Here is a 59,926-nt window from a genome sequence, read left to right as displayed (position 1 = left end):
TGATCAAACGGCTTCAATTTCTTTTTAACATGGCACGAATCTCAAAGCATAAATTAATCAGATGTAATTGAAGCCGTTTGATCGATTTTAAACGGTTCGGATTGGAGAACAGGAGGGTCCTCCTTTTCTCAAGAAAAGAAGCAGATTTCATTCCTAGAAAATTTATGTTTACATTCGGAAAAGATTGCTACCCGGCTTATTATTTCCAGTGTTGGTCCTTCAAGATATATTTATTATTGAATCTCCGTTTCACCCATGAGGTAAGCTAGGACTAACAAAAAATAAAAATAATAATAATAACTAGTTTGTGTTTCGTTTGAGCTACGGGTGTCAATGGGTACGATACGGGTAGGGTGAAATCATTTTCATACCCATACTTACTAAAAATTGACCTTATCCATGCTCTACCCATAATTTGCCTTATCCTACCCTACCCATGCTCTTGAGGGCTGAGCTGAAAACGAACTGAACTCGTTCGGCTGAGTTTGATCTTGACTCAATTTGACTTGGTCCATTAACGAGCTGATTTGAATCATTAATTATATATATTTTTTAATGTAATTTGAATCTTTGATATGTTAAGATTATATCCTATTTCATCTCAACTCGGATACAATAAATATGATATTTGGCGCTATGAAAATTATAAAAACCGAGCCCGGCATGGCTTGAAGAGCCATGACCGCGTCACCAAAGTCTGACTTAGCTCGGCTCAACTCATTATAGTCACAAGCTAATTACTTTGAATTTTACATAAATCAATTCGATTTAGTATGATAACAGTTTAGTCCATTAATTAGTCCATCAGCCTGTCCATACCCACCTGCTCAAAGCGCTACCCGTTCGGTCTGACACTGTGACAGGTCAAGTAAGACCGGATTTAGAGACAGATCAGATCAGACACATGACTTAGAATGAATTCTGCATGCAAACAACTTGTATGACTTATTTTTCTGAATATATAAATTTTTAAGTTTGTAAAAAGCAATAAAGTTATAGTAGCTCGGTAATACAACGCTAGTTTTCTAAGATGAGGGATCAAGTTACAATAATTTTTGAATTACAACAAGTTATCACAATTTTTTATTTTATTTTCAAATTCAAATCGTCGATCCAAATCATTAGATGTGATCTCTACAATAAAATGTGATTGGAGACAAAATTTTACATTTTTTGAATTTTTTTTTACTATTTATTAAGATGGGTACCATTAAATGTGATTCAAACCATGAGTTGTAATTAAAAAATTATTGTAACTTGATCTCTCCTAGTTTTCTAAAATAAATATCTCAAGTTTGATCCACACAGAGAGTAATTTTTGTCTCTCACGGTGGGCTAGACCAGGCAGACGAGAGTATGAAAAAAATGTACACAGATGAGCTAGGCATTGATTTTTTAGGTCTTCATGTAAAGCCAGACAGACCAAATATAATGTTTTGACATACAGAGTAGAACTAGAGTGTTCTTAAGTTCATCGAGTCTCTTGGTGAATTCAAATCTAAAACTCATTAAATCGGCTTCAAATGATGAATCCGAACCGTTGAAAACCGTCTATCTTGCGAGTAATGTGTCTATATGTGAAGATTTTAAACGTTCAAATTAATTTCGTATAAAGTTAATTGGCCAAAATTAGAAGGATAATAAATTAATTTTAATGCATTAATTTCTTGAACGTTTTTTAACCGCTGGACTTTATATTAAATTAATTTGAATATTTAAAATTTTCACACGTAGACGCATTACTTGTAAGGTAGACGAGTTTCAACGGTTTGAATTCGTTATTTAAAATCGATTTGACGGATTTTAAATTTGAGTTCATCAAAAAACTTGATAAATTTAAGAACACCCTAGTTCTACTCTTGACAAACATATCAGAAGTAGAAGTGACATAGTACCTTCGAGGAAACCATTGCCAATTTGCCATCCACGGGTACAACCCTAATTATTATGAGAGTGCGAGTTTTGAAAGGGCACTGCCAAATGCCAATTGCCATCCATTTTTTTCAAGGTTCTAAATAGCGATTATAGCGGCATAGCGGGGAGACCAAAAAAAAAAGCTATTGTGAATAGCGTAGCTATAGCGGAAGCTATCACACATAGCGATTTTCCTTTTCAAACTTTATATTCTATATTTCTACTAATTATCAACATAATCAATATTAGAGAATTGATGTAACAACTAAATGACAACTAATCTAAGTCTATACTTTTTATCAATTACGCAAATAAGAAGGAAAAAAATCTAAAAAGTAATATTATTTAATAGTTTATACTTCATGGTATTACATATTATAATAGACAAAGAGCAATTAATTTTATAAGGCAAATGAAATCAATATACATATTTAAACATTTTATAATTATAATAATAATCAAAATCAGTTTTCAATTGAAACGAACAATAATAATTTTACAAATGAATGCTATAAAAAGAGTAATCAAAATGAAGAATTAGTATTTGAATATTTCTCAATATAGAATGATAGAATAAATCACAAATAAAAATAGAAGCATATAGTTTGGTTTAGTATACTTATCGTAGAAAACCATGTAGCATTAGAAATAAGAATAGAAGTACAGAAGTCCATATAAATTGAAAAAAAACCATGTAGCATAGCGGTAGCTATAGCGGGTCTCATATAGCGGTAATAGCGGTCAGCTATTATAGCTATAGCGGTCGTAGCTGAGTTAGCGCAATTTTATCTCATAGCTTAGCGTTTATGGTCCAAAAAAGCTATAGCGTAGCTATAGCACTGCTATAACTAGCTATTTAGAACCTTGATTTTTTTACATGTATTAATTGAAGTTGCAAGCGGTCAAGATCTTATTATTATGGGCCAACAATAGTACAATAGACAAGACTTTCTTTCATCCAGGGTGGTACAATGAAATATTCATTATGAATTTGATTGATGCGATGGGGGTTGTTATTTTACCCAGTTATAAATAATCAATTTCGCATGAGAAATTGAGCTTTTGGGAATGATGGACCTAGGGCTGTAAAAAACATTCGTAGTTCGTTATTTAATTCGAGTTTAATTCGAAAAAGTTAGTAAAAAATTCAATTTGAAATAGTTTGAAATTAATTCAAACTGAATCTGGTTTGTTCGAAATAGGTTCGCGAACTATTTTAGTTCGGAATTCAAAGTAACGTGAACTGTTGATTTCCGCTGATGACTCATAAGTTAAAACATAAGGCCGCCCAGCAATAAATCATAATTCGTAAGTCGTAACTCTCGCTCTCAGTTCTAAAATCCTAGACGACTTTCACCTCTCGCTTTCGGCGACTACGATCACTTTTCCTTGTTGTAAAAAAGTTCATAAAAGATTCGATATTGAGTTCATAAAAAAATCGATTCGAAATTAATTCAAACCAAACTTAATTCAAAACTAATTCAAATCAAACTCAAATTGGAATAAGTTCGATTCGTTTGTAGCCCTAGATGGATCAATGACGGAGCCGAAAAATTTGCAAATGAGGTTCAAGAATAATAGCCTATTTGGCAACCCCATTTAGGGCTGGCAAAAAAATTCGAGGTTCGTGATTCGATTCGGGTTTGATTCGGGTTTGATTCGAGTTTAATTCGATTCGAAATGGGTTCGAATTGAAACGAACCAAACCAAGTTCGGTTCAGAATTAATTCAAACCAAACCCAAACCTAGCCTGGTTCGATCGAAATGGGTTCGATCATTTTTATGGTTCGAATCTCATAATAACATCGGCCGTCCATTTACCTGATGAAATTAAAATCCAAGATAGAGAGTCATAATTTAACTTAGCCGACACTCCCTCGCTCTCAAATCTCAATAACCTAGTTCTCTCTCCACCTCTCCCTAACTCACTCTCCCTCTAGCTCTAAAATCTAGTTGACGCTCTCTGGTTGTCTCTTCGGCTGTCACTCCTCTCTCTGGCCTAGATGACTGTCTCTCCTCTCTCTTCGGTCGTCTCTCATAGTTTATACCAGGAAAGCCGTCCCTGATGTATTTTTTCATAAATAATTTTTCAACTTAAAAACACTCATTTCATAGTTCATACTGGTAAAAGGAAGCCATGTGGATTGTCCCGCGAGAAAAAATTAATGTATAAACTACCGGTATAACTAGGACTGCTAAAAAATAATTTAGTTCGTGGTTCGATTCGGGTTCGATTCGAAAAATGTGTAGTTCGCAATTAATTCGATTCGAAATGGGTTCGGTTCGAAACGAATCAAATAGGTTCGGTTCGAAATTAATTCAAATCAAACTCAAACCCAAGATAAGTTCGGTTCGGTTCGGTTCGTTGCCACCCCTAACCCCATTTCCTAAGGGTTTTTATGGTTAAATTGACTTTGTAGATACATTTTCCTAGCAAGTGTTCGGTAGACTGGAATTTTAGCCCATTTCACATTACCAAATGGTTTTATTCCTTTCCTAACTTCAATTTTCATAGGACAAAATAAATTAGCCCAAAGTTCCGTTTTTTTTTTCCCAAGCAGCAAAGCTCTCTTTAAAGACCAAAAAATTATGTCAATACCAGGACAATAATTTTTCAATACTAATTAATACTAACTAATACTTATGCGTAGTGGTTTGCAACTCGGGCGGGTACGGGTACCCCGGGTATACCTGTCTCGGGTACGGGTATACTCGGGTACAAGGGTATTCGGGTACGGGTATGGCGGGTATAATTTTCAAAACCCATACCCTACCCGTCCTATACCCTTACCCGTGTACCCTTGACGGGTAAGGCGGGTACGGGTACGGGTATTTTTTTTTTCTTTTTTTTGCTGTTTTTTTTTTCTGGTTTTTTTGTTTTTGTTTTTTTTTGGTTTTTTCTGGTTTTTTCCTATTTTTTTCTGGTTTTTTTTGTTGGTTTGGGGGGGGGGGGGGGGGGAATCAGATTTTTTTTTATTTTGAAATGGGATGAACAGTGGTTGGGTATACGGGTACGGGTATTCGGGTAGTCGGGTACGGGTTTAGTCGGGTACGGGTAAACTCGGGTAGGGTATGGTCGGGTATTGGTCCAAAATAACGGGTCCGGTCCGGTTTTTGCCTGTACCCGCGTACCCGAGTACCCGACCCATACCCGAGCTCGGGCACGGGTACCCCGGGCGGCGGGTACGGGCGGGTACGGGCGGGTACGGGCGGGTATACCCGACTGGGGTAAAATCAATCCACTACTTATGCGCAATTACAAAAGTATTAATTAATTAGACGGTATCTTAAGTATTCATACTAATTAATACTTATGCAGCAAGGCTGGATTTTTTAATTCATTAAATAAGTATTAATTACTATAATTAGACAAGTATATAAATACTCGGACAATCAAGCTTGTTTAATTAATTAAAAAAGAGGAATTATACTAATCAATACTTGTTTAATTAATTAAAATAAAATTAACTTGTACAATCAAGTACTCAATTAAACAAACACAATTTAATAATACAAAAGTTAAAATTAATTAAACAAGAACATCGGTTTCGTGTTTTTTGGTTTCCATCATGCTTCCTTTTCTAATTTGTTAACACTAAAAATTCTACAATTTGTAAAATAAAATTATTAAATATGATATATAGTATTTTCTCTAGAAAATATTATATTTTAAATTATGTTTTTACATGAATAAGTAAGTTGAAAATTCTACATCTAAAAATTATCTATATTGGTATTTTATTACAAGATCTTGATAATTAACAATTAAAATAAAGTTGAAATGTCTTAATTTTTTACATGTACAAAGAAAACATGATGCAGATTATATTTAATAATTTTATTTTGATATTTAAACTTAAAATGGTAAGATGTTAAAGTTTGAAGATAAAGGTACAATAGAGACCAAAAAAAAAACTGTAGATACTTTATATACTGCGTACATAAATTTTGTAGCGTAAAAAAGTCAATTCTATATAAATTTAAATTTTTAAAAATTCATTTTTTGAAGTATTAAAATTCATATATATATATATATATAGAGGTAGGCTAATATACAATCGATTGTTCCTAGCCTCCCGTGCAACCAAGTCATTTTTCAATTTTTAAAGTCCAAATGATCGATCCAAACCGTTAGATGTGATCTCCATATTAAAATGTGCTAGGAGACCAAATTTTACATTTTTTGGAATTTTTTACTATTTATATAGAAAGAATGACTAATATCAAAACGTTTGCACCACGCCTCCCGTACAACAGATTTATTTTCTGATTTTTAAAGTCCAAATGATAAATCTAAACCGTTAGATGTGTTCTCCATATTAAAATGTGCTTGAAGACCAAATTTTATATTTTTTGGAATTTTTTTACTATTTATTAAGCCACTTTGAAAATCGCTGATCCAACGGTGGCTGTTTGGAACAGTAAAATCAGAAGCCACCGTTGGATCAGTGATTTTCAAAGTGGCTTAATAAATAGTAAAAAAATTCCAAAAAATATAAAATTTGGTCTCCAAGCACATTTTAATATGGAGAACACATCTAACGGTTTAGATTTATCATTTGGACTTTAAAAATCAGAAAATGAATCGGTTGCACGGGAGGCGTGGTGCAAACGTTTTGATATATATATATATATATTAATGGGAGGGATCGGATAACACTGTTTTTTGGTGACATCGGATGACACGGTACATTTTCAAAGTCCAAACAGTCAATCCAAATCGTTCAACTTGATGGATATGTTAAAATGTGTTTGCAGATCAAATTTTATTATTTTCTAATTTTTTTTACTATTTATTAAGATGAGTACAAAAATTCAACGGTCGGAATATAGTGATTTTGTTAAATACTTAATAAATAGTAAAAAAATTCAGAAAAATGTAAAATTTGAATTGCAAGCACATTTTAACATATTCATCATGTTGAACGGTTTGGATCGACTGTTTGAACTTTGAAAACTTTGAAAATGCACGATGTCATCTGATGTCACCAAAAAATGGTGTCATCCGATCCCTACTCATATATTAAAAGAGATGGGCTACGGTGAGTTGCGAAGTAAAATACGTTTATACTCCACGTAATATTTTCATTTTCAAAGTTCAAATAGCCGATTCGAACCATCCAACATGTTCTTCATAATAAAATATGCTTGGAAACTAAATTTTATATTTTTTGGAATTTTTTTACTATTTATTAAGCCACCTTAAAAATCTGAAAATCCGTATGAACAGTAAAAATTTCTGAAACACCGGATTGGCAATTTTCAAAGTGGCTTAATAAATAGTAAAAAAATTTCAAAAAATGTAAAATTTGGTCTCCAAGCACATTTCAATATGGAGATCATATTGAGCGGTTTGGATCGACGTTTTGAACTTTAAAATCGTAAAATATGAGTGTAAAGTAAAATAGTCACTTTACTTCGCAACTCACCATAGCCCATCTCATATTAAAATATATACAGTTGAGGACCACAAATTTAGTGCAATGGCATGATCCTTATACTTTAAAAAAGAAAAAAAAATCATACAATTGGGGGTTTTTAAAAAAAAAAAATAGAACCAAATTTAATATATTTAGCAAAACAAGCACCATTGATTTAAATTCTACAAAAATAACTCCACTGACGCAGGATCGGTGAAGGCACAAACATATTTGCTCCACCGATCTACTAGATCGGTGGAGTCAATTTATGACCCATTTATACAATCTAACCACATAAATTAATTGTAAATGGCTCAAATATGTTTATGTCTATACCGATTCTGCGTATCGGTTGAGCTATTTTTTATAAAAAAAAAACAAATCAATGCTGTGCTTGTTAAAATATTTAAAATAATTTCTATTTTAAAAAAGTATCCTGATAACAATCCCCGCTGTCTCAACTCCGCAAAAAACCCCGCACAAACTGCCAAAAAAGTCATGGAGGGGACCGCTCAATCATTAATACTCCGCATAAACTGTTAGTATTTAACTTGAAGTATCAAAATATTTATCTTGGATTTGCAAAGTATTAATCCCTATGCAATGATCTCTATTTATGACTGAACAAATCAATCCATTAATTGTCCCCGCACAAAATTTTCCTTTTTTTTAATTGTCCCCGCACAATTGGGGACCATTAAATAGACAATCCCCTCATAAATACTTGTCAATTATCCCCGCACAAAATTTTTTTTTTAGATTGTCCCCGCACAACTATGGACCATTAAATAAACAATCCCCTCATCCAATGATAAATACTTCTCAGACATAATGATAAATATTTTATGTTATATGGATAAATACTTTATGTTACATGGATAAAAACTTCTCAGACATAATTGCAACTTTAAGTAAAATATCAATAATAAATACTTTTCAGACATAATGATAAATACTTTTATGTTACATGAATAAATACTTTTTAGACATAATTGCAACTTACAGTAAAATACTTCTCAGACATAATGATAAATATTTTATGTTACATTGATAAATACGTCTCAGACATAATTGCAACTTACAGTAAAACGTCCGTAACAATGATAAATACTTCTCATATATAATGATAAATACTTGTTAGATGACAGTATAATTAATGCGGAAATTGTTAATAAAAGAATAATATAATTAATGCGGGGATTGTTATTAATTCACAGTAATTAATGCAGAGATAAATGAAAATTTTTAGCGGTATTAATGAGAGAGAAAAGAAGTTAATTTGGAGAGAGAATACAGGAATAAATAGAGTGGGATGGGAAAATTAATATAATTATTCTTAAAAAAATTCAGTTGGTATACAGAGGACGTTTGATATTTTGTGCCGACGACAAATCTCATTTCTCAATTAATATTGTACTTCCGAAATTGACCTTTGAGACTAATTACTGTTACATCAAGAATTTATACCGCCACAAGTGGCATGTCAGTGGAAGGTGGCATGATGGCATCTGGTACGCTGTTGAAAACCACACAGGAATCGAACTATATTCTGTACTATGGGGAGGATGACGTGTCATTAATTAGGACCATAAATGAAAGGAGCAAACCTTGCTTCTCCGTAGAGGTTGAATAATACCCTTAACGGGTATACCCGCCCGTACCCGCCAGCTAGGGTACCCGTGCCCGAGCCCGGGTATGGGTCGGGTACTCGGGTACGCGGGTACGGGCAAAAACCGGACCGGACCCGTTATTTTAGACCAATACCCGAGTTTACCCTACCCGAGTTAACCCGTACCCAACTAAACCCGTACCCGACTACCCGAGTACCCATACCCGTATACCCGAGTACTGTTCATCACAGTTCAAAATTCAAAAAATTTGATTTTTCTCCCTAAAAAAATCAGAAAAAAATCAGAAAAAATCAGGAAAAACCAGAAAAAACCAGAAAAAACCAGAAAAACCAGAAAAAAAACAGCAAAAAAAAAAAAAAAAAAAAAATACCCGTACTCGCCCTACCCGTACCCGTACCCGCCTTACCCGTCAAGGGTACACGGGTAAGGGTATAGGACGGGTAGGGTATGGGTTTTGAAAATTATACCCGCCATACCCGTACCCGAATACCCTTGTACCCGAGTATACCCGTACCCGAGACGTACCCGTACCCGAGACGGGTATACCCGGGGTACCCGTACCCGCCCGAGTTGCAAACCACTACTTCTCCGTATAAACAACAAAAACATTATTGAAAAGTGTTGCTAACAAGAAAGCTGAATTTGACATTCAATATAAATACCAATTTGATTGCAGATTAATGAAAGTCTTCACTTCTTTATTAGAAGTTTTCCTCAGTATTTGTTCTAAAAAAATAATATAATTTTATAATTATTTCACCGTAATTTTTTTTTCTAAAATCATCATTGTAAGAATTAAATTATGAGTGAGGCTAGGGATCGATCCGTGCTATCGATCCATAATATGCATATTACCTTAGCCTATCTCATAATTTAATTCTTACAATGATGATTTTAGAAAAAAATTTACGGTCAAATAAATATTAAACATTAATATATAATTTTTAGAATTTTAAATATTTATATAATAAACATTAATACAATTAATCACATGAAAATTCCTACAGAGAAATACAAAACATATATTCCCTTTTTAAATAAGTTGAGAAATCATGAAAAATATGAACCCTCCGATTATAACGAATAAGTAAATAAAATCGGATTGATAAGTATATTGATGATGTGGCATAGGTGAAAAAGCCTTAAAACTTAAATTTTCTTTTTGGAGTATAAATTATTGTTATTATTTTGGTTAAGGTTTTTAATATTGTTTGTACTATTGTTACGACTTTTGTTACGGCCATTTCTATTAATATTCTTAAAAAAAACTTAATTTTAAAAATAACCCTACATTGAATTTTTTATTAAAAATGCCCCAACCGCCAGGCCCACGGGCGGCCCAAAACACAAGCGGAGCGCCCGTGGCTGGGGCGCCCCAAGGGTTTTTTTTTTTTTTTTTTTTTTTTTTTTATAGAGATCTTAGTATTTTGATTTGAATAATTTTGTGAAAAAAAAGTTTTTTTATTTAGAGTGTATGTCAAAAAATAAAATATTTTATATATTTACGAAGTGATGTCGTAACTTTGATTTTTTTTTTTTTTTTTTGGTGAACTTTGATTTTATTTGTCAGTTGAATATCACAAGTCTAAATATAACACTAATTAAGGACTTGGCCTTTATTATGGTTTTTATAATATATGTATAACACACACACACACACACAGATATACATATACATATACATATACATATACATATACATATACATATACATATACACATACATACACATACACATACACATACACATACACATACACATATACATACACATATACATATACATACACATATACATACACATATACACATACACATACATAGACACATACACATACATAGACATATACACATACATACACATATACACATACACATACATAGACATATACACATACATATACATAGACATATACATAGACATATACATAGACATATACATATACATATACATATACATATACATAGACATAGACATATACATAGACATATACATATACATAGACATATACATATACATATACATAGACATATACATAGACATATACATAGACATAGACATAGACATATACATAGACATATACATAGACATAGACATAGACATATACATAGACATAGACATATACATAGGCATAGGCATATACATAGACATAGACATATACATAGACATAGACATAGACATATACATAGACATATACATAGACATATACATAGACATAGACATATACTGTCACACCCCGAGGCCCACGAGGCGTGACAGATGCTCCTGCCGTAGGCATACGGTTGCCCGTATACCTACTAGGCAATTACGATATGATAGAAAGTAAAACATAACGCGCAAACAAAACCAATAAATAACATAAACAGATCACAAATCCCAGCTGGTCAGGTTACAGTATACAAAACCCGTATCTCGATGGATACGCATCACAAAATGACATAGAGAATATATATATATATAACCAAAACATAACTATATACATAATCTCTAATGTCACAATACCAGACAAGCTAGGCAGCGGTGAAACCAGGGCCTACCGACCTCGTGCCTCTCCCGGATCAGCCGAACCAGCACCTGAAAAATTTACCCAAAAGAGGGGATGAGAAATAAATTCTCAGTGCGATAAATTGCCACAAATCGTTCCTGGACTTGCAATCACAGATTATATTCAAAAATAAAACACAAATAAAGCTCCTATCAGTTTATAACCATATATAAACAAGAATGCATAAATCCAACAACATACATCCAAATGAAATCACAATTCAGAATTGTCAAGATGAAATTCAATCACACAATATTTGGTTTAACTCGGTTTCAGAATATCTGGTAGTAACTACAAATGTTCCACCAATCTGGACCCCAATTCGTTCCCTCTCATCTGTAGGGTTACAGACACCTACAGACGGCTGCGCCAGGTAAAACCTTTTCTCATGACACTCATCTGTAGTTACAGGCCTAACCGTTTAATTAAAAGTCTGGTTTCAATTCACATCCAGAAAATCCATATAAAGCAAATTGACCATCCAAATGCATTACCCCCTGGGTAATGCCTCTGATACACAAGTCACATATAACCACAATCATAATACAAAGTCACTTACCCCTCGTCCCAACCGGTACTGGGAACTGTCGAGGGCCAGACGATCTAAAGCTTTAGAACACTGGGCATCAAAGTCTCTGCAGAGACTTTGACAAATTCGATTTCACCCCCTGGGTAACGTCATCACGGTGGATAACAATAATACCATATCCACCAACCAATGGTGATATGAAGCACAGTGACTTTAATTCCAAAATCAGATCATTCAGATCAACACAATTAATAACCATACCAGCATGCAAATCAATAAGATAAAACAATTCAAGTTTCACTTTATTTGGGCAATGCAATGCATATGCAACACAATCCGATAATGCAATTCAATCAATAATCAACATGTCAATCGAAACACAGTTTAATTCTGAATATAAAATATCAAACAAGTCCAGAAACCCCGCACCTGATTATGAAAAGCGTATCTCGCACTTATAGTTCGGACGTCTCGAAAGATCCCGCAAAATCTTGCTCAACCGAGCCTACACCTATATTAACATATATACTTAATTCAATATTTGTTCGACGATTGATATGCTTACTTGAGTGATATTATTTTCTATATACTTTCCTTAAGATAATCCATTTTGGAATAAGTGATCAAGCCTTTCTCAATAAATATTAAGCCTTTCGAAGACAATATTAGCACTTCATCAAAATATTATGACTTTGTTTAATTATCACCATACACAATAAATATTAAGCCTTTCGGAGACAATATTAGCACTTCCTCAAAAATATTATGACTTTGTTTAATTATCACCATACTCAATAAATATTAAGCCTTTCAGAGACAATATTAGCACTTCCTCAAAAATATTATGACTTTGTTTAACTATCACCATACACAAAAGAGGGAACAAAGAAAAGAGATCAACACCAAATTAATTTCAGATATTAAGAGAGTGAGAGAAGAACTTATCAATCAACACCTTTGTTTGTTGGATTAGACTAGACAAATCAAAATATTTCTCTAATTTTCGGATTTGAACCAAACCCTAGATAGAAAATCAAGATTAAGATAGAATTGAGAAGAGAATCACTAAATTAACAACCTAGAAGCATAATGGAGATAGATTACTCATCATTTATACAAACATTTCAGATTTGAGCAAAGCCCTAGCAATAGAGATAAAATTCAGATTTTTGATGAGAGAGGAGAGAAAGGGAGTACCAATGGGGAAGCTAGATGGCCACTAGAATGAGAGATTCTCAACAATTTCCATTCTTTTCTTCAATTTCTCAAGGTTTCTTGATGAATTTTTGAGAGAGAAGAGATGATCTCTCCTTCTCTTTCTTTTGGCAGCAAACACACAAGGGAGCAACGAAGGGAGAGAGAGGGTTGAATTGTTTACATGCATTTTGGACATTTTTCAAAATAGACCCTCCACTTGTTGGATATTACTAAAAGAAGAATATACATATATAGATATGTATATAAAAATCTCCATATTTCTTCATAAATCTTTAATTTATGTAAGGTATAAATTTCAAGATTTGATTAAGTCTGACTGTTTCGAAATTTCAGACTAATGTTATGTTATAATTGTTTTAATCTTCAACTCCTAGTTCAACAACAAAATATATATATATTTTTTTATTATGTTTTAAACATTCTCATTATTATTATTATTTTTCTATTATAAAATTTTTCTTAACGTAACATATACATAGACATATACATAGACATAGACATATACATAGACATATACATAGACATAGACATATACATATATACATACACATACAGAGACATACACATACACATACAGAGACACACACACACACACACACACACACACACACACACACAGACACATACACATACACATATACATACACATACTATTTTAGTAGCTCTAAACTACTATTTTGAATAAAGGCCAAGTCCTTAATTAGTGTTATATTTAGACTTGTGAATCCAACTGACAAATAATATTAGTACACATATACACATAGACATATACACGCACACTTTTGCTTTGGTCCATACTACAATTATAATTTGATATTAGTTAGTAACAAAAAAAGGTAGAATATTACAATTCATGCAACATATATATATACAAAGCCTTTTGTACATGCAATCTCATGTAATAAAACATAACATATACTCCTCAGGATCCAATACAATGTTTGTATAAAAGTTATATCCTTACCAATTAGTAACCACATGATTAAGCTTTGGTCCAAAATTCGGTAAGGGCTCTAATTGCCAAAATGCTTGGTTATGATTTAGTTTGGACCGAAATTTCATACAAACTAAGGCGTATTAGATCCAACATATCAAAAAAAGAGTATGCATGTGATCCATGACATGATGTCTCTTGGTTAAAGATCTCCAACATATTGCATCTCCAAATGACATTCATCAACATATATGTGCATACATAATAAAGAATAAAAATTCTCAGTTACAATTTTCGTTCAAAATTATAAGAAAATATTTATACATAAAATTACTTGAATCTGTATAACTTTTATACGAACCACTGAAAATCAATTTCGTAAAAAAAAAATTATTGCATATTATATAAATTTACGACATCACTTCATAAATATATTTTTTATGAATGTGCAAGTGTTTTTTTTTTCATTTTTTTAAGTACAATCGTTTTTTTATTTAATAATTTTTTGTAACCAAAATCTATGGTAAATTTTTTTATTATAGAAATGTATTAAATATTTTGTAAATAGATGGATTTTTTTTAATTTTTAATTTGATTTCTTTAGACATTTTCTAATTGATTCGATCTTTTTGAGTTTGTATTGCATATCAACTATTGTCTATGGTTAATGATTTTGGTATGCATATAAATTTTAAGGAATCAAATCAATAACTTAGTTCTTTAAAATATACTTCAAATCAACTATTGTCTTATATTTTGGCATACACTCTAAACAAGAAAACTTTTTCTTCACAAAATTATTTAAATCAAAATATTAAGATCTCTAAAAAAAAAAAAAAAAAAGCCCTTGGGGAGCCCCAGCCACGGGCGCTCCGCTAGTGGTATGGAGCGCCCCAGCCACGGGCGGTTTGGTTGGATTTTTGGGCCGCCCGTGGGCCTGGCGGTCGGGGTAGTTTTGACAAAAAAAAGGTACAAAATGGCATTTTTAAAATTAAGTTTTTTGTTAAGGGTATTAATAAAAATGGCCGGTGTTGCTAGAATCGTAATTCTTATACAGATGATAATCAACTTCGTCTCTCTGTAAAAAAGAAAACGCACATATGTTCAAGACCTAAAACATACATTAAAGAAATATTAACGCCGACCAGAACTCTTATTTTTTTTCTCCCTTTTTAAAAAGAATTATTGGGGCTGCCACAGTTGTTTTAATAGTAAGCTTATGAACCTGGTCCATGGGCTTATTTTGTTAATTCAAATATTTACAAATAAAGGCCTCCATTCAGAGGTGACTTGAGCATCTTATCTATCCAATTACAATAAATAAAATAATATTTTTCCAATTATTTTCAGTCATTTTTTTTTATTATTATCTCTATCCTTGTGCTGTATTCTAATTTTATTTTGTAAATTCTGGGAGACGGCATGATGCGCCATTGTATCATTACCATCAGCTCGTAGACTCGGTGAGAAATATATATATATGAGATACTTGAAGCTGTAGACTGTAGTTGTGTAATCAATTAGACCTTTCCGTCTCTTTCAACTAGAGCTTCATGAGAAGTGTAGAGTTTGAGGCCTAAATTTAGCCCAAAATAATTTGATGGGCTGTTTATTGTGGGGTGGATTTCGGTGGGTATCAAAAGAGATAGCTTACGTCTTGCAAATTCCAAATATGATCAGTTTGATGTATAGCAGCAACTATGGCCTAAGTGGCTAAGTGGTTCTTAAAATTATAAACCGGGCCTCCTTATAGAGGTCTTGATATAAATTAAAATTAAATCTCCACTCCTATGATATCTGCATGTTTATAGGATACTTCCAATTTGTTGTCCATTTAATTTTTTACTGGAATGTTAGAGCATTAATTCCTGATTTAATCTGTAGCTTGCCATTATTTTGAATTGATGCAGTTTAACTTATTTCCTTCGAAAAATTTATAACATGATTGATTTGGAGATTGTAACAAAATGACTTAATAGTATATTTTCTCATTTTGCTGAAATTATTCTCAAGCAGATCAAGTATCCATAAAATGCATGCAGAAACAAAAATTGTACGTGAGAACTTGACTAGATAAAAAATCACTTTGCTTGGTATAAAATCATAATTAATATAGATCTGACAAGAATCTTGACCTTGCTGCATTTGGTGAAATATAGTCTCTCTTTAGAGATTTGTTTAGATGCTAAAATAGGGGCCAAATCCATTTGCTTAATTAAAAAAAAAAAAAAAAAAAACAGAGCTCATGTCTACATTGGAATACATCAAGCTTATTAAAACCAAACTACAGATAATTAAAACACAAGATAGACATTAAAAGGAAAAATACAAAGTACGAGACTAAAGAAAAAGAAAAAGAAAAAAAGGAAAGGTCTCTCTGAAAATGATTAAAAAAAGAAAAAAAGAAAGAGAGAAAAAGAGAAATTAACAACTAAACACACTGATACTAGTTCACTGTCTTCTTTGCATTGGGTTCATCAGTAACCACATTCTTTCCTTTATTTCTACCCCTCTTTTTCGAGGCAGCAGCTGCAGAGGAATTACTACCTTCATTCATGCCAGCGATGTTTGCACCGCTCATTGATTGGCCGGTTGCCGCCATCATTATTTGCGAGACATTATTAATCTTCTTTGCTTGTTTGGAATGGGCACTCATGTGGCCCCCAAATGCATGTTTAGAATAGAACTTCGACGGGCATTTCTCGCATTGAAAAACTTGCCTGTGGAGATCTTGTTTTTCGCCTCCAGAGGATTGCTCAAAATTTAGTATGAAACTGGTATGGTCAGTATTAACACTGGTATCCCCTGTGGAATTATTCATGAGGTAATTGGTATGGTCAGTATTAACACTGGTATTCCCAGTGGAATTATTCATGAGGTAATTATTCATGGAATTATTCATGAGGTAATTGGTCTGGTCAGTATTAACACTAGTATCCCCTGTTGAATTAGTCATGAGGTAATTGGCAGGAAGATTGGTTACTGGCACTGAGTCAGCCGACTCCAACACATAGGGAGGATTGTACCAGTTTACACCAGTTGGAGTGTAATTTCCTTGGTGAGTTTCTGGTGGAACTGGAGGATATACTGGAGAATAAACTGGTGGATAAGCTGGAGGGTACTTGTTTTGGGGTTGATAGAAAGGTAAAATTGCTTCATACAGAGGCGACACATGAGGTGGTGGTGGTACATAGGCTGAGTTGGTGTTATTATTTTCATTGAAAGGGTTATTGTCCATGATGAATTGAAGTTGAGAGAAATTAGGGGTTGGTCGCAAATGGTACTTTGAGATGTTGGGTTAATGGTGGTCTGTGAAGTTGGGCATGCCTCCTATTTATAGGACTGGCGGCGCTATCCACGTGTCTCTTGCTGGAATGTCTCAAACGATATACTGAATTAATTCTTATGTCATGTTTTGAATTTGAATGACCATTAAACTCAGCAAATGGAAATATGAAAATATATTGTTGTCCCAAACAGTCAACTCTCCAAGTGTACTCCACACTCATTGACAAATGGGGACCCTACAAAGTTTGACCGCAGGGGACCCAGGTACAGTGACAGTGGGTGAAATAAGGGAGCAGTGTTGGAATTATTATCTCAGTGCCCACAGCAAATCAAAATTAATTGTTTTTTCATTGTGGAGGAGTCAAGTCAATGACATCAAATACTTTCTATTTTGGCAAAAGCAAGTGATATAATGGATATAATTCAATTTCTTAGATTTACTGCTCATTAACTTGAAAATTTTCTTATTGGAATACACGTAATGGACATCTATGTAGATCAAGATTCCTGAGCAATATGATAAGAACACCTGATTCTCAGATTCAATATATCCTTAGTTCCTGTTATCCTTTGTTCTTTTAAAGTTCAGTATATCTTGTTCTAGCAAAGTACATGAATTAGTTTGATAGAACTTAGAAGATACACTGACTAACCAGATAATATTACATGCAATTTAACAATTATCTTTCTATATTAGACACATTTTTCAATTTGTCACCTCAGAAGGTTTCTTTCGCGCAATAGTCTGTGTATGCACAAAATTTCATTTGGTACTTGCATTGTAAAGACACCATGATGTGGATATGTAATCACCAATAAACCATTATTTAAGTAAAAATGATTAGCTAGACTAATCGTTGTGCTTGGATCAACATCTAATTCTTGAATCTGAGTGCTGATGTTATATAAGCTACCAAATAACCAGATATTTCATCAGAGATACTGGTCGGACAGTAAGTTTCTGACAGTACATATAGACGGTACCATGCAGGGAGGAAAAAAATTAGGGTTTGGTACAAATGTTGGAAGCACTATTCAGCCATCAATAATACTCATCTCAAGATAGCATTTAATATATTATTCATTAAACCAACATATACTTTATTTTTGAATAACAAAAAACCAAACCTACATTTATTGTTTTTCAACGTTGTGTAGTCGAAGTCAATGATCTTAATTACTTGCATTTTGTTGATATCTGGATGAAAAAAAATTATTTAAGAGCTATTAAATTGGTACTCAATCTAAAAATTTAATTTCAAGAACAATCATAATGGATGTAATGAATGCCTTTAAATTTCTACAGCTTAATTTGAAACTTCAAATGTATTAGAATGCACATACAAGTTGCATAACATAAAAAGTGTGTATATATGGATCAATATTTGTGTTCGATTTTTTTTTCTAATAAGCTTCTATTATGTATATCCTTTTGAAGTTTAATTAATTGTTTTTTTTTCTTTAACAAAATATTTAAATTGTGTATATTTATTGAAAACAACTAATAGAAGATCTTACATATCTCTTCCATGGCGTCCTCGTGTGATTATTGAATCTTACTGCTGATCACAAAAGAGTAAAAATATCCTAAAGATTTACTATTATGAAATATAAGTGATTTTTAACTGATATACTAATTTATAAGTTCACATTATATCTAACCAATGCTAAACTATTAAAATATTGAAAAAAAGGTTCCCAAGCTAAAAAATCAAGTGAAAAATTATACAGCCCATATAACAAAACGAATTAGCACTTTTTGTAATATTCTTGGGCTCTTCGATGGGCTTGTCCTAGTTTTGGATCCATATGTGCCTACTGGCTAATGAGACGAAAAATAATAATTATTTTTTTTTTAAGTAAAAGTTAGAACTCAAGCTATATAACTATTTAATATTCACAAAAAATTATCTCTTTTGAATTTCGAACTTGTAATTTTTCACACAGAGAAAATTATCTTTGTCACTGAATTAAAGGTTGGTTTTCAAAACAATTACTAATTATATAGTAAAATGTACGGTGTCAATAATATTTTTTTATCCATTTATTTGACTCTTGATGTATTCAATAAAATGAATATGGATAAGTTTCTCTTTTTGCGTCCTTCGAAAAAAAAGTTTCTCTTTTTTCTCAACTTAGGTCCTATTCGGTTGCCTGAGAAGAGAAATTTTATTTGATTGTCTATTTTGTTATGGGTAAAACTCATGGAAAGATCCAAAAAGTAGAAAATTTTGTGGGAATTTACACATTAGCTCAGAGCTATTTTTTTTCCTACACGACTACCAATGACAATATGTGTCTTTTATATTATAAATAGTCAAAGAGTTGATGGTTACATGTGAATATCATCATATAAAATAATTAAAGAAGTGACTAATTGTATTCAAGCTTCTGTACTTAGTTTTTACTCAAATTAATTGTCATTTGACTAGCGTTAATACTATAAAACTCAATACTTTATACTGTAGACCGCAATAGCTAATTATATATAATAAGTAATCTAAAATTCTAACGCAACCAACGACTCTTGAAATTGGTCCCGAGTTAGTTGCTAACCGTTTGTAACTTGTCAAACTGCATGTACTTTCAAAGGATCACTTCTTGTACTTTCACCGAGACAACTTATAGAAGTTTTGAAAATGAGACTACTTCTAAAACTTGTTTTTTTTTCCATATAACATCTAAAATAATGCAAAATTTAATATTTCTTTCAATTTATTTTTCGAAATTAATATTTTAAAGTTTTTTTTGAATTTTTTTTGGAAATATTAATATTTATACATGTATCTAGATCATGTAAAATAACACTATGGATACTGTAAAACAAATCTATTTATACTATAAAACAAAAGATGGATATTACAAAGTGAAATAAAATATGAATACTATAAAACTAACATATACAAACTATAAAACAACGTGAGGGATGATGTAAACACATTGTTCAACAAACATAACTGTTCACAAACATAAAATGTTATTGGTCACAAACACATTGTTCAACAAAACACGACTGTTCAACAACATTGGCATACACAAACAATAATATTGAACACATAAATATATCTATTCCACAAAAGCATACTATTCAACACACAAATATTACAATAGACAAATATTACAATAGACAGAATGATAGATCTTTTGAAAATTTGTTACTTCATAACCCTCTGATGAACATTATTTGGATGAGAGAGAAGTCTCATCACTAGAACAAGACGTCCCTTTGAAATATTATCCTGCAAAAAAATAAATAAATAAACAAGGTTATAAATTGGAGTTACCTGTCTGAAAGAATAATCATGGTTATAAATTGCAAAAATTGTGTAAAATAATTGCAAGAATCCTCTAAAACTAGTTCAAGAATCCTGTAAAATATTTGCAAAAATCTTGTTAAACTATTGCAAGAATACTGTAAAACTAGTTCAAGATTCATGTAAAACAATTGCAAGTATCCTGTAAAACTAGTTCAAGAATCATGTAAAAAAAAATTACAAGAATCCTGTAGAATAATTGCAAGAATCATGTAAAACTAGTTCAAGAATCCTGTACAACTAGTGCAAAAATCCTGTAAAACAATTACATCAGCTAGAATATAACTGAACAATCTGTATGAATCAATCTAGATATGTAAAATAAAGAACTGAAAACTATTACATAGATCATGTAAACTATTGCATATATCTTGTAAAACTATTAGATAGATCTTATAAAACTATTGCATAGATACTGTAACCTTAACCGATACAGTCTGTGAACATAACAAATTGACACTTTAAAACCTAAACAGATCAAGTGAAGCAAATAAAACTGCATAAAATTTCACTATTTTATCAAAAAAGTGATCAAATTCAAACTATAACACTACGACATAGATACTATAAAACTATTTAATCAACACTGTAAATCCTGACATATCAAGTGAAAAAAAATCAAATGACGATAAAATTGAATCATTTCAATAAGAAATTTCAAAATAATTACATTAAAGTCTTTCAATGCATTGTAAATAAGTACTAAAAAAAATAAGAACAAAAACCTTGTAAATTTTGCGTCCCAGTGTCATCAGACGCCTCGCCACTTGTTTAACTAAGAACTTTGGGTGAAACACTTTTCACCTGAAAATAGATGTAAAACCCTTCATAGAATCCTGTAAACTGCAATATGAAATACTGTAAAACTGTACCTCATACTCCTCAGGCCGCTCGTTCGTTAGCTGATGACTTGAAATGACTATACTACTTCTAGAAAAAATTAATATACCTTTTAACCATAATTTCTACTTGCTATCGGATTACAAGCTCATAATCCTACCACTAAATATAGATTGAGGTGTCGATCCACATGGATAGTGTATTAGGGTATAACAATTTCACTAGTTAGATTGATTGGTTTATACATGTTTTTATTTGATTTATACAGGGTCTCCATTTAGATTTGATGCGAGGCCGCTAATCAAATATAAGCGTTAGACTAAATTATTAAATAGAGATTCTCTAGGGTTTGGGTTCACTATCCTCCTGACTACGATCATATATTTTTGGACATTGCTCTACCCCGCATACGGCACTGTCACTGCCGTATACGGCATAGATTGTTCCACAAAATGACCCCGCATACGGTACTGTCACTACCCGCAGGCATTTAGGGTATCTACTTAAGCATTTTTAAAGGTTTTTCGATCTTTCGATCGGCTTTTGGGCTATCTATTCAAAGTATCCTAAGTATGTAATTGTCTTCCTCATACAAACACAATTGATCATTCTCTATTCTACCCCATAATTAAAATATCCCAAATATCCTATTTATTACTAAGTATCTCCTAATATAATATAAATTATAATTTATGCTATTCTGTCAAGGGAGCCTACTGAGTTCTAACCCTAGTCTGTGAACCGCAGCCAAGCTTTATTAGTTGAAGTGTTAGTACTTACAATACTACCCTTCTCACACAAAGGTGTAATGACTACGTACCCATTGGTATATGGAGGACATTGGCGTATAGTAGACAGAACTATGTATGTAAGGACTTAATAAAAAATAAATCAAAAAATAAAAAGAAACTCAAACATAACAAAAGCAAATCACAAAAATATATTAAATGTAATCAAGAATTCAAGTATATAATCCCTTACCATAGAGATAAAAAGCTTAGCTATTTAGAGCCATGGAAAAATAAAGGAAATAAAATAAAGAGAACATTGAATACTACCTTCTCGCCTTGCTCCAATGTCTACTATTCTCTCCCTAAGTAACTCTCTAGCCTAATCTAGCATGAGGGCGCTAGCCTATCTGTTAGTTTGTAATAATCTAGAAGTCAATAATACGATAATTTTATCATATATATTTTGTTCATGAATTGGATGATTAATAAAATGTCTTTTAGTTGCCTTGAGTATTATTGCATTTATGAATCATTTCGAATTCATGACTGAAATTGTGAAACTTCATAATATAGATGATATACTCTTAAAAGTCTCTAATCGAAGTAATTAGTAGGAACACTAATTAACTGTTACAAGGTTTGCATGTGGATTAAAAGATGGTTAAGTTTTACAAACCATAGACAATAGATGTCATTTTAATCACATAGATACATGTACCAGGAACATGGTATTTGACAGACCCCGAATGAAACATCAAATGGAACTGTGTTCATGTCATTAATGCTTTCATTCAGTGTTAAGTTCTATAGTATGAGGTATTCATCTTTCCTACTAAGAGATGTGTATGTGTGAGTGTTATCTAACGCTGTCCGTGAAAAACAGCTATAACGGTAACACTTCGGTATACATAACTTATCTTGAGAAAGAGATGGTCTACCAAAAGTACTATTGTCCCTTGTATTTCTATACGAGTAATAGTATCATTGGGGCCCTTGATGGAGTAAGGTTATCTGCTAGTGGTATGATTACAAGAGTAATCATATTTGATAATCTGCTCAAGATCAAGAAAATGTTAAGTTTGCAAGGGTGACACACACCTACCTTGAAACTGATCTGATAGCTGTGACACAAAAGAATTAATATGAGTAAATAGTTTATTGGATCGTGATATTGTACAGTACAGCATCATCTGTGTAATTGGATGGTCATGATGCATTCTGCCAGGTGCCTCTCATGATTTGTAGAAGTTAAAATAGTTTTAATTCTATTTACCAACATAACACAGATCATATTGGGTCACACCGTATATGAGCTAATCGGAGAATCTTATTGATTAATTATAAATTAATTATAATTAATAATAAGATGGTTATAATTAATTATACGTGATATAATTAAATTATAAATGTCATGTAAAAATGACAAGAAAAAACAAAGGTTAATTTATAAACGTACACGGTACGTTGTATAAAAGTTACTGAAATGACAGCCGCAAGAAATATAATGGTTCAGAATAATTATATGGATATGAAATGGTTTTTAAATGTTAATTATGGATTAATATTTTGGGCCTAAAGCCCATTAGAATTAAAGCTTTAATTAAATTTAAAAGTCCAAAGTCAAAGCCCAAATCAATTCAATTCATTTTGGGACGAGGGCATTTTGATCATTTCACTTCATCCTTATCCATACATGTCATCATCCCTACCCACATAAGGGTATTTTGGTCATTTTGTAACCGACCCTGAACCCTATAAATAGGGGTGGAGGGGTAGAGAGAAAATCACTAATTTCGTGATACCGAATCGATTCAGTAATATATTTTCTCTCTTTCTCGGTTTTCTTCCGCAAATAGTGTTTCGGTTAGAAACGAAAGTTATACGTAATCCACGTATAATATTTTGGGTTGTTGAGAAGTATATTTGTGGGATTGGTGAATAGTGTTTTCCTAAATTTTGCGGTATTTTAGTTTTTGCTTATTAGTCCTGGTGGATAATCGATAGAGGCATCAGACGTCTGGTGCTCCGAGGTGAGTCGATTTTACATTCCAATTCGAATTTGAAAACGAGGTATAAATGTTATATTAATTTATTTAATTGTTAAATAGATTTAATTTTTAGAAATCAATCAAGGAGTAAATATGTAAAGGATTAAAAGGGTCCTTGCAATGAAAGACTGGAAAGGGACACTTTCGATGGTCTTTCCATAGCTTAAGCCTAAACGGGTTTTGGTAGCCCCAAAACTTAACATTATCGTCTGTACTTACATAATTAAAACATGCACCCTAAATCCTATTACAAGAGGGGTATTTATAATATTTCTAAGATGAGTGGATAAGGTTGAGGGATTAGTGGAGATCATGGAGGACCCCACCCATGATTTGCCAAAAATAACTTGATCATCTAGAATTCACAACCTTCTAGAAGGCTTCTACCAATTTTAGCATCAACAGTGTATGGTTTGATCACCACAAAACAGTCTACGTATCGTGCGGCATAGGGCTAGGTTGCATACGGCTTAGGTTAACCCGCACGGTTTCTAACTTAGCGTGTTTTCTTGATATTTCGCTATTTTGCATGTTGTGCACTTCCTGTGAGGTGTTTGCATGCTCTATAGAATGTTTGATTTAGACGCCATCTTGGAAAATCACCTAATTACAATAATTTTTCTCTGTTTTTGCACTATTTTTGCAACTTTCTCCAAAACTTGTCAAAAACACCTAAAAATACATTTGCGGTAAATAATTAAAAAAAATGTCTACTTTGCATTCGATTTTTGCCATTTTTCGAAAGAAAAGATAGTGATTTTCGTTATATGTTTTGGTGTCATCAGTAGCGGCCGACAATTGTTACAGTTTGCACCGGTGGTGAGGAAGAAGAGCACAATCTCCTTATCACTCCTCAGCCAGCTCTGCATCGACACTTGGCTGACCTTCCCGACCATGATCGCCTGGAAAAGGCCCGGATCTATGATTCCTTCGAGTTCATATCGCCTCTCAAAGATCGTCTCCTCATATCTCCTTCAGACCGCATCTCTCTCATCTCTCTTCTCTAGATCGCCACAAGATGGATATTGTAAAACAACAAGGTTAATACTTCAGATCGCCTTTATCTCATCTCTCTCATCCAGATCGTCCCTCTCTTATCTCTTTCATCCAGATTGCCTATTTCATATTATCTCTTCCTATCTTCGTGGTCGAGGCAGCGGCTAGGCCGACGCTATGGGATGAGAAGAGAACATAGCAGATTCACTTGAGATTTCGGTGGAGAAGAGGCGGAGGGACTGAGATGGGAGACAGAGGCAGCCGGAGAGAAAGTAGCATAAGAGGAGGGAGTTCGCCATTTGAGAAGAGTTTTGGTTTTGTATGGGTGCAAGAGAAAAAGAGATGTGAGAAAGGAGAGTGAACGTGAGAGATTGGAAAAGTTATTTCTAAGATAGTTAAGACGCCTTATCCGAACGCTTGGGTAAAAACCGAGTACAAAATGTTGGGTACTAAAACCTTTTCTCAATAATCAAATCTTGTTTTAATATAGTTCGAATTTTCAATCTCGGTACAGTTTATGATATCATTTAAATTTAATAGAAATTATTGATGCAAAATAACAAGAAGAGAAAGCAAAAGAATTATTTGTAAATTGGTGATTAATTTTACTTTGAAATATATATCTATGACTATTTTGTTATTTGTTCAAATAGAAAGTAACCAAAATAGATATTTTTTTGTATAAAGGTTTGCTATGCTATTTCCAATACTTCTTTTATATGCTATAACCAAAATAGATATTAGTAGGAATTTGTTTAGAAATACATATTTTAAAAATATGACAAGATTTCCGACAACTGATTCATGGTACAACCGAACACTCATTTAAGCATATTCTCATAATCAATGTCGTACGTATCCATGAGTATGAGTTCTAGCAAATATAATAGTGGGTACCCAAACCTGTAATATTCAATTCCTCATAATCCCGTGACAAATGAAAGGCTCTATGGAGTATGGTATGGATAAGATTTTTTTTTTTTAGCTCATCAGATAATTATGGAGAATAACTATTTCATACCTATTACTCTATATATAGAGTGCTTAATAAACATAAATATAATTATATATGATAACTTTTTTTACATATAACTATATATTTTTTTATATTATTAGATTGATTTATAATATATTTTATAATTTTTTATATAGTAATTTATGATAAAATTGATTTATGCAACATTTTAAATTATTTTTTAATTAGTTAGCAATTTATGACAAAATTTGATTAATAATGTATATATATTTTCTAAATTAACGGGATAAAAATTAAAATTTGTTTATATTTTGTGATATTAGGCATATGATATATTCACTATATATTTTTGTTTATTATATTTTTGGATTTAATTATATTTGATAATTATCGTTATTTATTTCATTATCCGTTATCTTAATGAAACGAACCATCCGATCAATTTGCTAGTATCATTTAGTCAGGAATAACAGCGGAAAACAAAGGCCTTCTATACTGTAGTGCTGCACTAACTGGACAATCGGTTAATTATTTGGAGACCAATGAGGCATGATCTTTGTTTGATTATTATTAAGGAAAAATTGATTATTTGCCACTCCAAAATCTTTAAATTTAAAAAATGTCATTCCGAAATTTGAAATTGTAATAATGTTACTCTAAACTTCATTAATTTTTAATTTTGCCACTCTAAATAATTAATGACTAAAATACTCTCGAACTCTTCCTGAAATCAACCACATCCATTGCATTACTAATAGAAAAAATTCTGTAACAGAGATTATGAACATAGTGAAAGGGAAATATTAAAGAACCGCACATACTGGTACGAAGTTAGTTCCTGTCTCGATCACATCCTTTTCAATTGTGTATGCCCTCTGAACAACTGATATTACATTCACTACAACAAAATTGATTTTCTGCGACCGGTATCAGCGACCGGTGCTGACGCCGGTCGCAGATACTCAATTTTTCTTAAAAAAAACGAATTTAATTCAAAATTAGGCAACCAAATTTATCAGCAACCGGTATCAGCGACCGGCGCCAACTCCGGTCGCTGAAAGTACCGCTGAAATTTTGGAAAAACATGAGCGGATAAAAAAAATAAAACGCGCCATCACCCTCTCCGCCAAAAATCGAAACCCTCTCCGCCAAAATCATCTCCTCCTTAGCGCCCAACCCCAGACAGCACTCCCTGCTCTTCCCACGCGCCACCCCTCTCCGCGCCGAACCCTCTCCTCCGGATTGAGACCCTCTACTCCCGTACGCCACCCCCTCTCCTCCCGCGCCGACCCTAGCCTCCGCCAGACAACCCTTTCTCTCTCTCGCTCTCTCGCTCGCACCAGAAGCAACAGCGCCGATCTCTCTCTCGTCTCACCATCCTCTCTCGCCTTAGCCCGGCTTCTCCCTCCTCTCACCGAGCCCCCTGATGTCCTCTGTCATTGAAGCCGCATCCTAACCCTAGCCGCCTCTCCGGCCTAAAGTGAGCTGTACCATTCAATACTCGTAGAGCAGTGCATTCAGGAAGAGGACTCATTAATTGTCGAAGAAGGTTTGAATTTAATCTCTTCTTTTTTATCTTTCCTTTTAAATTTCTTATATGCCGAGTAGGTTGTAATTTTGGTTTAGTTAGATCCGTGTTTGAATAAGTAGTGTCACTAAATTGAGCATCTCAACACAGATTAATCTACTGAAATTTGTGAATTTTCTGTTTTTTTTTTTAAATCTTACTGAATCTGTTTTTCTGAGAGAGGTGTATCAGCGAGAGGTGAATTTGCTGAATTTGTGAATTTTCTGATGTATAGATCGGTTAATGAAACTGGGCATCCCAAAGAGAGGTGTATATTGGGTGGAAACAAGTTCAGTTAGTAACTGTTGAATTTGTCCAAAGAGAGGTGTATATTTGATCTACTCAAACAAACTTGAAAAGGTAATTAATGAAAAGGCATCAAATTCTGGATATAAATTCAGTTGAATTTTAACTTGAATGAATGAATCATACCATCTATTATTGCATTTGGAATGCCATATGATCTTAATTAAATTAACCGTGTGGAGATATTGCATTTATAATTCCATTTATTATTGCATTTAGGTCAACTATTGTACGAGAAGCTCCTTTCACAGGCTTGAGATGGCATTGGTGGTTCTTTAAATGGATTACAGATTCAGGTCCGTTGAAAATCTATTTCTAATGGAAGTTAAGTTGGCCTTTAGAATCTTTGGAATGAAAAGTTTTACAGGTCTCAATTATATCTTTTTAGGGAATTTTATGTTCTCTTCATTTACTTTTTGTATAGCTGATGTATATTTAATTATTTACCAGTTAATGAAATGTCAAAGTTACTAAATATAGTTTTTGTTTCTTTGCTCGTAGATGTTGCTTTATGCTGTGAAAAATATGAGGTAGAAACAACGGGCATGTGTTAATTCTCTTCTCTTCTAGTAGAAATGAAACTAATAGCATGTGAATAATAATAGCAGTAATTCATTTATATAGAGTGTGTAATTATCATAAATATATGTTGTCAATATACTCTTGCTTGGTATGAAAAGATTATGTCAATATACTCTTATTTTGATTGATTTTGTTTTATTTGAATGTTGTTTATTGTTTGTATGTTTAGATATTGTTGTTTATATTTGATCGATGTAAATGTTTGGTACGTGTGGTACCAATTAAATGGGAGAAAAATAAATAACTAAAAAAACCTAAAAAAAACTGACAGAAAGATATCAGCGACCGGATTTGACTATCAGCGACCGTTTCTTGGTCGCAGATACCTCTTCGTGACGTCAGCAAAAAACAATAGCGACAAAAAAAAATTGGTCGGAAAAAAAGTATCAGCGACCGGGTGACGTCATTCTGCGACCGGTGACGTCATCAGTTGAGTATCTGCGACCGGAATATCAGCGATCGGAATAGACTTTCAGCGATCGGAATCACTATCAGAGACCAGCGCCGGGACTTTCTGCGACCGGAAAACCGGTCGCAGAAAGTGTTATCTGCTGTAGTGATTTAAAAACAAAACATAAAGTAATATTTAAGTTCAATCTATTAATTCAGATGGGCACCTTTTCCTAGAGCTTAATTTCACAAATAAGAACAGGTATCATCTTTGCTAATTCACAGCATAATTTTCGGGTATTTTATCAAACAGTTGGTGTGCCATCCGTTAAGACAGAGAGAGACCTTTTGATAAGCCTCAATTATATATACTTTCGGTTAGGGTTTTACCTCTAAAACTGCACCAAATCCCTTGTATTTTAGCTTAGTTTAATATATAATATACCAAAGAACCAAGTTACTGCATTTGCCTTGTTTAAATTGCAGAAATCGAGCAAAAGGAGCAATTATGTGGGTGTTTGTGTGGCCTGTAGGAATTCTGTGCGGGCCACACAAAATAAATTCAAGCTGAAAATAAAATTCGAAATTTATCAAGTTTTCTCCTTTCAAAACAGAGAGTTGTGCGGGCCTTTGTGCGGCCTTAAGGAATTTTGTGTGGGCCACACAAAATCCTGCATGATCCCTAGCCAATTCTCCATTGTGTGCAGGCCGCAGGAAATTTGTACCGGCCGCAGAGAATTTGTGAAGGCCGCACGAATGCCAATCTGGCCTGATTTCACCATATCTCTTCAGATTTTCTTCCAGATTTCAGGGGATTGTTTCCCAAGGCACAAAAATAGCTATATATTGACAGGGAGACACCAGGGGAAGATTATCTTTCAACTTAGCTTTTATTCTACACATCTTTCCACATCTTTTCTATCTTCCCCAAGTGATTGAAGGCGATTGGAGCGAAGGATTGAAGGTTTTCTCGAGCGAGCAAAGGTGAAGACAAGGGGCAGCGAGCGAAGAGATTGGTGTTTTCTATTCTCTTTCTTGTTTTTCTTAGTTTTAATCATGTTTACTCTTGTATTTCTCTTGGATGTTAGCGCACCCATGAGAGGCTAGATTTCCTCTCTAGGGGCTTAGGCTTAAAACATGAACTTGTGTTAAAATCTACCTTAGTTGGATATTTTTCTCTATGATGATTGTTTGCTTGCATGTTTGTTCTTGTTGATTTTATAATTCATGTGCTTGTATGATTTGTGTGCTCGTTAATTAGCGTCCCGTTTAGGTCTAACAAACTTAAAGTGCTAGGATCAAAGAATTGATGGTACCAAATTATATACATGAATAACCTTAGGATTAAGATTAGAAATGACCAAATCTATTTCTTAGTCCTGAACCACAAGAAACAAAGATTGAATTGAGGTGAATGACTTAATCGTGAAGCCTCATATTTGATTGGGACCCCTAGAATTGAACCAACTATTGGTATGAAGGACTTAATCGTGAAGTATTGATATTTAGGAATAAACTAGGCTAACCTATGCTTATGGTCTAGATAGCTAGGGTGAAGGACTTAATCGTGAAATCCGAATTATTTAGGCACGTCATTAATTCATGAAAGTGACCCTTTTTGATATTTAAGGCTTAGAAACCCCATAATTGCAAACATGAATTTAGAATCCAACTAAGTATTGATTGGACCAAGTGATTGTATGCCAAAAGCCCCTAGACTTCCATATCATTAAATCACAAAACTCCTTTTATTTGTTTGTTTAAATTGATTTGTTTACTTTTAGACTGTCAATCGGGTATTGAACCCACAAACCAATTTTCAAACAAACCCCCCCATTTACTTTTATTGCACTGTTTTAGAATTAATTAATTTAGTAAAAAGAAATATTTTCCGTTGTCTTTGGATCGATACCTAAACTACTACAAGGATAGATTGTATGCTTGCAACTGACCTATTATTGTGTACTAAGGTTTTATAAATTTAAAAGTGAAAAAGTGTATTAAATTGACCCATTATCCGATACCTAAAATACACAACAAGCTTTTTGGCGCCGTTGCCGGGGAGAACGGATAGATATTAATTTTTACTTTAGGAATTAATTCTAAATTTCTATTTTAATTTTTCTGCCTTTTATTTATTTCCGAAAACACAAAAAAAATATATTTCCTTCATTAGCTTAATTTTTCTTTCCAAGTAAACTAGGAAAATATTTCCTTCTTTGCTTTCATTTATTAAAAATCAGAAAAATATTTCCCTTCCTCATTATATTTTATTCTCTTTCCCTATTTTATCTTCCTTGTTTATTTCTTGCTTGATTTGAAACTCACCTCTCTTCTCTCTCTTCGCAGCTTTGAGCACTGGCGCCTGTCACTAGGAGCCAAAGCCAAAAGAACACGCAAAGCGCATCATCTTCTCAACCATCCCCACAATCTATTCTCAAAGAGGAAGAAGTACAGATGGATGGAAACACTCGATACGGAATGGACGAGGAGGATGAAAATAGATCTCAAGTCCATGTTGATAATGATCTCGAAAACCCTTTCCATGGCACGAATGACAGAAATGGACCTCAACCTCATAATCAAAATAACCGCCGACCCATGAGGGATTTCATGAATCACATGGATCCGGACCAACGCTTCGGATATGTAACGCATGGGGGAACCAACCCCGATCTCAAACCAACTCTTATTCATCTATTAGGTCAAAACCAGTTTGGTGGTGCATTAAATGAGGACCCTCACCAACATTTAGCAATGTTTGAAGAACATTGTGGTACTTTTGCACCAAGAGGACCCCAACTTGATGCCTTGAAATTGAACTGTTTTCACCTTTCTCTTAGGGATGAAGTGATATCTCCATATTATGTCTAATTTACAGCCCTAATTTGCACTTAAACCTGTGTTTTAAAGCCTATAAATGTGGACTTTTTACTTGTATTTCGAAGAAATGTGGTACTGCTATGTTTTGTTTGGTGTTTTGCAGGAAAAATGGCGAAAAACTGGATCTGACTACTTTTCATACGGCCCGTATGACATACCCTACGGGCCATACAGGATCTGCCCAACCACACAGAAGGTTCCACAACAGAGGCACGAAGTCTCCAAGACAAAGCACAGGCATACGGCCCGTACGGGGTCCCCTACGGGCCGTACGACGCTAAATTGGCAAATCCAGCTCGAATCTGAAATCAGCTGAAATCAAGGAGGCCGAAAAGGAAGCCTCTGCAGACGCGATCTGGGGCATTAAATGAGATATTTCCTCACCAAAAAAGGGGGATTCACCACTGGAACTTGGACAAGCTTTCTTGGAGAAAAAGACAAGAGGAGGAGAAGAGGAAGAGAAGTGAAAAACGCGAGTTTGCAACAGATCTTCGGATTTCTCCACTGTTTTGTCATGAACTCTTTTATTTTCTGTTATTTGTGTTATCTTGTGAACATGAGTAGCTAATTTACTTTGTTTCTAGGGTTAAGATCTAGTTTCTAGTTTGGTTTTGTTTGCATGCTACTTGGATTTTGTGTTGAATGCTCTGTTTTTACCTTGTTGAGTAGTATTTTGATTGCTTTATTTGTGCTTGCTTGAATCGATTAGTCATCCCGTTAGATGAATGCGCACATCTAAGTGTTAGGAGCCAAGTCTATGACATTTAATCCAACCGAATAAAGTATATGAAGTAGGGTGAAACCAAGGAGTACCCGAAAGGTGAAACTTTCCTTGAGGCGAAAGTCCTTGGATACTTTTAGTAAACCAACAAGTAACTTGGATAAATTAGGTCAAAATGCGAAAGTTGAGGTTTAACGCATCTAAGAGGGAAGTATTTGAGTCCGGTAATCGGGTACTGGGCCAAAATGCGAAAGTTGAGGTTAGGTATCTAGATCTGATCGATAGAAACCCTAAACATTAGCACCAACGCAGAAAACAGTAGCTGCAGCATTAACTCGGGGTCCCCTACGGGCCGTACGGGAATCCGTACGGGCCGTATGCCTCGGGGCTGGACAGAAATGAAATCTGAACCCTAGAAACGCCTTTTTATTCTTATTAAACAAAACCCCAAAAATATTTAATGTTTTGAATATTATTATTAATCTTTTTAAAACATCAAAAATCACATTTTCAACTTCTAGAGTTTATTTAATTTAAGTAAAGTCAAGTTAAGTTTCAACCGTCCCCGGTTGGAGGATGTGCATCGACTACCGGAAGCTCAACGCAGCTACGCGCAAGGATCACTTTCCCTTACCATTTGTTGATCAACTCCTTGAAAGACTTGCTAATCACTCATATTTCTGTTATCTTGATGATTATTCAGGTTTCTTTCATATTCCTATTCACCCGCAGGATCAAGAGAAGACCACATTCACATGCCCATACGGTACCTATGCATACCGTAGAATGCCCTTTGGTCTTTGCAATGCACCTGCGACTTTTCAGAGAGCCATGATGGCTATTTTTTCTAATTTTATTGAGAAAGAAGTTGAGATTTTTATGGATGATTTTTCTGTATATGGTACTTGTTTTGATTCTTGTTTGGCTAATTTGTGTAAGATTTTGCAGAGATGTGAAGAAGTGAATTTAATCCTCAATTGGGAAAAATGTCATTTCATGGTCCAAGAAGGAGTTGTCTTGGGACATGTTGTCACCTCTAGGGGGATTGAGGTTGACAAAGCAAAAATTGAGGTAATTGAGAAACTCGAAATCCCAACAAATGTCAAGGGGGTTCGAAGTTTTCTCGGACATGCAGGTTTTTACCGACGGTTCATAAAGGATTTCTCGAAAATTGCGAAACCATTGACCAATATACTTATTAAAGATTCTGATTTTGTTTTTACTGATGATTGTGTCAAGTCTTTTTGCAGTTTAAATGAAGCCCTTATTTCTGCACCTATCTTACAGCCACCCGATTGGTCACTACCGTTTGAGTTGATGTGCGATGCAAGCGACTATGCAGTTGGAGCCGTTCTTGGGCAGCGGAAGGACAAGAAGCCGTGTGCTATCTATTATGCTAGCAAGGTGCTAGACCCGGCCCAAATGAACTACACCACAACCGAGAAGGAGCTTCTCGCCATTGTTTTCGCCCTTGACAAATTCAGATCATACTTGGTGGGCTCGAAGATAGTGGTCTACACAGATCACGCTGCACTAAGGTACCTTTTGACTAAAAAAAATGCAAAACCAAGGCTAATTAGATGGATTCTTCTTTTGCAGGAGTTTGATCTTGAAATAAGAGATAAGAAAGGAGTTGAAAACTCTATGGCGGATCATCTGTCCTGGCTTCGTTGGGAAGATGACACCACAATTGAACTCCTAATCAATGACTCATTCCCCGATGAACAGCTCCTTGCAATCAGTTCTGACCTGGAGGACACCTATACAGGCCGTACAGAAGTTCATACGGTCTACATGATTCAGCATACGACCCGTACACATTTCCATACAGGCCGTACGCAGACCATCTAGAGCAAACAGGAAGCTCCCTGGTATGCCGACATCGCGAATTACCTGGTCTCCGGAGTTTTGCCTGGCACAATGTCCCACCAGCAGAAGAAGAAACTCAAGTCTGATGCCAAGTACTACTTTTGGGATGAGCCCTATCTCTTCAAGATTGGAATTGATGGCATATACCGACGCTGTGTTCCACACGAGGAAACAAGTTCTATTCTTGCACATTGCCACTCATCCGCTTATGGAGGACACTCTTCATACTCCAAGACTACTGCCAAGGTATTACAATCTGGTTTCTTTTGGCCCTCTCTTTTCAAAGATGCAAGATCTTTTGTTCTAGCTTGTGACAGGTGCCAAAGAACCGGAAATATGACTAGACGAAGTGAAATGCCTCTCAACTTTATCCTTGAGGTAGAGATTTTTGATGTTTGGGGAATTGATTTCATGGGCCCATTCCCTTCCTCTCGAGGGAATGAGTATATTTTGGTGGCAGTAGACTATGTGTCAAATTCGGTGAGAAGGTTTTTCAATGAGATCATTTTCCCTCGTTTTGGAGTGCCACGAGCTGTCATCAGTGACGGAGGCAAGCACTTCATCAATCGACAATTCAACAATCTATTGAGCCGACATGGAGTGACTCATAAGGTATCTACTTCTTACCACCCTCAAACTAATGGCGAAGCTGAGATTTCTAACAGGGAAATCAAGTCAATCTTAGAGAAAACAGTGGCTAGGACAAGGAAGGATTGGGTTTTCAAGCTGCATGATGCACTTTGGGCCTACCGCACCGCCTTCAAGACACCAATTGGCATGAGCCCTTACAAGCTGGTGTATTGAAAGTCGTGCCACCTCCCTGTTGAAATTGAGCACAAGGCATTCTGGGCCACAAGAGCAATTAACATGGACCTACTTGCAGCTGGAGAAAAACGTGTCCTCGACTTGCATGAGTTGGAGGAAATGAGGTTGCATGCATATGAGAATGCTAGGCTTTACAAAGAAAAGACGAAGCGATTGCATGACCAACGCATTTCGCCTCGCCAGTTCAAAGATGGAGATCTTGTACTTTTGTTTAATTCTAGATTGAGAATTTTTCCAGGTAAACTCAAGTCAAGATGGTCTGGCCCATTTCAAGTGAAGAAAGTGTATCCTTTTGGAGCAGTCGATATCTGGAGCACGGAAAGTGGTACCTTCAAGGTGAATGGTCAGCGTCTCAAGCATTACGTTGCTGACCACTTGATGAATGAGCGAAGCGTTCAGTTCCTTTCTGACCCCGCTCCGATTGAAGCTTAATTTGCAAGGTGGTCTAGCTAAGGACCTAAAACAAGCCCTTCTTGGGAGGCAACCCAAGCACTTTTAAATTTATTTTGTTTAGTCATTTCTTTTATTTTAGTTTCAATTTTTGCATATTTAGTTTCATATTTGTTTAATTTTAATTCTCCAATTTTTAGTTGCTTTTCGATTCAGATCAGATAGGAGGAAAAATCAGTTCTAGGCGTTCCTACGGCCCGTAGGGCATCCATTCGGCGCAGACACCCAAGAGTCGTGACTCTCTCTCTTCGCGTCCCTTCAAGTTCACTCCTCTACCTTTTTATACCCCACCCCCGACAGCAACCCGACAGCAACCCAACAATCCCTGCCCTACCAAACCCTACCTTGTCGTCTTCCTCCTACGGGCTGCACGACAACCCGTATACCGAAACCCTAGCCGCCGCCACCCTCTCCTCCGCCTGCAGCCGCCCGATCTCCACCCTTGCACGAGGGAAGCGCGCCGTTCTCCCTGCTACATCCACCGCCGCCGCCATCTCCTTCTCTCTTTCGTCAACAGTAACCTCCACCGCCTGCCGACTCTCCATCTTCGTCTCCAAGGTAAGCACCCTTACCTTTTCCCTTTTCCTTTTCAATCATTTTCTTTATTTTTCCAAGTTTTTGCCGTGTTTTCTGTGATCTGTCAGCCAACACCTCTCGACCCGACGCAAACCCTACTCTCTTAGCAAAAACCCAACCCCTACAGCCCGTATACCCATCTCCTACGGCCTGTACAACCTTTCTGCAAAAACCAGCCAAGTCTCTCCTAAACCCTACGGGCCGTACCCAATCACCTACGGCCCGTAGACGTCAGACCTGACAGCCATGTCTTCTGAACACCGCTGAAAGAGACGCCAAGACCGCACACCACCACCACCACCCCATCCAGTCCCTGAGCCATATGACTCTGGCTCTGACCAAACCCACTCTGGTGAATACATCGACCGATCCAACCGCTTCGCGGAACGGTATTTTGAGATGCCCACTCATCGGATGTACGAAAACTTCATCAATCTCCAAAAGAAGAAGTTTGAGAACACAGCAATGGTCGACCTAGGCACACTCCACAGTTTTGGAGTGGAGGATGATTTCGTCCTCCTAACTGCTGGAGTTGGATTTGGCATGGATTTTTGGAACCTCCGCCTCCCAGCCTACGCAATGGACACCAAGGAATTTCTCTCTTCTCTCGAGCTTAAGAGGGACAATCAAGATGTCCCCTTCATCAAATTCCGGCTGTGCAATAGAACTCACCGAGTCTATTTTCCTACTCTTCGCGAGTGGTTCAGTTTCCGACGAGAGCCCACTTCTGACACCCTCAGTTTCCGTGAGGGATGGGATAGGGATACCTTATGGGGAATGATCACTGGCTGCCCTAGATCGGCCAGTTCAGAATACCGAGCCCGCTTCATCCCTCACCCCGTTCTCTGTATCATCCAGCGCGCCCTCGCTTCTACCATCTTTGCGCCTGGTGAGACTCTGAACCGCGCCAACACATGTGATCTCATGCTTATGGACACTATGCTCCGTCCAGACACCGAGTCTCCGGACCTAGCCCTTCTCATGGTCCAGCACTGGATCCAGCAGCGCGAAAACAAGAAGAGTGGTGGCAAGATCAAAATAGGGGCCTATGTTGAGCTCATCAAGCGAAAGCTTGGATTAGGAGCAATACCGGGTAGAGAGCCATGCACCGGTCCCACCATTATGGATGCTGACAGCTACCGCCAGGGCCTATTCATCTCTATCTCCCGTGGCCCAGCGGGTCACCAGGACCTCTATGATTGGCGCTTTGAGAATGGTGCCTCCCGCAGGTTACCATTTGGCCCATCCATCTTACCACATGACCCATCCACCTGGTTGATCGCAGCTCCTCCACCACCGCCCTCTGACGCACCCAGCTCTTCCACCCAGCCACCACCATCACAGTCTGCACCCCCACACCTGGCTGACCCCACTCTTAGGGATATCTACTCCCTCATGAGGGACATCAGGGATACTCAGCTGGAGCAGGGCCGTCACATCACAGCCATCCAGCAGCAGACATACATTCACAGCAAGCGCTTGGATGAGCTCAGTGGCCACATGTTTGATTATGCTGAGCGACTTGGTGACATCGAGGACCAGTTCCGTGACTGGCGCTTCGACCCCTCCTATGATTACTGATCAGGTTTGTTTTCACTACCCCAGGTTTTATCTTTTTATCTTAGTTTACTTGCTTGCATGTCTTGAAGCATTGAGGACAATGCTCAGACTAAGCTTGGGGGGTGATTAGTTGATTTGTTTAGTTGCATGTAGTTTTATTTTTTTTGTTTTTGTGTTTGCATGTTTCGAGGATTAATTTGTGTGAATTGCGTGCATTAGGGACCAAATTGAGAAATTTTGATTGAGAGATGGTTGAATTTGAGAAATTAGAAATAACCACACATTTGGTTGAAAGAACTGTATATGATAGTTTGTTTTGGGACTTTGTAGAGTTGAGAATTGAATTGTACCAAGAAAGCATTTGAAACCGAACTGTGCCTTGTAAAAATAGAGAAATGAGATTTGAAAACAATAGCAAGGTTGGGATATCCATTCGTATGAGAGAATACCATTGGATATGTGTATTCATGATATGTGCAAACAAATAAAAATATATATATATAAAAAAAGAGAAAAGAGAAAAAGATGGAGAAAATAAGAGTACTGGCAATAAGTCCATTAGGGCGCCTTTGAGCTCGTCTCCCAAAAAAAAAAAAAAATCTTTGCACATGTCAACACATTTAGTCCGCAACTTTCTGACCTAAGCTTGTTCCAAGCTTGGGGGAGGGTATCAAAGAAAAACAAATCACCACAAACGAGGGCATAAAATTGGTAGAAAAATGAACTATTGATGCGTTTGATTACTTGGTTCTTACAAATAGCAATACATTCTTGAATATGGGGTTTTGATTGATTGAATTGTGGGGTAAATCAAAATGAACCAAAGGAAACCAAATCACTATCCAAAATGACTCTAATAGGTTTCTAACGAACGCAAGACCATGCAAATTTTTCTCTTAGTAGATTAACTTGCATTTAGGTAAGTCCAACAACCAGAATCACACCTAAGTTAGAATTTTTGCTTGAGGACAAGCAAAGTTCAAGCTTGGGGGAATTTGATATCTCCATATTATGTCTAATTTACAGCCCTAATTTGCACTTAAACCTGTGTTTTAAAGCCTATAAATGTGGACTTTTTACTTGTATTTCGAAGAAATGTGGTACTGCTATGTTTTGTTTGGTGTTTTGCAGGAAAAAAGGGCAAAAAACTGGATCTGACAATTTTTCATACGGCCCGTATGATATTACCTACGGGCCGTACAGGATCTGCCCAACCACACAGAAGGTTCCACAACAGAGGCACGAAGTCTCCAAGACAAAGCATAGGCATACGGCCCGTACGGGGTCCCCTACGGGCCGTACGACGCTAAATAGGCAAATCCAGTCAGAATCTGAAATCAGCTGAAATCAAGGAGGCCGAAAAGGAAGCCTCTGCAGACGCGATCTGGGGCATTAAATGAGATATTTCCTCACCAAAAAAAGGGGATTCACCACTGGAACTTGGACAAGCTTTCTTGGAGCAAAAGACAAGAGGAGGAGAAGAGGAAGAGAAGTGAAAAACGTGAGTTTGCAACGGATCTTCGGATTTCTCCACTGTTTTGTCATGAACTCTTTTATTTCTTGTTATTTGTGTTATCTTATGAACATGAGTAGCTAATTTACTTTGTTTCTAGGGTTAAGATATAGTTTCTAGTTTGGTTTTGTTTGCATGCTACTTGGATTTTGTGTTGAATGCTTTGTTTTTACCTTGTTGAGTAGTATTTTGATTGCTTTATTTGTGCTTGCTTGAATAGATTAGTCATCCCGTTAGATGAATGCGCACATCTAAGTGTTAGGAGCCAAGTCTATGACATTTAATCCAACCGAATAAAGTATATGAAGTAGGGTGAAACCAAGGAGTACCCGAAAGGTGAAACTTTCCTTGAGGCGAAAGTCCTTGGATACTTTTAGTAAACCAACAAGTAACTTGGATAAATTAGGTCAAAATGCGAAAGTTGAGGTTTAACGCATCTAAGAGGGAAGTATTTGAGTCCGGTAATCGGGTACTGGGCCAAAATGCGAAAGTTGAGGTTAGGTATCTAGATCTGGTTGATAGAAACCCTAAACATTAGCACCAACGCAGAAAACAGTAGCTGCAGCATTAACTCGGGGTGACCTACGGGCCGTACGGGAATCCATACGGGCCGTATGCCTCGGGGCTGAACAGAAATGAAATCTGAACCCTGGAAACGCCTTTTTATCAATTGGAAACAACTTTAATTCTCTTTTATTGCTTTTTAAACTTGTTATAAATCATTAGAATTGTTAAGAACCAAACCAAACCATCTCTCACTTCTAGAATCTCAAGTAATTTTAAGATGAGTCCGGTCATTTTCTTCCGTCCCTGTGGATCGATACCTGAGCATACTCATCGATAGGATAGTGCACTTGCTATCTGATTTGACAGAGTATAACAAAGGTTTAAAAGGTATAGCTTGCTATACTGAAACTTTGTAGCATATGTTCTGTGCGAACATGAAGCTAGAACTTGGTTAAGGTTGTTGAACCCTAGAGTAACCAGAACTTGGCAAGAAATACAAAAATTGTTTTTAGGCAAGTATTTCCCGCCTTCTAAAACCCAACACTTTAGGGCGAAAATCACCACTTTCAAACAAGGTGATGACGAGACATTAAGAGAAGCTTGGGATAGATGGCAAGAACTCTTGCGTTTGTGCCCCAATCATGGTATTGATGTATGGCTTTTGTTTCAGTTTTTCTATGCAGGTTGCATATATGAGACGAAATCTCAACTTAACGCAGCTGCTGGTGGAAACCTAGCCAACAAAGATGCTGTGGAGGCAATGGAAATGATTGAGGACATGGCAATAAGTCAACGCGAGTGGACAGCTGGAAGAGATACAAGGAGAAGCAACGCACCTGCTGGCATGATTAAGGTGGATGAGGTAACCGCTTTACAAGCAAAGGTAAAATCTCTCCAAAATCAGATGAAAAAGATGCAGCAGGTAAAATCTTTAGTCAAAAGCTCTCCTTGTGGTATATGTGGAGAAATTGACCATGACACAGCCGGATGCCAATTCTCTACAGAAGGTAATGAGATGATGGAACAAGTTAATGGGTTGTTTTATAATGAGGGTGACAAAAGAAATGGTCAGTACAATCAAAACAACTCAAATACTTACAACCATGCCACAAGGTATAACCACCCTAATTTTAGATGGAAAAATGACAATGAAAACTCAAACCAGAATGCGAACCAAAATCAAGGGTATGGTAACCAATACCAAAACCGCCCAAGTCAAGATCCATCTCAATTGTCAAGGTTAGAAAAAATGATGGAAGATTTAATGATTTCTCAAAAAGAGTTTGCTTTTAAACAAAACAAAAAGAATGATGAGTTTTCAGATTCTTTGAGAGCCGTGAACAATAGGTTGGATCTCGTGCAGACTCAAAATAGGCTACTTGAAACCCAAATAGCTCAACAAGCAACTTCTGCCGCACGCCCTCAAGGCATGCTTCCCGGAAAACCTGAGCAAAATCCGAGGGAACATGCATATGCTGTAACTCTTCGAAGTGGCAGGCAATATGATGGACCAGAGATGCCGGCCGAAGAAATGATGACACAATTAGTGGTTGCAGCACAAACAGCAAAAACAGAGGTTTTTGCGGCCTCTCCTGTGGCCTTTCCAGAAATTCCTGTGGTCTGCACAGATTTTCCTGCGACTGCACCAGAATTTCCAGATCGCCAAAAATCGGGTAATACTGATCCAAAAAAGGTAAAATCTTCTGAAAAATATGTTCCTCCGCTTAGGTTTGTACCTTTTCCTCAGCGATTAGTTAAGCCCAAAATAGATCAACAATTTGCCAAATTCATGGACCATTTAAAGAAAATGAACATTACCATTCCTTTTACAGAAATCATTACTCAAATGCCGTCTTATGCAAAAATTTTGAAAGAATTGTTGTCCAATAAAAGGAAACTTGAAGAGGTTGAAACTGTGACATTAAATGCGGAATGCAGTGCACTTGTCATGAACAAACAAATTAAATTGCCCCCTAAACTCAAAGATCTGGGTAGTTTTACTATTCCATGCAAAATTAGGGACACCAATTTTAATCGTTGTTTGTTAGACCTTGGTGCTAGTGTTTGTTTGATGCCCAAGTCGGTGCATGATCGACTAGGTCTAGGGGAATTAAAACAAACAAGAATGTCTCTTCAATTGGCTGACAAATCTGTACGATACCCTTCTGGAATTGCAGAAGATGTAGTTGTTCAAATTGGCAAGTTCTATATACCTGTAGATTTTGTGGTAGTAGAAATGGAAGAAGATCCCCATATCCCTCTCTTATTTGGACGTTATTTTCTTAGTACGGCAGGTACAATCATTGATGTCACACGGGGAAAAATTTCTTTCTCAATTGGTGATGAGAAAGTGGAATTTGATGTTTTTAAATCTATGCAATTTCCTTCTAATGACAATGACACAATTTGCAGGATAGATGTTTTAGATACCAAAATTGCTGCTCAAATAGATAAGGTAACAAATGGTGGACAGCCGGACGAAAATCTGGATGAAATCGGAGTTGAAACAGAACAGACTGGTGACACAGAAAATTTGTGTGGGCCGCACAATAGTACAGAGGGGATTAAAAGGAGAAGAACCGCAGGAATTGGGAACACTACTAGAATAATCTTTTATTGCATGACAACGAAAATAGCTTGTTGCATGACAACGAAAACTACAGGATTCAAAACTTTTATGCTGGTTATGTTTAATGTTTTTCCTTGATCATTTAAAAATAAGTTTGGAATAATTTCATTGCAGATCGACCGTCGATGGATAACGTGAAAATGAACGGTCTGCTATTATTGACTCAATTTTACTAAGCAAATAACGATGAAATTCTATAAAATTTCCATTTATCAGTTTGATTTAGTCACAGAAGAAGTAAAAAAATAGAAATTTTTTGTTTTAATTTTTTTTATATTATTTATTGTGCAATTATCACCTAATTTATATATTGCAAATCAGAACCGTTCGATGGGTGATGAAGAGTCATGATTTCAAAGAAAGTCTCCATTTTGAAGGCTATGGGTGGGAAGTCAACATTCTCTGTGGTAACATAATATTTCTGTTTAGGTCTGCTTTAGTTAAAATGCAATGGTTTCTTCAATATTCGTGTGAAATCTGATCAGACGGCCCCGATCTAAAATGGAGAAATTATGTTACCTCAGGTGATTAGAATTCGTGGGCAGAAATGTGAATGCCATACACACTGCACAGAGAGTTGACACAGAGTTCTTCCTACTCGGGGACTTGGCATTTTTTTTTCAAAACCAAATCGAAACCCTTTCTCTCAACTGTCTAACCAAAAACAACCAGAGCCTTTCTCCAACACCAACCCCAATCGCTTCTTCTCCAACGCTCTCTGTCACGATGCCACCCCACCCTGTCAAGTCCCATCGAAAACTTGCAAGGTGAGATTTGAAGCTTGTAAGGTCAGATTCACGAAAGCAAAGGATGTTTGCCTCCTAATTCTCACACTTATCATTCTTCTTCTCTTCTTTTAGGTGGATTCATAATTTATGTTCTAAAATTTGTTTGAGTAATGAGCAAAGGTTCTTTTGTATCAATTGGTCTGACAAAATTAGTTCCAATTCTCAAGATTTACTATCATTATCCGGTCCAATTCTCAAACTTAGTTCCTTGTTGTAATTTTTTTTTAGTTTTATAAGTTGTATACAAGTGTTTGATTATGTGCACCCTAGGTGTTCGATGAAATGACATAAGTGCATAAGCTTTTAGTAAACTGATAATCTTTTTTGTTTGGTAGTATAGTGTTTAGGAAGGTGTTTGATGAAATGACATAAGGTGTTTCTACTGTTATTCCATTGAGAAACCATCGGAGAGGGGCAATCAGACTCGGAGCTGGCGCGTCAATATTTGGCATCATAATTCCTATTTCAAGTAATTTTAGTTCATTTGATGATATGTTCTTTTACATCTGTGTTCTAGCAAAACAATTTCACAATCATAACTAAGCCTATGCCTTGATTGGTGTAGTAGCAAGAAAGCCTATGAGTTTAAAGCCCCAACTGCACAATCAAACTAAGCCTATGTCTTGATTGGTGTTTATTTGAGTGTGCATCTATTTTACAAATGTGCAGCTGGGGCTCATGTTAGATTAAGGAAAAAATTGATTGGTGTTTTAGACTTACGTCTCAATAAAGTATCCAAACCATTGACCTAAGTTTAAAAAACAATTGACAGTAAGTATCTAGTTCTCAGGTATATTTTCATAGTTTTTACAGGATTTAAAGTGGTTTATTTCTTCAAGTTTCAGGGTATGAAGGGCAGTTTTGTCTTTCTCTGGCATGCTGCCTTGTGATTTTTGCACAGAGCAAACTACAGCTCCAAATCAGGAGTTCTTGGTACCAAAATTCTTAGAACATTATGTACTATCACTTAGATTAATCTCAAAGTTTTCTGAATTTTCTAACTGGTGTCAAACTAGTAATTTTGTACTGTTCAGTTTTGGTACCAATCACCCATTGTACCAGTTGCTGGAATTTTTGAAATCTGATTTTTGAAAGTCCTTAATTAATTGTATAAAAATCACAAAAATGTGAGGTTTGTTTCTGTGAGTTCCTGGTAATGTCTTATATCCATCTATGCAAGTATTTGGTTAATTTATGACTTTCTTCACTAGTTTCTGGTCTGATTTGCAAGAGGGTTCTGTTTGAGGCATCGAGTATTTGAGTAATGTATATACTGGTACTTAGTAAAGAAAAAGTTTCACTCAATTAAAATCATGTTTATATCTACTCATCAAGTACCATTAACAGTATCATTTATCAACTTATTTTGCTAATTTTCTTCCAATTTCAGAGCTTAAGCATCAAAATTGAGAGGATAAAGAGAATGACAATATGTAGATTGAACTCAGGCCACTCAAATCTCTGACATAGTTTTTATTCTTTCATATAAAAGCTTACTTTTGTGAGAAATCAACTGATAACGCTTGTATAAAATGTGAAAAATATGGGCAAGAGTGGGGCAGCGCAGGAAGAAAGAAAGGAGCAATATAAATATTCTTTTAATTTCAATAATCAAATCTCATTAATGGTGGAGATAAAATATTACAGAGTCTTGTAATTCTCCTTAGAATTACAACAAATTTAATGCATTAGTCATACCAGCTTTCAATATTGAAAACTGATGCAATTTGTAGTATTTTATAGTCAGTCAAATTGCAAGGTGTTGTAGTATTTTATTTAAATTTTTGTAATTTTTTTACAATCAAATTTGAATTTGATTTCGGTCAAGAGTTTTAATATTGATGAATCAAAAGTTGTATGTGTGTTGTCACATATTTTGTACTATTATTTTTGTTTCTCCATTATTTTGAAATATTTGTTCTAAATGCAAGAATTTTAAGTTATCATAGTATTAAATTATTATATACTATTATTATTCGTGCTATTGTGAATTTTACTTAAAAGCTTCATTGAAAATGAGATATCAAATAAACAGAAATGAATCTGTCTCCAGTAAATAAACTATTGCATGGCTAATCTCATGCAATTGTTTGGAACTTTTAGTCCAGACTATTTACATGCGAATGATAGTGGACTATTTACATGGACTTTCAATAAAATATAATATAAACATGGGATTAAACAGTTGCATGGCCATGGGATTAAGTAGTTGCATGGATCTTGAATTAAATATAATATATACTAAGTTTTTATGTAGTTGCATGGCCATGGAGTTGAGTTGTTGCATGGACCTCGAATTAATTATAATATCTGACCTTCAAAACTTATTTGCATGACTGAACATCACACAGTTGCATGGTTGCACTTTACACAATTGCATGCGATACCTGTTACATGGGGATTCGCATGCAACAAGTTTAAAAAGTCAACAAACGCCATTTCTTTTGCATGAGCCATCTCTACCATGTAACAAACTAGTGCTGGGCATGCAAAAAATGATTATTCTAGTAGTGGAAGCTGTGAAAAGACGGAGCGTTACCAGTTTATTATTTTTCCCTTAATCCGAGTGAATTTCGAAAATTCTGAGAAAATAATATTGATTTCAGGAAGAGGTTGAGAGTATTTTAATTATTAATTATTTGGAGTGACAAAATTAAAAATTAATGAAGTTTAGAGTGACATTATTACAATTTTAAATTTCGAAATAACATTTTTCAAATTTAAAAGTTTTGAAGTGACAAATAACCAATTTTCCCTATTATTAAATATGAATTAGATTGCACAACCATATCATTTCTTTGTCGCAAAACTATTCGTGCATGATCGATCAATGCAATGCTTTTAGTTGAGAGAATGGAAATAGTTGACAATTTGACATCTTACGGCTACAAGGTCCCTACCCTAACTCCCTTTAATATATCCGCAATGATATTATTGGTGTCAATACTTGTCAAATCAAATGACATATATATAGTTGTATATATAACTCGATCGTTGTTAGCTCGCCACTAAACAAACATAATTAACAATACAAAACCCTATACCTTTTTGTTTACCATTGCTCAAAGAGAGATGTATTTTAGTGGGAACACAACAGCGAGTGACAGTGTTGCCCGGGAAAGCTGCACCTGGGTCCGTACCGACTACAAAAAGATCAACAAGTCTCCGACTGAGCGACCGCCATTTACCCTTAGCCAAATCAAGAAATCCATCCCTCCTCATTGCTTTAACCGCTCCTTACTTCGCTCCTTATCTTATGTTATCCAAGACCTCCTCATATGCTCTATCCTTTTTTACCTAGCGCTGACATGGATCCATACCATCCCTGTGGCATTCCGCTATGTGATTTGGGTCGTTTACTGGGCAGCACAAGGTAGCATGCTTGCCGGCATCTGGATCTTAGGTCACGAGTGTGGCCACCATGCATTGTCAAACTACTCGCTTCTTGATGACCTAGTTGGATTGACGCTCCATTCGACACTTCTTGTCCCGTACTTCTCCTTCAAGTACAGCCACCGCCGCCACCACTCCAACACCGGCTCCCTTGAGCATGACGAGGTCTATGTTCCAAAGAAAAAATGCCACATTCCCTGGTACTATAAATATATCTACAACAACCCCGTTGGCCGGCTTCTTTCTCTTACCATTCAGTTGATGCTTGGGTGGACATTGTATCTAGCATTTAATGTGTCAGGTCGTCAGTACCCATGCTTTGCATCTCACTATGACCCATACAGCCCGATCTACACTAAAAGGGAGCGGGCCTATATTTTCATCTCCGATGCTTGTGTGATAGCATTTGTTTTTGTTCTGTACTGCCTCGCCTCCTTATTTGGTTTCTGGTGGTTAGTTCTGGTGTATGGTGTGCCCCTCCTGGTAGAGAATGGTTGCATCGTTTGTCTTTCCTACTTGCAACACACCCACCCAGATTTGCCACATTACGACTCAACAGAGTGGGATTGGCTGCGTGGTGCATTGTCCACTGTTGACCGGGACTACCGCTTCTTCAACAAACTTTTTCATAACTCTACTGACACACATGTGGTGCACCATCTGTTCCCAACAATTCCACATTACCATGCTGTGGAGGCGACCAAGGCGATCAAGCCAATTTTGGGAGAGTATTACCGGTTTGACGGTACTCCTGTTATCCGTGCCATCTGGCGTGAGGCCAAGGAATGCGTATATGTTGAACAGGAGGGTTGTATTGACGGTAACAAAACCAGGGGGATATTCTGGTACAACAACAAATTTTAATTAGAAAAAACATGAACTGCGCAAAAGTTCTCCTACGGGAGAGCAAGAGTTCGATTCCTGCTTAAAGCAGTAGAGGGGTGTGTGAGTTTGCCTACGGGCTACAATAAAAAAAAAAAAAACATGAACTGCGAGGTGATTTTCAAATTTACTTGATATGGTAGTCTTATGTGAGTTTGTAAACCATTCCATTTTTTGTAGCAGTTGTATTGTGTTTGCAAATTGCAACCATTCCCTTCTACCACTCTTGTTTCAGTTGCAGGCTGTTCTGAATAAATATATTTTTTAGACAAATATTTGGTTTTAGTTTCTTTCAAATTTTAATATTCATAAATGATCTCATTTGAACTTGAGATTGCGACGTCTATCCTGAAAGCATTATACCTGGGATCATATTTTATAAAATATTTTTCTTTGAAAATAATGAAACAAATACTCTCATCTCAAAATTTCTTGACAAAGATCCACCCATGTAAAACTATCCCCTCTTCTCAATTTACATTCCTTTTATTAAGTTGTCTCTTCTCCTTTTTTTCAAAATTTTGATTTCTTGAGAACTAGCATTTAGTCTAATGGCAAAAGCACATGGTTTCTATGTGAGAGGTCATGAGTTCAAAATTCGAATGAGAGAAATCCTTTGTTATAATAACAAATGTATTAAATAGTTTGGTGGCTTGACCTCCAACCTTTATTCAAAAAAAAAATTTGATTTTTTTGTCTTGGTTAAACTAAAATTGAAAAATATGCTACACATTAAAAAACACACAATATATATATATATATATATATATATATATATATATATAGGCTATGGTGCATTGCAATGCATGAACCCTCTTATGCATTGCACTATAAATCATGGATTTAAAGTCCAAACGACCGATCCGAACCGTTCATCTTGTTCTTCATATTAATATGTGCTTGGGGACCAAATTTTACATTTTTTGAAATTTTTTTACTATTTATTAAGCAATTTTGAAAGTCGCTGATCTGATGGTCCACAAAATTTTACTGTTTTTACTGTTCACAGCACAACAGCAATTTTCAAAAATGCTTAATAAATAGTAAAAAAATTCCAAAAAAATGTAAAATTTAGTCTCCAAGCACATTTCAATATGGATTAAACATCTAACGGTTCGGATCGGTCGTTTGGACTTTAAATCCGTGATTATAGTGCAATGCATAAGGGGGTTCATGCATTGCAATGCACCATAGCCCATCTCTCTCTCTCTCTATATATATATATCTTTAAATTATGAGTTGATTCAGGTTATTTTAGTCTAAAAAATCTGAATCGACTAAAAAAAAAAATACAATACAACGTAGTACTTGTTTTACGGGTGTAACATATTTTTTAATTTTTAGTTCAACCAAGAGGAAGAGATTAGAATTTTAAAGGCAGCAGAAGAATCAACTTAAAAAAAAATGAGAGTAAATTGAAAGAAAAAGAGAGTTTTACATGGGTGGGTATTTGGTAAAAAAATGTTTAGAGAAAGTATTTTGTTTGATTTTTTGTTTTACATGGATGAGTTCCAAAGAAGGTAAAAGTTTTAAATTTTTTTCGGAAGGAATGTTATTTTATAAAATCTCCTATGATCAAAGGTGGATCTTCTGAATATATATATACAATGATTCTTCTTAATTCTGATTGACCAAACAAAAATTTAGTAGTTGTTTTGCTGAAATTTAAAAGTTTTTTGAAAGTTAGTGGCTTTAAATGTCTACTAACGATTTCATTAATAAAAAACGTATTTACAAAAAGTCAAATGACTCTCATTCCTAAAGCTAAACTCATTTAATTTTATGAATTCATCTAAACTACTCTAATCATCTAATCCTACTTATCTATACTCTTAAACACTATATTACCTCAATTCGGATCCGCTTTCGTCTGATAGCCGCTGTGTTCCGATAACCGGATCTTCTCACCGCTGCTTCCGATTGAGATGAGGATAGAGACTCTACACTCTGAACATCGACGATACCGCGCTCTAAGCTCTAGTCAGCTCGACTCTCTCCTCTTTTTCTCATTCTCCTCTCTGCTCCAGAAAATATAGACGTGAAAGAGAGAAGAGTATCACCATTCGGGGAGGTAAGACCTGGAAAGAGTAAAGGGGCGGAATAGAGGTAGGGGTTAGGGTTTGCTCGATCACTCTTTTCCGCTAAGGGCGAAAAGAGCGAAGGGGTTTTTCAAAAAAAAAAAAAAAAAAAAAAAAAAAGAGCGAAGGGTTCCGACTGAAACGTGAAAGTTGTGTTGTCAATAATGTTTCATGAAATAAATAGTAAAGTTAAACCTATTTTTTATATTTTTTTTTTCCTCATAATAGAAGTTCTCCCTCATTTTCTGACGATCTCGCGACATCTCAGTTCATTTTAAGTTATCAGGACTGACGTTTAAGACTAAATATGAACATAACTGCACCAATATATATATAGACTAATATGCCTTCGGTAGCATATGGATCGAAGTACTACTGGTTCAAATTTGAAATTTCAAAATCTACAAAGTCGATATGAACCGGTCATCTTGTTCTCCATATTAATATGTGCTTGGAGACCAAATTTTACATTTTTCTGAATTTTTTTACTATTTATTAAGCCACTTTGAAAATCGCTGATCTAACGGTGGCTTAACAAAACAGTAAAATCAGCAGCCACCGTTGAATCAACAATTTTCAAAGTGGCTTAATAAATAGTAAAAAATTCAGAAAAATGTAAAATTTGGTCTCCAAGCACATATTAATATGGAGAACAAGATGAACGGTTCGAATCGACGTTTTGAATTTTGAAATTTTAAATTTGAACCGTATGCATATCGAGCCATATGCATACGAATGCACATTAGTCATTCTCTCTATACACACACACATACATACCTACATACATACACGTGGTATACTGGTATTATTCGAATTTTTCTCATGCTTTTATAAAAAAATGATAAAACTATCAATTTCATAGTAAAATTTCCGGGGCAAATCAAAATAAAATATTCCTTATGTTAAAGCGTAATTCTCCTTGGTGTTTCCTGATATCAGTACTGTCAGCTTTAGATTGCATTGTCCAGATTGTTCTCAATTTAATTATTTCAATATAATTGAAGGGCACCAGGACATATGTAGTTTGGATCATAAATGAGCTGATTCGAGTTAGACAAAGTGTTCCCGGCCCCTCTAATTAGGTGTTCTGCATCACGTACTGCATGTACGATATTTGGACTGACTAACTGAAGGGATTTTAACACTAACACTAACTGCCATTCTATCCTGCATGTCTAAGAGACTCTTTTTACTATATATATTTGGTCAAGCAATCTGAATGCCGGTATTTATTTTCCAAGGACTTTATGAAAAATTTGATTTCCAAAGAGCTTGCTATATAATCTCTAATGTGATACTATTTTGAAATGCTGAACATGGAGACCGATTCTAAGTTGTTACTGGGGGCGAAAAAATGGCGGACATTATCTCTGTAATGGTGGAAATATTTTCTGCCAATTTTTGCATGTTTTTTGATTGAGGATTCAAATTTTATTTGGTTACATAATCTTCATCATGCCTTTCTATTTTGTGTACTTTTTTCTAATAGAAATATGGAGGAATCTAGTCTTTCAACTTTCATTTAATGTCTATAAATTAATTAGAATCTTCTATTCGGATTTCGAACTCACGACCTCCCACACGAAGGATGTTGTTCTTTGTCACTAGACTAAAGACTGATTGTCTCATTTTTCCGTACTTAATAAAGTAAAATTTAAAACTCAAATAATCAAAATTAATAATCATTTTTGTATTTTTCTTAATTCAGATCACTATCTCATAGCAGTTCGGCTTCATTTAGGTACATCTATAAATTGGTACAAGGTAGTTGGAATAGTAAAATTGTTGCAGTTTAATGAGATACAACAACATTTTATTAGACTTGTTCAAATTGGTACAAGATATATAGTTGGTATGGCCACCCCTCATTTCATTTATGTGCTTCAATCTCATGATTGAGAAAGACAATTGATGATATAAATTAATTATCAATTAACAAAATAGTTGTTGTTTGGTGCTTAATTAATCAAGTTCGATCTACTTATTGGTGTGGGATCCAAACAAGAGACTCAGAGTTACACATCATGCTGCCCGAATTTTTTATTAATATCCAATTTTAATATTAAATTTCAAAAAATAACCGCATCAGCCAGGTTTTTCGAAATATACCCTTTCCGGAAATTTTTTTTCCAGAAATTCCGTCTATTTCCGGAAAATTTTTTTACGGAAACTGGCTAAATCCGGATAAATTTTTTCCGGAAATAGACGGAATTTCCGGAAATTTTTTTTCCGGAAATGCAGTTTATAAATTCGCATATCGTCGTCACTTTCATTTCATCCGCTCTCTCACAGTAAGTTTTAATTTATTTATAATTTAAATTTTATTAATTTATTATTTATAATTTAATTTATTTATATTTTAAATTTAAGTAATATATAATTTTAATTTCATTAATTTATAATTTTAATTTCATTAATTTATAATTTTAATTTCATTTATTTTTAATTTAAATTTAATTTAAATTTATTTTATTTATAATTTAAATTTAGAAGTATTTAATTTGTAATTATTTAAATATGTAACTATTTAAGTTGAAATTATTTAAATTCTGAATATTGTCATATTAATTGAAAAAAATTAAAAATGGTGCAGAATAATTTTAAAAGTTTTATTAATTCTAAAATAATTTTATTAATTCTGAAATAATTTTGATTAAATCTGAAATGATTTAGAATTGTTTTAGGAACTTTTTGCTTTTCGGATTCCTTACGGAGCTCTGACAGTCAGATCGACCTGTTTTCGATTGAGGTAATTTTATTTTCTTTATGTTATTTTTAATTTAATTTAATTTATAATTAATTACTTCATTCCAAAATATTTTTTATTTTTTATAATATTGTCCAGAAAATTTAGAATTGTTTACAACCTTCCAAAATGGTTTATAATAATTTTAAAAATTCCAATATAGTTTAGAATGTTGCCCTATTAATTTATGAAATTCCAAAATAGTGTAGAATAATTATTGAAAATTGTCCATATTATTTTTACCAATGGCAACACAATTTTTAATTAATTATATGTTGTTATTTTTGAAATTGTCAGACCAATCGAAATAAAAAATGACAACTATTTGTGCGAAAATTTATACTGGAGGGGAAATCCAATATAATGATGAGGGGGTCTATTACAGTACCCGAGCTAAATACTCATTACCAATAACCGTGAACCACAATTTTGATTATCTTCAGAATGAGATTTATAAATTTGTTGGGTACAATGCTAGTCAAGCAAATCTGGAAATTCAAGCCAGGTTTAATATGTCCACCGATGGACAACGTGACTATCAATTAGTACCGGTAATGGACCAACAATCATTCGAAATGATTTTAGGAATTGTGTCGTCTTTTTCACAAAGGTTCCAGATTATGGAGTTATATGTAGAATTGGAACCGAACTGTACTAGTCAGATTCCTGAACCTCGATCCCGACCCAGTACCAGTCAGAATCCTATGGAACCCGACCCAATACCAGTTAGATCCCGACCTAGCACCGGTCGGTACTCTGTGGATGTAAGAATGAGACCCGGACCCAGTATCGGTAGAAACTCTGTGGATCAACCAGTTATATCCCGACCCAGTAGCAGTCAGAATCATGTGGATCAAGACCCAATACCAGTTAGATCCCGACCTAGTACCGGTCGGCACTCTGTGGATATACCAATGAGATCCCGACCCAGTTCCAGTGCGGTCCGCAGACATGTACGCGATTATTCGCATGTACCTGTGGATGCAATTGATTATGATAGTTTGGCGAGTGGAGATGAGATGCTCTCCGGTGAGCCGTCGGGTTCCGATGATGATATCGGACAGCCCAATCAGTCACAACCACAGTCCCGTCAATCACAGTACCCGATTACTGGTCGGGAAAATATGACACATCCGGTTGACAGTTTCAATGACATATCCGGTTTTCGGCCTGCGGATGTCGATTTTTTCGGCAGCTCAAAAAAATGACAGATAATCCATTGGCTAAAGGTGTATTTTTTGAGTCGAAAACGGCTCTAAAGATAGCAATCAATGAGTTTCATCTTGAAAATAATTGTGAGTGCAGGGTTATTAGGAGCGAACCTAGACGTTACGAGGTGGGGTGCAGAGATTATTTTTCAAAATAATTATTTTTCTCTAAATTATTCTACACCATTTTGGTATTTTTTAAATTATTCTACACCATTTCGGTATTTTCTAAACAATTCTAGACTATTTCGGTATTTTCTAAATTATTCTACACTATTTTGGTATTTCTCAAAATTATTCTACACTATTTGGGTATTTTTCTAAATTATTCTACACCATTTTGGTATTTTTTGAAATTATTCTACACCATTTTGGTAATTTCTAAACAATTCTAGACTATTTCGGTATTTTCTAAATTATTCTAAACCATTTTGGTATTTTCTAAATTTTTCTAGACCATTCGGTATTTCCTAAATTATTTGGACATTATTTTAAACCATTTAAAATTAAATAAATTAAATAAATTAAATAAATTAAATAAATTAAATAAATTAAATAAATTAAATAAATTAAATAAATTAAATAAATTAAATAAATTAAATAAATTAAATAAATTAAATAAATTAAATAAATTAAATAAATTAAATAAATTAAATAAATTAAATAAATTAAATAAATTAAATTAATTAAATAAATTAAATTAATTAAATTAATTAAATTAATTAAATAAATTAAATAAATTAAATAAATTAAATTAATTAAATTAATTAAATTAATTAAATAAATTAAATAAATTAAATAAATTAAATAAATTAAATTAATTAAATTAATTAAATTAATTAAACTAATTAAATAAATAAATAAAAAATACCTTGAAAATCGGGTGGGGGTATGATGGGGACGGGGTGGAGCCAGCGCCCTTTGTAGTCACCCTCTGTTTCCGGAAAAAAATTTTCCGGAAAGAGCCTGTTTCCGTAAAAAAATTTTCCGGAAATAGCCCGTTTCCGAAAATTTTTTTTCCGGAAGTAGCCTCTGTTTCCGGAAATTTTTTTTCCGGAAAGGGTATATTTCGAGAAACGTGGCTGATGCGGTTATTTTTTGAAATTTAATATTAAAATTGGATATTAATAAAAAATTCGGTCATGCTGCTCTAGGTTAGCAGGTTTGAAATCTGATAGAAAATTCTTTATAAATAGTTATTATTAGATAAATTATTGATCCTCTTTTCTTCAAAAAAATATATGTACCTGTTTTTACTTTTTTAGTCAGCAAAAGAGTTGAGTTCGAGCAAAATCGGACCGACGTAAATTCCACTCAGTAATTTTGTCAAGTACGTCGAGCTAACTCAAAATTGGATGAACGTAATTTCGAGATGACATACAATTAGAATTTGACTTGTTAAGAACTTGAGTTAACTTGATTAGTTTGTTAATTACTCAAAATTATTTTGTTTTAAACTCCAAATATATATAGGCTTATCAACTCAAAAATATCTTCTCATTAATTTACTAATCAATTTATTAGGTCAAACTTGCGATTAAATTATTTTTCACAATATTAAAGATTCATACTGACCAAATACAAATAAATTTTCTACAATTTAATCAACAATTTTAGATCACACCATTGACCTATCTAATAGAGGCCAGATTAATTCAAACGAGTTGAGTTAAATCCACAGTTCTAAATAGCACGCTATGGCGCTATCAGTGCTATAGTCCGCTATAGCGATAGAATATAGACACAGCGCCGTTTTTTTTAGCCGTTCCGCTATGACTCGATAAACACTATTTAAACCTTTCGTTAAATTCCATCTCGAACTAGACTCATTAGCAGTTTAATTACATGAGTTTTTTTTGGAACAAGTTACGAACTACGAGTTTTTCTTGCAACTTTTGTACTTTCATCTACTGTAAGTCTATAATTCTAATAGTCCCTTAATGAGGCGTGAATAATTAAAAAGAACATTCAAATATTGTCAAATATCATAGTTTTTTTTATATGTATATTAAGCAAAATAAACATCATTTTATTTTGACATAGTTAAGATCTTAATCTTAAGTAATACAATTTTTGAAATTGAAACATGATAAAACACAAATATAGGGACATTAAAATCCTCTCCACAAAGAAAAAGCAATATTTTAACCATCTTGTATCCGATTTATACTCTATTTGGTACCGTTATATTTTAAGGTTAGACAAAATCGGTGGTGGTGAATGGTGATGTGTATCAAAAACCTCTATTACAAACCAAGGTTGTCCCTGTAAATATATTTGGACCATTTACTCGGCCTATTTTCAATAAAATCCAAATAACTGGGCTAATGAGATATTTCCATTGGAGCAAGTTTGGGCTGAAAGTAGACGTTATCGTGCTCAACTACTTACATGCAATTATTATCATAAGTACAACTAATCATCTTTAAAATTTAAACAACGGAATTAAGAATCATTAAAAGAAAATCAAAGACATTAGAAATCATAGTCTCCAAGTGTAAATCAATCAACAGATTACATACCTTTGTCCATAGTAAACTGTAGAACAATACTTGAAACGTTCTTCGCAAACCGTCAGAAGAACTGTAAAGTGATTTCTCTCCTCTTTCTCTTTCTAAGCAATGACAACTTGTTTTTTATGAAATATCGATAAAGAGAGGATCAACTTTACTGTTAGAATACATATGTATAACTGCCTATCATTAAAGCAATAATTATAGGGGAGATGAATATGCACAGCCAGTGCAGCCAGTGATTGGGTGGATAATAATTTGATACGCACCCTTTAATCAATCTATCAATATAACAGGCCATTTAATTAATCTAGTCTATTATGAGATGCACTGTATCTTGTGCAACATGCACCCTTTACTAGCACCTTTTAATAATAGTGCATATGTTATTATGATATGTGTTAACAACGCACCAGATAATATGCGCCCTTTAATCAAGTTAGTATGCATCTGTTAACAACGCATCTTTAATTAAGCCCTTTAATTAGCGCACCTTTTATTTATCAGACCACAGAAATCACGTTATTAAAACAGCCCATTAATGTTTTATTTTGGGACACATAATCATATTTCTTTACATTCTCCCACTTGGTCCATTATAAAACTTTATGACATTACAACGTTCATAAGGTGCACAATAATATTGTATGTCTTTATATTTCATAAATTCTAAAATCATAATATTTATACTTAAGCAAAATTAATACGAGTCATGGCGGTTGCTAATAATATTTGTTACTAACTTCCTTCCATGTACTACAATATCAATTCTAACTTAATATAAACCATAATGATATACTTGAGGATCCACGTTAATTGTCTAATTTTATATAGACTAATTCCTATTAATAGTAAACGATAATATATATATATATATATAGAGATAGGCTAATGTGCTTCCGGTAGCATATGGGCCGAAATGCTACCGGTCCAAATTTGAAATTTCAAAATCCAAAAAGTTGATCTAAACCGTTCATCTTGTTCTCCATATTAATATGTGCTTGGAGACCAAATTTTACATTTTTTTGAAATTTTTTACTATTTATTAAGCCACTTTGAAAATCGCTGATCCAACGGTGGCTTAACAAAACAGTAAAACCGTTGGATCAGCGATTTTCAAAGGTGGCTTAACAAAACAGTAAAATCAGCAGCCACCGTTGGATCAACAATTTTGTAAAATACTTAATAAATAGTAAAAAAATTCAGAAAAATGTAAAATTTGGTCTCCAAGCACATATTAATATGGAGAACAAGATGAACGGTTTGGATCGGTCATTTGGATTTTGAATTTTAGATTTATGGTCCAATGCACAAACCCCTCCATGCATTGCAATGCACCATATCCCATCTCTCTCTCTCTCTCTCTCTATATATATATATATATATATATATTTTGTTTGTTTCTTCCATGACCCGTAGGTCGTCAATCTACTTCCCTATTTTCTATCCTACATCTAAGATTGCAGGATCCAATAGGCTAGTTCCCCCTTTATCCCAATTCTTTATCCTTCCCAGATTAGCAAGTTTGTGTGGAGTTTACATATTATGGTCTTCTCTACTCTTGTAGATGGTTGTGTATCCTCCTTTCAGTTGGTTCTGAATTGTCCAGGCACTCCAGATGTCGCTAGATGCCCTCCAATCGTGAATGAGGGGTTGTGAATGCGAGAGGGAGTCTACTGTTTCCATAGAGTCTGAGACAACCATGCCAGTTTGGCACCTCATTCTTTGCATCAGTTTGTAAGCCTCCAATACGCTCCTTGCTTCTTATTGTGATTTGAAAGATAGGGTGCATTTGGGTGCATTTGAACCCTCCTCTCTCGTAAGTGTGCATAGAGGTCATCTGGGGTGAGTGAGTCGTGTGTGCCTTGAATTGCTTCTAGCGCACTCACCAAGCCGGACCATTTGTCTCTCATGAGCATGATTCTCAATAGCTTCCCTACAATTTTATTGTTAGAAAGCGGTTCTCCCAATTCGATAAATTCATTTTGGATATGCATAAGTCTATTATACATATCCTCAATGCTTTCGCCATCTTCAACCTTAAAGGTTTCAAATTTGGCTTCTAAACCGGTTAATTTGGTTCGTTTAATTTGAGTATTTCCCTCATATCGGTTTACAAGGGCATCCCACATTTCTTTTGCGGTTGAAGAGCTACCAAAGATTAAGGCAACCGATTCACTAACCAAGTTAATTATGACATTAATTGCAAGATCATTGTCTTTCTTGGTTTGTTTGGATTCAGGAGTCTCGATTTTAATGTTGGTGGTGGTGGTAGTGGTAGTGAATATTGGTGTATACCCCTTATCAACCACATCCCATAACTCAAGAATATTTAAATAATTGATCATGGTTTTCTTCCAATGCATAAATTTTTTTGTTGAATTGCCAAAAATTAGGAGTTCTTCACGGGTCTATAGGGTGTCATTTGTCAAGTTGATCTAACTCTAATTAAGTGTGCCTTAATTTGAGTAACTTGCTCTGATACCACTTTGTTATACTTAGGGGCACCGCTAATTAGCTCAAAAAACTGAAAATAAATGCAATTAAAAGTAAAAGAGATGAGTTTAGAGAAATTGACACGCGAGATGATAACAGAGTTCGGCAAAACAAAGGCCTATGTCTCCGGGGCGTCGCAACCTCTTTCTAGGTGCGCCTTTCTATTACCCAATATGAAAGGATTACAATTGTGAACCGTGAGCCCTTACAAAACGGGAAGTCACGGCCAACGAGAGATGAGCGTCGGGGAGCCCTTACAACCAAGGGAAGTCACACAAGCTACTCAAGAACAAGAGAAACACTCAATAGATCACTCTAACCTAATCTAATTAGAGATTAGTGAAGTGGGTTTGAGGTTGTTTGAGATTGATTGAGAGATATTGAAGTTTAAAGCTCAATCAACAATGGTGGAACCAAGCTCTCAGAAAATCGCCTCTTTTGAAGTTTAGGGACGGCTAGGTTAGTTTGGGAAGAAAGCCCAATCCCCTATTTATAGAGTCATCTCAAAAATGAGCTAATTGAGCTAAAATGTTACAACGTTTTCCCTTTAGGTTTTCAAATTGTCTGAAAGCGCAGTAAAACATTACATAATGTTTTGCACTGTAAAAACTTGATCAAAATCAGGAATTTCTGAAGTTTGGAAATTAATTAAAACGTTACTAACTTTTTAAAACGTTACAGAAAACGTTATAACTTTTTAAAACGTTACAACAATATTTTAAAACGTTACAGAAAATGTTATAACTTTTTAAAACGTTACAACAACATTTTAAAACGTTATAGAAAACGTTATAACTTTTTAAAACATTACAGCAACGTTTTTGACTTTTTTTTTACTTTGATCGAGTTGTTTCACAGCTTTTTCTTAAGATATAATCGTGTAACGTTTTACAAATGTTACCAACGTTTTTATCCTGTTGAAACAACATCAAAAACACTTTACCAACTTTAAAATATTACAAATTAAATTCTTGATAAATATCTTCATGATTTCTTCGGTTCAAGCATTCTACATTGCAATTCCAATTCGGCTTGAACCTACATAATTATAAAATAAAA

The 59,926-nt window shown here is 34.8% G+C and overlaps 2 protein-coding genes and 2 long non-coding RNA genes across 4 annotated transcripts; 3 read left to right on the top strand and 1 right to left on the bottom strand.

The window, feature by feature from the left end:
* Positions 1-11,308: 11,308 nt before the first annotated feature.
* Positions 11,309-13,352, bottom strand: LOC144560724 (uncharacterized). The gene is made up of 2 exons (XR_013513456.1): positions 13,238-13,352; positions 11,309-12,551 (listed from the first exon to the last, which is right to left on the bottom strand). It is a non-coding gene; the product is annotated as an uncharacterized LOC144560724 (long non-coding RNA).
* Positions 13,353-27,503: 14,151 nt separating this feature from the next.
* LOC144560952 (uncharacterized) lies at positions 27,504-29,124 on the top strand. The gene is made up of 3 exons (XR_013513520.1): positions 27,504-27,934; positions 28,478-28,554; positions 28,760-29,124. It is a non-coding gene; the product is annotated as an uncharacterized LOC144560952 (long non-coding RNA).
* Positions 29,125-35,570: 6,446 nt separating this feature from the next.
* LOC144560295 (uncharacterized) lies at positions 35,571-35,960 on the top strand. The gene has a single exon (XM_078309459.1). The coding sequence runs from the start codon at positions 35,571-35,573 to the stop codon at positions 35,958-35,960; it is 390 nt and encodes a 129-aa protein (XP_078165585.1).
* Positions 35,961-46,623: 10,663 nt separating this feature from the next.
* LOC144560294 (delta(12)-fatty-acid desaturase FAD2-like) lies at positions 46,624-47,808 on the top strand. The gene has a single exon (XM_078309458.1). It carries the CDS (start codon positions 46,624-46,626, stop codon positions 47,806-47,808), a length of 1,185 nt encoding a protein of 394 aa, XP_078165584.1.
* Positions 47,809-59,926: the final 12,118 nt, after the last annotated feature.

Source organism: Carex rostrata, chromosome 10, assembly GCF_964058835.1.
Source record: "Carex rostrata chromosome 10, lpCarRost1.2, whole genome shotgun sequence".
Lineage (NCBI taxonomy): Eukaryota > Viridiplantae > Streptophyta > Magnoliopsida > Poales > Cyperaceae > Carex > Carex rostrata.
Note: the sequence above shows the minus strand (reverse complement) of the source record. Positions and strands in the feature narration are given on the sequence as shown.

Bases quoted from the DNA above. Each gene is read 5' to 3' on its own strand.
- LOC144560294 (XM_078309458.1), top strand. From the start codon at position 46,624: ATGTATTTTAGTGGGAACACAACAGCGAGTGACAGTGTTGCCCGGGAA.
- LOC144560295 (XM_078309459.1), top strand. From the start codon at position 35,571: ATGGACCTACTTGCAGCTGGAGAAAAACGTGTCCTCGACTTGCATGAG.